This window comes from Solea senegalensis, linkage group LG16, assembly GCF_019176455.1.
Source record: "Solea senegalensis isolate Sse05_10M linkage group LG16, IFAPA_SoseM_1, whole genome shotgun sequence".
Classification (NCBI taxonomy): Eukaryota; Metazoa; Chordata; class Actinopteri; order Pleuronectiformes; family Soleidae; genus Solea; species Solea senegalensis.
This window is the reverse complement of record NC_058036.1, coordinates 8,891,576-8,957,175: the sequence shown is the minus strand read 5'-3', so window position 1 is coordinate 8,957,175 and position 65,600 is coordinate 8,891,576. Positions and strand designations below refer to the sequence as shown.

At 38.1% G+C, this 65,600-nt stretch overlaps 3 protein-coding genes across 5 annotated transcripts; 2 read left to right on the top strand and 1 right to left on the bottom strand.

Moving 5' to 3' along the window:
* Positions 1-9,196: 9,196 nt before the first annotated feature.
* ganc (glucosidase, alpha; neutral C) lies at positions 9,197-22,619 on the bottom strand. The gene is made up of 25 exons (XM_044048120.1): positions 22,440-22,619; positions 21,797-21,862; positions 21,618-21,720; positions 20,872-20,999; positions 20,407-20,583; positions 19,826-19,847; positions 19,641-19,710; positions 19,100-19,196; positions 17,912-18,095; positions 17,554-17,698; positions 16,638-16,873; positions 16,425-16,551; positions 15,738-15,817; positions 15,308-15,451; positions 15,115-15,211; positions 14,447-14,548; positions 13,890-14,064; positions 13,660-13,728; positions 12,315-12,379; positions 12,155-12,231; positions 12,003-12,077; positions 11,150-11,263; positions 10,826-10,938; positions 9,984-10,087; positions 9,197-9,713 (listed from the first exon to the last, which is right to left on the bottom strand). The coding sequence occupies exons 1-25, from the start codon at positions 22,466-22,468 to the stop codon at positions 9,601-9,603; spliced, it is 2,712 nt and encodes a 903-aa protein (XP_043904055.1). The 5' UTR covers positions 22,469-22,619; the 3' UTR covers positions 9,197-9,600.
* Positions 22,620-22,961: 342 nt separating this feature from the next.
* Positions 22,962-40,426, top strand: LOC122783234 (transmembrane protein 87A-like). Its single transcript, XM_044047932.1, has 20 exons — positions 22,962-23,102; positions 24,242-24,299; positions 24,522-24,619; positions 24,738-24,854; positions 24,979-25,026; positions 25,267-25,308; positions 25,918-26,044; positions 26,192-26,253; positions 26,619-26,802; positions 26,889-26,988; positions 27,239-27,332; positions 29,068-29,139; positions 29,247-29,355; positions 30,812-30,870; positions 31,018-31,121; positions 35,135-35,211; positions 36,164-36,207; positions 37,402-37,454; positions 37,995-38,025; positions 38,114-40,426. Exons 1-20 carry the CDS (start codon positions 23,004-23,006, stop codon positions 38,153-38,155), a joined length of 1,620 nt encoding a protein of 539 aa, XP_043903867.1. The 5' UTR covers positions 22,962-23,003; the 3' UTR covers positions 38,156-40,426.
* Positions 40,427-41,258: 832 nt separating this feature from the next.
* On the top strand, positions 41,259-65,117 carry vps39 (VPS39 subunit of HOPS complex). 3 transcript variants are annotated; one of them, XM_044047937.1, is made up of 25 exons: positions 41,259-41,866; positions 42,075-42,140; positions 44,441-44,505; positions 45,049-45,091; positions 45,192-45,286; positions 45,926-46,024; positions 46,143-46,235; positions 46,984-46,998; positions 47,075-47,258; positions 49,420-49,540; positions 50,330-50,450; positions 50,725-50,851; positions 51,821-51,963; positions 52,048-52,188; positions 54,236-54,377; positions 56,066-56,152; positions 57,220-57,293; positions 57,617-57,833; positions 58,134-58,262; positions 58,682-58,784; positions 58,978-59,023; positions 59,573-59,722; positions 62,032-62,166; positions 62,848-62,939; positions 64,198-65,117. In XM_044047937.1, exons 1-25 carry the CDS (start codon positions 41,794-41,796, stop codon positions 64,277-64,279), a joined length of 2,643 nt encoding a protein of 880 aa, XP_043903872.1. In that variant the 5' UTR covers positions 41,259-41,793; the 3' UTR covers positions 64,280-65,117. The 3 variants fall into 3 exon arrangements, with proteins under 3 accessions (XP_043903872.1, XP_043903871.1, XP_043903873.1); XM_044047936.1 differs by having other exon boundaries at positions 41,260-41,866; positions 50,722-50,851; XM_044047938.1 differs by lacking the exon at positions 46,984-46,998 and having other exon boundaries at positions 41,260-41,866; positions 50,722-50,851.
* Positions 65,118-65,600: the final 483 nt, after the last annotated feature.

Genomic DNA, 65,600 nt, shown 5'->3' with positions numbered 1-65,600 from the left:
GAAAAAAACATGGGTGTATTTGGTTCTAACGCGGGTAAGGGTAACTCAAAATCTGAGCGCCCCTCCTGCTAGACTATTAAGTGTCTTGCCCAGGGGCATAGCGGCATGTAAACTGAGGTAAACAGTGTCAGGAAGTGAACCCTCGACCTCCACCTCTGATTCACCTTTGCCCCAGTATATTCACAAGAAAACAATTTTATTTGCAGGCTCTTTTTATGTTGTGGTTTGGTGTTGCTGCACCACCCACTGCTACCTACCCAGTTACACAACTCATAGAAGAAGCAGAGAACATCGATCTTCCTCCTCTGCTGCGGCTTCAGGGTGATCCAGATGCGACTCACCCATTTCATCTATCAGCTGGCTAACTCGCTATCTTGTTAGCTACGATTATGCAGTAAAATTGGATTTTGCGCTAAAACGTGACCAGTAGTAAACAATCAAAACGCTCACCTGAATGGAAATGTCGAGAACACGCATTCAGACATCTCTGCATGCTATGCTGGTAAATTTGATTTCAGAGCGCCTCATGGCTGCTACTCCAGCCATCCGTATCTCCTCCTTGTAGTGTTGGACACAAGGCTTCCTCGAAGCTACTTCCACGAATGAAAACCACAAAACTTTATGGTCATGTGTTATTATCATTAGCTCGCGCTCTCTACAGCTTCTTTGGTGATGAAATTCTAATGTTACTGAAAGCTTACTGTACTTACCTTTTTTTACATGAATTTACAATTTTTTTTAAAAGTTTTGTTCTTTATTATTGTTATTAAACTTCTGACTGTCGACAAAAAACAACTTTGGCATTAAATCCTGACTGACCAATCTAATTAGCCTCACTCACTTTATTCCTAATGAACAACAGAGTTGAGCAGCAAGTGCTTTCCATATGTTTCCCCCAGCAGGATATTTCTGCTCATATATGCATATATGTATGTACTGCCCAGCCTTACTACTGGGATATATTATTGGCTGGCTCAAAATCCTGCAGACGCTCTTTGGGGTTGAATTTTTCCTGGCATTCACTCATTGTCATTTGAACACTTGCCCTCTAAATGATCTCAGCAGGTCCCCGCTGTACTGCTTAAATCAACTCCATGTGTTGAACACACCACTGATCCTGAGTCTTTCACAAAACCGTGACTGAATTTCAAGGTTATTATACAAGCAGCTAATGTTTTCCGGTTCTCTATCAGTACAATATACAGGATAACTGCAGTATTGTACTGATTTATCTAACTGATGATGTTTCCAGGTGTTGGAAGTATAACTGTACATCCTGTAGTGGTCAAAGTGCATCATTTAGGTCTTACTATACTTTCTAGGCGTGCACTGATACCACTTTTTGACTTAAATTTGATTCCCTAACAGCCAATAATAATAATAATAATTTTGACTGTGAACACAATAGAATATTAAGTACTATTGCTGCTGTTTTATCATTCAGATTTGCCTCCAAAAGTATTGAATGTATGTGGACAATTCCTTTATTTTTGTTTTTCACTGAAAAGATATATACTGTAGAACACAAAAGACCAAGATTTCAGCTTTTATTTCCAGGTATTTACGTCGTGATATGTTAAACGGCTTAGTCTCCTTTATAATAAAAAATCTCAGGTGAGCAAAATATAGGAGCAACTTTGGATAGTGTGGATTTAATGGCGATGAGGAGGATTTCTGTTTTATCAGTTTAATTTGAGGAATTTAGAGTAAACCAGGATTATATTTCAGATATGCAGTTGATTGGGAGAGGGGTGGGAATGTCGAATTTGGTTTGCTGGATAAATAGACCTGGGTGTCATCGCCAAAGCAATGGAAAAGGATATTACATTTTCAGAAAATATGTAAATAATAATAAATATGCACACCTGTAGTGAAATAAAGAGATACTGCAAACACAGACCACAAAACATTTCAGTTTTGCACCTTCACATGAATAGCATTTAACTAGTGGAACACAACCAGGCTTTTATTTTGAAATAATGACAGGAAAGGAAATATATCGGTGAGGTTATGTCACAGCTAAAAAAAAAATGTATTTACACAGAAGTTTTACTTTAAAAAACATAAATGCTATGCATGTTTCATAAAAAGATGGCTTTAATAATTATTATTTTTTAAAACCTTTTATTTGTGGACCTTAACTTGGGTTAAACGGCCTTTTTCATCTTTGGCACACAGAATCTATACTAGTATAACATTTTCAGTCTTTGAAACTGTCCCAACTTGTGTGTGTTTTCAGAAGCTTTGGAAAACATCGCTCTCTCTCTGAAGGCATCTGTGGTGCTGAAATTTCGAGAAATGGTCTGACAGTGGGCCCATAATGTGACTCTGGCAACGTGTGGGGGTTTTATTTATTGCCTTTAAAGCAAATGAAGCAGCTTAAGGCCTAATACACCTCATCTGCTCCTGTGAACCACTGCAGTTCATAACTGCTGCTGATGTGTGCATGAACCTGGACACAATTCCTTATTTAACATTTGCTTTTTGTTTATCGGCGCTCCCTAGATTGAAGTGTGGTGAAAGTTGAGGCAGTATTCTTGTTTCAGCCTGTCTTTCACTGCTTTCTTTCAAGTTTTAGTCATTTTCCTGAGGCTGGTAAATGACAAATCAGCTGTTCATCAGCTGATCATGTCCATCAAAAGCACTTTATGTTTTTAAATATGTAAATAAACATTTGTCTCAAGAAGATCAGTGTCATTACTAATTCATGGAGGGGTTAGACACTGGCCATCTGGCTTTCTGTGTCACCACTCTCAACATTAATCACTAGGTCCTGATAGCCATGCATGGAAAAGCAGTAATTCATTTATAAATGACTCATTCAGGATGAGTGTAAGGAGAGGGCAACAAGGTCAAACATATGTAGACCATATTCCATCCACACTACGCATGTAGGGGGGAAGGGGCAGACGTCTGTACAGTTCTCAGAATCAGGATCAAAGATCAGGATCAGGATCAGCTGCCAGATGGAACGATCTGGGCCTCAAGAAGCTTTAATTGTATCAGAAAAAGGCTTTATTGAGGTCTGCTGAGACATTACATAGAAAAGTGTCCATGGAAGAGCATGCATTTTAGTCAAAACTCCAGAAGTGGGTTTAAAGGTGACATAGAATGCTTGTATCACACATATATGTTAGTTATGGAGGTCTACTGACATATATTAACTTGTTTTCATGGTTAAAAACCTCCCAGTCGCTGCAAACAAGCCGATCGAAATATCTCCTCACTGACGCTCTGGTCAGCTGTTTCAGACCAAAACCACACCCCCAGAACGTGGACTGTGTTGTGATTGGCCAGCCAACAAGAGCTTTCCCAGGTACCTGGAAGTGACGTAATAGATAGGCCAGCTCTCAGATACACAGCTCCCCCTCTGGCACGGTGGATGCTCTGCATCTCAGCAGCTACAACGAGAGTAGTTCTTCTTCTGCGGTTGAATGTACGCAACCGGATGTGCCCGGACTAGTGCCCGCACCAGGGAGCGCTACGGTGGTGAGAGGAGTGGTGAGGTTTACTGATGACATCATCAACATACGGAAGTGCCGAACCGCTTCGCAGAGCCCAGGAAAACAATACAACACTATTTTCTCAGCAGTGGCTGAACTGTTTGTTCTGAAACTTTAGGGTTTCATAAACGAGGTAATGACGCAGATACACACATAAACGCAGCGTTAATTGGAGCTTCCGGTCTATGTCGCCTTTAACTGAATGCCTTGTATGCATTGATTCATTTATGTAGGGGACAGTGAAATAAGTGGTGGTAGAAAACCATTTTGTATTTCTATATCATACACCATAATCATTATAGTGTTTTTTTAGCTGATTTGTCTGGGAAACTTTTTTTTTTGTGACTAATTGACTCATCAATGGATTAGTCGACTACTAAAATACTGATGAGTTGCAGTCGTAGGAAGAGTCAGAGTGTTTAGTAGCAGTTTGGGGGTCTCCTGGAGGAAAGTGCATAGCATTACCACTGCTCCCTGCTCAGTGGTAATGTCGTCTTTCAACTTGAAGGTGGTGGGTTCGATTCCTGGCTCCTCTAGTCTACATGTCGTTGTAAAAACATTTGCATAAACAAGCCTTTCAACATTTTTCAGTGGTAAGTGGAGGAGGTTTTGGAGTTTAATCACCTTTAATTACCAGGCCATGGCATGGTAAGGCCATTACAATAACCTTTGTCTGGTTTATACTTTAAAATGATAGCTCACCCAAGTGTTTTTGTTTTTAAGACATTCCAGAAGTTTAACAACCTGATTTGTTTTATCTGGCTGCAAAGATAAATCCAGCTGTGTGTCGTCAATGGATATTTATGTGGGCTGAGGGCATGCTGAGGAAACAGTAAATCTGGACGAGTTCTAAAATGAATTGTTTTAGAATAGCTGACAATGCTACCAAAGGAATAAAGATGCCCCAAGCCTCCCATCAGAAAAGCTGCTGAAAGAGCAGAATATTATTGTTCTGAGTTTGTAGTGAAACAGGGTTAAACATGTCATCAATCCAGTGTAAAATTCACATCAGGCGTGTCTTCACTCTAAATTATGGAAATCTTCAGTAAATGAAAGATAATGTAGTGATGTTCACAACATTTGTTTATGTAATATTGAATTCAAAATAACTAAATACTGGACTGTTGTTTTGTAGACCAGGGTTCACCAACCTGTATGAGACTGAGAACTACAGTATACCTGAAGCGTATAGAGAATAATACCAAGGATGACCATATGAACCTATTTGCATTTCACCTTGTTTATTATGAATATTATGCATTCAAATTGCATATAGTCGTTTTAAAGTTGATCACAAATTTAATCAACAATATCAATGATATTTTACTGAGTGATCATGTCATCATATGCATGTGATTTCATGTAACATGCATTTGCCGTATAAAAACAAAACATGCACAATTTATGTTTTAATATCAGCATTGTTTTCACTTTTTTTTAAATCCATCCAATACTGCATTTGACTTTGTAAAGTGTGCAAGTTTGTCTTTTCAAAATCAGAAAAAAAGTCCAAAAAATAAATCAAACTAGAAACATTAATATATAAAAATATCATGTGCATGTACACATAGTTCCCTCTCAGTACCTTCCCATTATCTCCGCCTCTGCTTCACTTAGCCTGCCAGCCACTCCCACCGCATCAGGTAACTCAGCTCACCTGTGAACACACCTGCTCCTCATCTCCTGTAATCAGCCCAGCATATATTCACCAGCTCCACATGATGCCGTTTACTCTTTCTGAAACTCTATTTATAGACCCTTTCATTGCATACTAACATTCCAAGCCTAGCGGGAATGTGCGCGCAGTTTGGGGTCAGAAAACGTCACAACAGGTAAGCGAATAGCATGTATGTCCACTGTCCTCCGCGAACAATACCTAAATAAATTAGTACTAGCTAACAGCAATAGTCTGCCTGACCCAGCTTCCATAAAAGATTGGGTAGATAATAATATCCAGTGGCCAGCTATTCACTCTTACCTTATAGATAAACCTAGCCCGTACACATGAGAAAGTCTATGCACACCATGTTTACTTGTCAACGAGCTAGCGGCCCAGCAGCTAACTACAAGCTAGCTACGGCCAAGACCACAACATAACTTTAGGCAGCATAGGTTTCATATACACATGTGCATTGACACACACATTTCTGTGAAATCCAGGCTTTTCATTAACAGAAAAGAGCTGATAAATGATAACTTACATGAAATGAAGTGAGCGCTACAAACGTGAGCCTCTTTGACTGCACTTAGCATCACCCCAGTCTTCTTTTTTTAATGCTTGGAGCCAGGGGCGATATCTATTTTTTTGAAAGGGATGAGATCCTGTCGGGATTCTGAAGAACTTGACACCATTGCTGGTTCTATTTTACGCCAACTATGCTACAAGAAGGCATCTTATTGTGTTGGATTGTTGTACAAGTTAATGGTACGAGTATGTTTTCTGACCCCAAACTGTGCGCGCACATTTCTGTACACGCGTATGTCATGGACACTCATTGACAAGAGACCTTTACCGTGGTGTGTGACAGTAATAGAGAAGGATATTATACTGTTGACATTTATGAACACACATGTACTTTGTATGCAATTTGTGAATAATTAAAGTCACTTTGTAAACTATTAAATGTTATAGCCAAACTGCAAACTCAACTATTTTTGATGAAAGTAATACAAAAGCACTGAAACCCTTGATTCTGCACAGAAAGTTGTGTCACTTTCAAATCCATGTAATGAATACAAGTAATGGATGGTATATTATTTTTATTTGTATACATAGCAGACAATTAATTATTTAAATTTTTCCAAAAAAGGGTGACAGGGATTACAAGCGCCTAACAAAGTCCTCACTCTGTAAGGCTTTCCTGATTTTACCCACAAAGCTTTCCAGTTTGAGCTTTGCTTCCTCCGACGTGGCTCTGAAGCTGTTCTCCAAGCTGTCTTATCTCACTGATAAGACCAAATGTTATAACAAAATAATTCAATTTAATGACACGTACATACATTAAGGGATATAAACTTTTGTGAACAGTTTCCTAAACTATCCAGTTTATCTCGACTAAAACTGAGTTCCACATTTGTACATCTCTTTGGCTTTGTCCGGGGAGATGGAGTATACAGCTGTAAGAGTGTGTACTGTTACAAAAGTTAATTGTGGCGTTCCACAAGGCTCAGTGCTTGGGCCTATACCTTTTACCTTATATATACTTCCTCATTATTAGAAAGCACAACATACACTTTCATTGTTATGCAGACGACACACAGATATATTCATCAATGAGGCCAGATTAAATAAATCAGGTTTGTTCAACTCCAGGAATGTCTCAGAGACATTAAGTACTACTTTTAATCTCAGAAAAAACTGAGGCCATTTTACTCGGCCCTTAACACCTCAGAGAAAAACGTTCCAACTACATTGTTATCACCTACAGGACTGGACCCAAACAGACACGAAGATCCTCAAATGTATGACAGGAAGCGCAGGTGCAGGATAAACGTGGAACAGGATGCTAACTGGAACAGGTAAACAGAGGTGAGCAGAGTCACAGAAGCACGCACGTGCAATTAAATCCACAGACTATGAACCACAAAACGGAGGAGAGAGCTCAAAAAACGGCATGTTGTACTGGCGACCAACAAAGACAAACTTACAACTAGACAAAGGAAGGGAAAGTACGGAAGCGTATTGCTGCCACACATACAAAAAAAAGTGGGGTGCCCACTTTTTTTTTGTATGTGTGGCAGCAATATGCTTCCGTAGGGGAGTGGTTAAATACACCAAACAGCTGTGACGGACAAGACACAGGTGAAATCACAGAGGGGAAAAGTAAATTGCACGCAGACAAGAAGGACAAAAAGGACTTCAAAATAAGAGGGGAACTTTCACATGACAGTGATGATTGTCACTTTCGATGACATCACCCTGGCTTCCAGTTCCACTGTGAGGAACCTTGGAGTTATTTTTGACCAGGAAATAAAACTCATTTCCAGAACAGCCTTCTTCCACCTGCGGAACATGATAAAATTAGAAACATTCTGTCCTTAAAGGACGCTGAAAAACTAGTTCTTGCTTTTGTTACATCTAGATTAGATTACTGTAACTCCTTATTATCAAGACGTTCCAACAAGTCTGTTCATTCAAAGTGCTGCAGCACGTGTTCTGACACGAACTCGAAATAGAGACCATATAACTCCAGAGCTGAATTGAACTTGAACCCTGAGATGACAGATTCTAGAATACTGTTTAATAAAGGAGATTAAATTAAATCAAATGTTATTTGTATAGCACCAAACATACATTATCTCAAGGCACTGTACATAGACAACATCATGGAGAGCAGACAAACCCTGACAATAAGGAGTTACAGTAATCTAATCTAGATGTAACAAAAGCAAGAACTAGTTTTTCAGCGTCCTAAGGACAGAATGTTCCGCAGGTGGAAGAAGGCTGTTCCAAATCTTCAGAGATGCTTGAACTACAGTGTTATTTTCATTTCTTCCATATGACCTTCAAGACAATGTAAGGGAAGTAGATCAATGCATGAACGACACTGGCCTTTGAACAGATCATCCAGATATATATACTGATTTTTGCAGCTCTTTGTTGAACAAATGTGCTTTATAAACAGTGGGTCTGGTTGACACGTCAGAGTGGGGAGGTAACACCCCTTTTTCTTTTAGTGTGAAAGAATTAAAAAGTTTAACACCTCTATTCCTGCATATGAACATCCTTAGGGACACAGGCTGTGTTAGTTGTTGAAAACCAAGGAAGTAAGGCTAAACATCAGTCATGGTCTTGCATCGTTCAGTTTTTGTGTTAGTTTAGGTTTTTAGTCACATTAAGTTCATGTCACTCTTGGTGTGGGTTTGATTTTCACTTCCCCTTTTTTTTTGCCTGTTTGCTCAAGAGGAAAATAAAGATTCTTGGAGCATTCATTGTGCCTCCTGTTTCGTGCATTTGGGTCCGAGCAGTGTATTCACCGTTCCTAACATCAGAATACTTAAAATAGCCTAAGATACAGATATAAATAAAACAGTAAGATAAAATAAAATGAAATAAAATATACAATAAAATAAAACAATCTGGAAATAGTTTACAAGTGTAATGATGGGTAATTAGAGTTTGTTTGTTTTGTTTTTGATAGATATCCATAAGAGTCCGATCGTCAGAGGGAGGAGTCGTACAGTTTAATGGCTTCACTTCACACACTGGTATAGTGAAATTAGATTAAAATGGAGCGAGAGATAATTATTATTATTATTTTGTTATTGTCTACTGCACTCCAGTCAAAATTCCTCAGCTCCACTTTAATCACATACCCTGATTCCAGGGACAGTATTTATGATTGATGATGTTTGAGAACCATGGAACTACACGGTATTTTCTCACGCACGACTGATTTACTGAGAAACAACTATGATAGAATTGTAATTAACAGTAAAAGTAGTAAAGTTTGCCCCGACTTTAATAACAATAACAAGCTCACTTATTGTAGGTTGAAATAGGGGCTGATTCATTTATAAATGAAGAGAAGAATCTCAAAATGGATGTAGAGCAGCACTTAGTTTGCACCATGAAATAAAACTCCCTCATGATGATGGGAATCTGTTATTTTAATGCATGATCTATTGATGCCACGTATCAAAATATACCATCCCACCTCCCATGTGTGATTCACCCCCCTCTTTTTTTTTTAACAAACACTCTTCTTTTGAAGACACTCCTGTCTCAGGGTGTTGAAGTCCTGACCGCTGAAGCGCAGTGGTTTGTTCAGAGAACCTTCCCCCGTCTCTTCATTTAAATACATAAATTCATGATCAATCAAGTATTATTTTTACCAATAGTAAAAAGTTTTGTTTTTTTACTGTGCCACCCCTTTAATTCAGATAAATGAAAATGCACTCCATGTGAGTGCACAAGGTCTGAGCAATAATTCAAAAACAAGAATTATTGCAGTGTAATTTCATATAATATTATTTGCGCACTTATATCACATATGATTCACTCAGGTGCAAAAATCCATCTTTGATTATCAGACTTTTCTCACAATAATTATCAATATTAAGACCTTTTCAATGTGACCCAGCAGTCGCATCAATGTTAATCTGTAATCTGTATGTCCCAGTCCATCACCACCCTGAGGTTCAGGCTGCTCACTGTCAGCTGACCGCAGGAGTCTGTGTAGTGAAACACAGCAGAAGAGTCTTTGGAACCTGGTGATGAAAAGGTGGTGATTTTTTTTCTTCTTTAAAAGTTTAAACATTGTTTAATATAAAAAACAAAGCTCTCAAAAGGAAGTTGCGTTTTCCTAAGAGTTTTTTTTTTTTTAGTGTGGTTGTATGAGGTATCCATATGGAAGCGTATTGCTGTCACAGTGGGGATTTGTTTTTTGGATCAATATCATGTTATAACGTGATACTATATCGTATAAACGTGATAATTATATTGCATAAACTCATGCTCATGTCTTCCACAGTCCTCACCTGACGCGTGCACGGTCACAGCGGACGGTTTGCTCTTCACGCCCAGGACGGTGACGGAGCTGACGATGGTGTTACAGTCGAAGACGCCTTCATCGCTGGCAGAACTGTGAGAGAAAACATCAATACAAACCATATCATTATGTGGGAAACACAATTATAGCCTCACCTGACACTGTCAACCTGGCTTTTCATTCATTTTTGTTCAGAATCAGATTAAATAATCGGCAAAGATTTTGAATGCTATATCAAATTAACGATGGACGTGACGACTGACCACCAAAGTCGAATCATTTCCACCGAAAATCATCCGAGAAAAAAACTTTCCCTTGACCCCAAACTTTCACCAGGGACTCTAGAGGGGGCGGGGCTGTGTGCCGAAGAACGCTGATTGGCGAATCCCATTTTACAGCTGTTTAAGCCCATGCGGCTGCAACTCACCTTTAAACAATACCTTTAAAAGAAGATGAAGAAAGAAGAACTTACTGCATTCATTTAAAAAACGTGGAGCAAAAGAAAAAGGATGGACGACGAGATTCAGGCTCCTTTGAGTAAATGAGGCGCCGTGGAGACGCAAAACATACAGATTACCAGGGATTTCTTCCCCCAGGTAAATAAGTTCCTGGTAATAAAAGTTCCTGGAAATGTTGGTGGAAAAGGGGCTATAGCTTATTTTAAGATAAAGGCTGCAAAATATAAATAATTATTATAAATAATTCCTCTTCATGAAGACCAAACAGAAGCAGAATAACAATAATGTCACTTTTCTTGTTTCATTTATTGTAAATGACAGATAGCTACTTGTACATGTGATCTAAATGTGAAATAGTGTGAGTGTGACTCACCGGCAGAGCAGCCGGCCTGACATCAAGCTGAACCTGCACAGACAGAAGGCCTTGCTGTCACGGTAACTGAAAGAGTGGCCGTCGTCCAGGTATAACTCACCTTCAGCGACTCCCTGCAGAGAGGACGCGCGACAAATGTCATGAATATGAACACGCGCATATTCAGTCTGTCAAGTTGTGTGATATTCTGCTCAATCCACGTGGGTTTAAAGTGCGCAGTGAACTCTGTTGAACTGCTGCCAACATGGAGGTGTAAACAAACTGAGTCATGTGTGACGCCTGGAGCTCTATATCAGCTCTACAATGACATGCGCTGATTCTCACCTGAGAATTTAGAGCCACAGTGATGGAAAGAGGCAGCCGCTGCATCTCATCTGTGCAGGAGCCACTCCCTGTTGACCTGCACACCACTGATCCTCCGCGCTGGAACACAGGAACCTGTGCACAGTGAAAACACCTTTGTTAAAGTTATTTTGCACATCTCTTTCAATTCATTTCCATGTAGATTTTTATATATTGGCCTGTATAAAATACTGTATGAGCTTATTTTCTATTTTATGGTGATGACGATGAATATCTGAACGAGTGTAATCTGAAGGTGTGGTGGGGCCCTTTAATCCAGCTCAAGTGAGAATATAACGATTTTTTGATTTTCTTTACAGTATCAGCTGAAGTATTCATGAAAATGTCGTATGTCACAATGTGAAAAAAGTGAAAAGTATTACGCCAATTTCAAAGTGTACTTCCATACACTTCCTTCCCACAAAGTCTCAAAAAAATCAGTGTAGTAGTATTATTAGTAGTATAATTCTGTGTAACCCTGCTTATAATAAAACACACAGAGGTGCCATTAAAAGTGAAACAGAATCAATAAACAAGAAAAGCTGTCAAATCTGTGATTAATTCACTAATTTCATAATTTCACCATCAATAAATGACTTAAAGAGTCAGATATTCATTGTTTTACTGGCCACTCTTAACACCTTCATATAAAATATGACAGTATCTGATTTCAAATTAATCTGCATTAGAACAATCACTATTTAATAACAATAATCCAATATTCTAATAATTTGAAACATTTGTTTGCATTATTTCCTCAGTAAAGCAGACAACGTCTGTGAGCTCAGTCTGTGTTACAGCTCCCCCTACTGTTAGTGTCATGTTAAACACTAACTGTGTCCAGAGTGACAGGAAGACTCAGTGTCCTGCCTCCGTTGTGCGCCTCTGCAGAGTGGACATTGTACCAGATCTGAAACAGAAACGAGCTTTAATGTCACACACGAGCACATGCAGGAAACACCTGTCACCACCAGGGGGCTTGTTTACCTCAGCGCATCCAGGCAGTAACACTGTGACCTCCTGAACACCTGGTTCAGTGACAGGACGGGCGAGCAGTGCTCCACCTGCAGGAAATCAAACCCAAACTTCAAAATGCAATGATCACAGAATAAACTGAACAGTCTGTGTGATAATGCAAAATGATCACCGATCATATATTGGTTGTCCACAGCAAAGGTGCTCTGTTCTGTCGAGAAATCCACCCACAAAGGTCTGTTTGAAATAGAAAAGTGTTTTTAATCATTACATTACCAAAATATTGACATCCAACGTCTGAAATATGACAACACTGATGTTTGCAGCTGAAAGATTAGATATAATTTGTCATGCAGTCGTGTACAGCCAGTTATTTTAGGTTATTTAGCCCACTGTTGATATCTGAGTAATTACCAATTACCAGTTTGTGATCTGTAAGACCATGTGGTATGTGACCTACTTTTTTCTCCCCCACTCTCTCTCTCTCTCTCTCTCTCTCACACACACACACACACACACACACACACACACACACACACACACACACACACACACACTCTTCCAGACTGTATCCGGGACACTGGAAATGTCTGCTGGTGACTGTGATGCAGGCCCATCGTCAGGCAGCTATGTAGGGAGTGCGCGATTTGCTTATATCGCTTTTCCACTATAGAGTTCCAGCACGGCTCGGCACGGCACAACTCTACTCGGTTTGGTATTGTTTTCCATTACTATCTTCCATTACTACAAACAAACTAGTGATGGTCAAAACAGTTGTTTTGGGTGTACTGAATCATTAGAATCAGTTCATTAAAAAGATTTTGTTCCTCCATGACTGGAGCAAAGACACACTGAACTGAAATACCACTGAACGGGTTGTGCGATCGCTAAATACACCAGACTCCTGTTGAATGTCCTTGCTTAATGTTGGAGATTAACGCATGTTTTCAGGATTTTAAATCTTTTAAGTTCGGCATTGTTCGGTTTGATTCCTGTGTCGGACCGTGAGCTCATGATTCTTCCAGTGATAACACTCCATAAGCCGGCAGTCTGATGACATCACATATTATTATCTGCTCAGCTCACTTGGAACTTCACCAGAGCGGGTACTAAAAAAAGCAGCAGGTACTATCCCAAATGGAAAAGCAAAAAAAACAAAAACGTGCTGAGTCGAGCCGTGCTGAAACTGTGTAGTGGAAAAGCACCATTAGTGTTCTTTTGGCAGAGCGCTAACAGTGCTTTTTAAGAGAAGCCAAAATTGTGATTAAAATACAAACATTCAAGTTTGTATTTTAAGTGGTAGAATCCACTTGTATGAAGCTACCTGGCTTTACTCGCGACATGTGCTTCTTCCTCCTCACCTGCTCAGTCGTGACGTAAAATGCTGTGTGCAGACTTAAGACTTGATCAACACTATGTGACGTTATCTGACTATGGTGACAAACTATAGCAATAAGGCTCATTTTCATTCATTCAGTCATTCATTCATTCGATGTTGGACAACAGAAACCACAAACCTGATTGGAGGCAGACCAGTGGTGTGAGCCTTGTGGAACAGAGTGTACCAGTACGGCAGCAGGCAATATCTGAAAAAAAGCAGAGACAGATTACTCAACATTTTACTTGTTTTATTTTATTTTATTTTATTTTATTTACATGGACAGCAAAATTCTGATATTAACCTGCAAATAATGTAATATACATGTATATGCCTTAATCTGATTGTAATATATCGTCAGTACTGTACCTCTGCTGGATTGCGGTGCGGATCGCCGCCGTCACCTCCTCGCCGAACAGCCAAGGCTCTCGGCGCTTTGTCACGTTTGCAGAGTGACCTCGGAAAAATGGCTGCAGAGCAGCAGCCTGGTACCAACGCACCAACAGCTCCGGATCTGGGTCCTTGACAAACCCACCGACATCGGCTAAAAACACGGACATAAATCCAGAACAGTTATGTCCTCAAATTTATAGAAAACGACTTCATTTACTACTTTTAAGAAAAGGACTGACTACATGTATTTATTTATAAAATGTCTTATTTACTTATACACAAGTATAAGTAAATAGCTGTAAAATAATGAATTTAAATTTAATGATCGTGCCTGTCCTGTTTGTATGTTTCCTGTTCCATATTCTTTGTTTCTCTTCTTTTTGCTGTCTATGTTCTGTTTTATGGTTGTATTATCTTACTTGTTTGTACACACCAGGTAGATGTGGTTTCATAATTTGAAAGACAGAAAGTCTCACTTCTGGTAAAAGGAGGAACAGAAGTAGGCTAATACAAATTAAAAAAACTGAGCTCACCTCCACAAAACACTACCCCGGTCACACTGATTGACAAAAGCATTGGAATTGAGATCTTCAGATATTCCCAGTTGGCAACATTGTCACCGGTCCATACTGCACCTGTGTAGCACACCAAAAATCAACAGATGAACAATAATATGAACCTTAAATACATGATATTCATGTATTTCCAATATGGAAATAGGTAGGCAGCATAAATTGTGAAAAAAATAAATGTGGTAAATGTGCGTTATGAACAGCAGGAGATGAAAGTAATGCATGCAATGTAAACTTTGTTAGAACACAGCATTTAAGATGGGGTTTTTTCTATTACTATGTGAAAATTATTATTTTATTATTTATTCATTTTCACCAACTTTATAGACAAACCTGAACAAAAACATACTGATTTAAAAAAATAATAATAATTGGATTGAATTTGTGAAATTTGGAAATATTATGTTACAGTTCAAACTTGGCTAGTTTTTATGAACAAACATAAACTGTCTATTTTGTGACTTGTGCACAATTATAGCTACTCCGGCAATATAAACTATAAAGAAGACGAATAAAGGCATTTTGTAAAACCTGAATATGTAAATCTAAACACACGCCCCCAGCATTTGTCCATATAAGGAGTTGTGTATTATTCCCATGGTCATTTACCAAGGGTTAAAATAACTCACCGAGTCGCTGTGATCCGGCGAAGAAGGAGCGTGAAAGGACAAAAGGTCTTTGTGAACCTCCTGAGCGAGTGATCAGACCTTCCACTGTGGCCATGTGCTGTGAAATAAAACACCAGTCATTTTCCTTCAAAGACAATGTTAACATCAAAACACACATTACTGTCATTCATATGTTACTGAGTCCATCACTCACCTGGTAAAAGCCGTACAGGTTGTGCAGCTCCCGATGTTCCCAGCCGCCATAATGCACTGCGTCCTTTGGCATCGTCTGCTCTGGCCCGTCGAACACAGACGGTTCGTTCATATCATTCCACACAAATAAAGACGGAGTCGACCCCTGTATCAGAGCAAGGTTATAGTAGTTTTGGATTTTTTGTTTTTAAAATTAGTTTAAATTAGTTTAGTTTTTTGCTACAATTTTAGTTAGTTATCTGTTTTTTTTTAAACTTTTATTTCAGTTAACGGATATACAACAACAACTTCATGTTGTGAGTTTAAATGAGATAAAAGTCCATCTGCACAAGGTTTAGGTCTTTATGAAGCAGTCTGTTGTGCTCTGGTCTTTGACGCTCAAACGGCAGATTCACAATGTGACTGATTCTGATGATTATTTTGACACTTGCCTTGTATTTCTCCAGGGAGAAACATCTGGAGTACCAGGCTCGAGTGGCTGCGCTGCTGAAATCAAGGTAACAGGACTTACCTTTAAAAAAATAAAGATCAAACATGAAGAAAATCAGATTTCCAATGTGTATAATATTCATAAAAAGAAGATCCAGTCCCATATTCATCTTACAATGACCATAAAGTAATCTGACGTTATCTGATCATTTTAATTTGGAAGTTAAATATATGAGTTTCTTTGTATGTTTGTGTACAACGACAATAAAAATGTATCTTATCTTAACAACTGGACTTTAAAATAACAATTATATTTAAAGATATAAATTATTTAAGACTTTTCTTTATTACATTTTGAATTAGCGTAGAACACGGAACATTTAAAATCATATTTGATTTAAAAAAGACATAATCAGGTACAGTAATATAAAAATAATTTAGGTTTAAAGGTCCAGTGTGAAACATTTGGGAGGTACAATTTATTAGTATGTTTGCATGAGTGTATAATCACTTAAATACACAAAATAAAAGTATTTAATAATAATTTAATAATAAGCACGACTGTTTGTTTTGAAGCAAAAACTTACACACTGGGCCTTTAAAAAATTGACAGTGGAATATTTTATTATATATATTATATTATATTATATTATATATATTTTATTTTGATTATAAAGAGAAAGCATTACCAGGCCAACATGAGCCCTGATAGAGTTGTCCCTCCCTGTCCTTGACAAAATGTCCTCCATCTCTGGCCTCACAGAACAAGGACCACTCAGGATCAAATTTGATGTGAGGATCATTTATAATCACCAACTAAAAAAAACAACAACAACACATGATAATAGTCCAATTCTTGTAAAGCTCTATAATCTGTGAATTGTGCAATCTATAAGGCTGACCTTCCTTTTCTTCCTCTCCAGGTGGCGCTGCAGGCCAGTCGGGTTGGGGAAGTGAACTTTGTCCCAGGTGAAGTAACGCTTCCCATCCGTGTGCTCAATGTCCAGCCAGATAACGTCGTACGGGATGTTGTGGAGGTCAAATCCACAATCCACAGCCTTCACGTCAGCCTCGCTGTCATAGTTCCAGCGGCACTGGTGGTAACCGAGGGCGAACAAAGGGGGCAGGGCCTGATGTCCTGAAGGACGGGGAGGAAACAAAGTGATGGGCAAATGATCAAATTCACTGCATTTAAAGGTACAGTGTGGAATATTTGTTGTTGGTTATATTGTTGTGCCTCTCTCTCAAGGGTCTGTCAGGCAATACTATCAGACCTGACTGACGGAGCGTTTGTGTACATACAGCAGCAGAGCAGGGGCGGGTGGGGGCAAGATGAGTTTATCCTGTTTATCCTATTTTCAGCAGAATAATTCATTTCTTTCTCTGACCATTTTTTTGTATTGTCAGTCAAACTCAAACAGTCAAACAGGAACTTGCTCATGAGAGGGTCGATTTTGGGTTTAGAAGCATCACCTATGAAACACAGATACTTCCTGTATTGGACTAAGTGCCACTGATGTCAAACCCGTCGTTGTTTACCTAATCTTTACGATCATGTTAGATAACCTTTAAAAAGTGTGGTCCTGCTCACGGAGGGCAGAGATGTTCTGAGATTTCGGCTGGAACACTCACTCAAGCAAACTGCAGTGCACTGCAAGTCTCTTCCTGCACCATCATGTTGTTATTTACGTATTTAAAGAGGGAAGACCCAGTAAACCAACTGAAACCTGGACTCAGATAAGTCTGATGCTTGACCAACTGAGCTATCCAGGTTCTGCCATTCTAATAAAAAAGAAGACTACTATAGTGGACTCTCACCTGTCAGCTGAGCATACTGGCTGAAGAGCTGCTGTGGACCGGGCCCGAGCAGAACCACACAGTCGATCACACCACTCTCTGACAGCCAGTGGACGTCAGTGTGTGGCCGCATCCTCCGTCTCTTCGCTGGTGGGGTTTGTTCTTCCTGGTGAGGGCGGGATTTAGATTTAAGTTTCCACCTTTGTATGTGACCAAAATGACTCTATGTAAAGGTTTCAATCCCGCTTTTAAAGAATAAATCTAAGGATCTGATGTTAACATGATTGAGAGATTCTGGATCTTTGATAACATACATGTAAACAGGCTTTAGAGAAAAACTAAAGTCAAACCGAGAAAGAGACAGACAGTGCTGGTTCACCTGATCCTCACTGGAACTGTAATTTATGTTCACAAAAGTCTCTGACGCATTCAGCCAAAAGATTCCCACAGTTCTGTCAAGTTTGTGGGCCACCAAGAGTGGCACTGACCCGTAGAGGCCGAAGCGACTGTTCAATTCATAGGCAAAGACATCCAAGTTATACAAGCGGTAAGGTTCACCATCTCTGTGACGGAAAGAAGACAAAGACGTTCAATCAAATATATACTTTATTGAACTCAAATGATGTTCAATGATGCTACAACGGGCTAAAAAAGTATCATTATCAGAATATAAATATTTTAGGGTTAAAAAATTGCCATAGACCACATATAAAAGTCGAATATACATACATATGTATGTCTATCTATATAGATATAGATACATATATATATACATATTTATTTGACTGGTGGAGTATATGTATATAAAATACTACAAAAGTACTGCAACTACAATTTGTTCAAATCCCACAGATCCACAAGTCAGATGTCAATATGAGGTCTGGGGGATGAAAACAATGGTGAGGTCCTATTTAAATGTTTGGATTTAAATATATAAGACATTCTCATACAATAAAGCTATTTTTTTTACATTATGCAAGGTAATAACTTTTAGTGGGCAGCCCCATTTCATTTACCTAAGCCTAACCCTTATCACTAGATACTGCTCTGTTTTTAAAACTCAACTTCAGGTTTGACTTGTTTTGTGTCTTTTTTCCTCTGGGCTTCAGATCATCTACCTTGCCTTCTTAGGCGACTTGGACAAATCCAACCAGCTTTTGCAACCAAAAGAGATTAAAGTCGTATTTTGGTGTCTTGTATTGGTGCATTGTGAAGCTAAAGTTTAACACATACAAGTGTATTAGACCACCTGTCTCTTAAGCTCTTCTTAAGAAATGTTATTGTTATTTACTGAACTGAATTCACAGTCAGAAATTAATCTAGAATAACATTCAACCACTAAAATGAACTTTTCTGTTCTTAATCAAGAAAAAAGAATGTGATTTACTATTTCTTCCTTAAAAAACTCCAGTAAGTTTGGGGCAGCTGTGGCATAAACCTTACATTGGGTGGTGGACTAATACATTTGATAAACACTGTTCATTATATGCTTTCAATTTCCCCTATGAATGCAAAAACTATGTTCTAAATTGCTCAAATACACACGTGTGTGTGTGTGTGTGTGTACCTGGTGTCTCTGAGCTGCAGGCTGTCAGCGTGTTCTGGAAGACCGTACACATGACTGAAACCATGGAGACAGAAGTCTGCACCGATACTGCTAGGACCTGGAGTTACAGAGGGTAAGTAAAGTTAATGCAATAAAAAATAGACACATTAAATAATAAAAGAGGCATAACAGTACAATGTATAAAAACAGACACAAAAACACATAAAAAGCCTTGTCTAATTAAAAGCAACAGAATCCCCTCTGGTCCTAAGGTTCGTGTGAAGAACAACTAACAGCCTCTGACCTGAAGACTAGGGATGTCCGATATTGGCTTTTTTACCGATATCTGATATGCTCATATTCTCCAACACTTAATTTCCGATTCCGATATCAACGATACCGATATATGCAGCAAAACAACCAATCACATCAGCTTATATTTTAGCATGTTTCTCTGGCTGCATCCATTGAATAAACTATGAACTGACAACACCCAAACAGAAGACATTTGTTTGTAATATAACTTAAGTCAGGTAAAATAATTATTGTAGCGGGAACCAACCATTAGCTTTAATATCCTCAAAGTGGCGGAAAGTCTCTTTCCATAATGAAGCTGTGGGCTCCTCTGGAGTCTGTCAGTGGAACAACAACGAGGAAAAAGAACACATGTACTTACAAAACATGTTCAGCTTCACGTTGGCGTAATAAAATAGAACAGGTGTTTAAACAGCATTGATACTCTCTTACCTCACTGCTATGAGATGTGGACCTAAGGGAGAACGAGACAAAGGAAAGCAATAAAACTTTGTTTGTTTAAAAGTCTCAGTAATGACTGTTCTTCAGTCATTAAAGGAAAAATCCAAACGTATAAAAATCCCACACATGATTTTGACTTTTGGATCAAAATGCGTTGGGTTATTATTCTAAAGCATGGGTGTCCAAACTTTTTTTTAAACAGGGCCAGATTTGATAATGTGAAGATTCCCAGAGAGAATGTATGTAAAATTGCTCTCACTCAGATAAATAGTTTGTACCCATGGTTCTCAAACTGTGGTACATGTACCATCAGTGGTATGCAAGTTTCCTCTGGTGATACTTAAAGGAAAATCATAAATACTGTACATACTGTATATCAGGCTATGTGATCGGAGTGGAGCTGAGGAATTTTGACCAGAGTGCGCAGAAAATGAAACAAATAACAAAATAATAATACATTTAATAATAATAATTAGAGTCACCTTATCTCTCGCTCCATCTTATGTGGTACTTGGTATAAAAAGCTACCATATATGTACAACTGTGGATGATGCAAAGATGTGCATCCTCACCTGGGCCGATCCTGCAGCGTCTCAAACCACAGTTTCTCTTTGGCATTAAATGTGAGCGTCACGTCATCTTCACACAGGATCTCCAGTTGGAAAGGAAAACTCCGCACACGCACCTGATGGCATCCAGACGACCACGAGAGGGTGACGGCGTCCCCGGTCTGTGTCTCCACCCTCAACCTGCCAGATGACAAAAGTTTAAAAAAGGTGCAAACCACCAACACACAAGTGAAAGCAGATTTAAAGTGGTTTTATTTTATTTTATTATTATTTTTACTTGCAGAGGTCATTTAGTGTCCTGTGTAGTGAAATTAACAGCAGCCTATTGAAGCTACTGCTTTAGTCATTAGTCATGTCACAGGATCTTTGCTGTCTTTGCTGATATGTGATAATACATTTTAAAGCCAATATCAGCCGATAATATCATGCATGCATCATTTCATCATTTGGTGCAGATGTGGTCCTTACTGTTCACACTGTGGTTCATCCGTCAGCACATCTGGAACTCTGTATCGTGCTTTAATGGGCTGGAGTTCATCTATTAAGATCCTGACAGTGTCGTTTTTGCAGGGCGATATCAAGAGAAGCAGACGTGTCTGTAAAAGTTAGAGAGAATCAAAAGGTATTCTTACATACACTGTATTATAATGAGACAATATATTAGTTGTTTCGTCCTTAAAATGTCAAAAGGTTTCGTATTTTGTCCACAAACAAATGATTCGGTTTTGATGTTACATAGAGCAAAAATTTAAGAAACTAATTGAATTGATTATCAAAATAAATGGCGAGGAAGGTAGTAATCAATTAATAATAGATTAATCATTACAACCCTGAATGTGTCAATTATCAATTTTGATTCATAAACATTCCCATGTGAAGGTTTTTATGATTAAATTACTACCTGGATATTACTTTGGAAATGACATGATCGGTGAATCGATTAAGCTGTATAGCTGATAATATGGACATTTTAGTATTCAATTAATCGGCTGATTATTACTTATTTATGTAGTTTTGTACATTTCAGTGCTGCTAATGCACTTGATTTGACGATTGTAATCTATGATGATGTTCTCAAATGTCATGTTTTGTTTTAATGATATATTTGTTATATGGAGCAAAGAAAACCGTTAAAATAGTCACACATGAGAAACTGATGAATCAGTTATGAAAACAGTTGGCGTTGTGGCTGATTGTGACCGTAGTGTTCAGACCTGTGTGTCGGGCTCCAGCAGGTCAAATCGTGCCCCCCTCTCTGTGAGCACCATGGTGTCCAGAAGAGCTCGGTGCTTTCGGTTTGGACTGTGCATCTGTCGTCTTAAAACATGACAACAGTGATCAAAATCAAGACGTGACATCATCTGCAACAGCGGGTGATTGTTGGACACCATACCTGTAAAAAGCAACATGGTGACTCTTCTTGAACTTTTCTTTGTACTGATCGTCATCAGTGACAACACTGAGGAACAAACACAGAAAAAATTATCAGTCACAATTACAACACTAATGTATTTTGTGACATTAACGGCATGGTTTTTTATTACAATTTTGTATTGTATTCTATTGCAGCACTTTCACATCAAATAAATCATGGTTTTGTAAAATTGTTTTTTGCAGCATCAGTCATGGTTTTCGTAACTACAAGTTTTGTTTTCTCTATATCAGTAAACACATGTAAATTATATTGTTGTTGTTGTTGTAGCAATACTAATAATAATAATACTAATAATAATATAATAATACACATATAGTACCGTTAATTGAATCTTTTGGTCAGGATCATACTAACAGGACATTTGTATACACACACTTTTACAGGAAACACGTGGATTCATGGACTGTAAATAATCAGGATCACAAAAATCACTGATATTCTGTACATGATCAAATAAGTCATGTTTTTTAACATTGGTAACTTTAACATTTATTTTTACTAAATGCAGGAATGAAAGCGCGACTGAATGGCTTTCTTCACACGCGCACTGCAAGTCAAGCAGAATTGTTTGTTTGGCTTGTTTTTTTAATAAAATAAATACCTAATCACGTGTTGACTTTCCTCCGCCATTCTGATCAGACGTCAAAAATAAAAAACACAAGAACCCTTAGTTGATCACATTCGGTTTTAATCTTCAGATGCGAGATTAAACATTATTTATGTTTGTGTGTTAATCGAATCTCCTGAAACAGGAACAAAACAACGTCCTCCGTGGACAGACCGGAAGTACAGCGCTGCTGCAATAAAACTACATGTACAACAACAACGACACACATCCGGTGCGACCTTTCAAAAATAATCACCCAATCAAAACTTTAGTTTTGTAGACCTTTTCAGAAATTATACATTTAATGCAAAAATATAATAATTATCATTGTTATCTATGAGATTTAAAATAAAATAGTAAACCACGAAATTATAGTTATTTACTTGCATTCCTGAACAGGTTGGTGTGTCGGTTTTGTTTTTGGTGCTCACTTGTAAAGATCAGAGGAAAGAAAAGGAAAGGAAACTCTGACCTCAAGCGACGACAGTATGAACTGCAACACAAACGGAAGTGGAGGCGGATGCGGCTCAGTCCTGTTCTCCTCCTGTAGAAACCAAGATGCCACCTGCACATCCATCATATTTGCTGCTTTTTGCCTTAATATTTCGTCTCGCTGCGGCGGCAGAAGTGTCCGTATGGAGCGTGGCCATCAACCCGGTCAGTGTTATACCTTCACCTTTCTTCGTTTTATTATTGTTTCCCTGTCTCTTTTAATGCTATATCAACCATAGCAACAGCTGTTAGCCAGTTTTGCTAGTTAGCGCCTATGTATCTGTATGTCAGACGTGTTTATTATATTGAAACTTATCTGACAAGATGAACTTTTCATTTTTACCGCTTATTAAAGTTTCCCCCCACTGCACCGTAAATAAAAGGCATACAATAATATGTTTAAAGTGGGTTTTCAGCAATATTGTACTTACGTACAAAATTCACACATCTGTATTTTACTAATCTTCTACTTTTACTTCTCTGCATTTACTAAATAAATTGTGTACTTTTACTCCAACACATTTCCCCTTACTATCCTCATAATAAATAACACTGAAAGTTAAATAATCTGTATTTATGTAGCTCTTTCATTGTCTCAAAGCTGCTTTACACGACAGTTTTGCCATTCACTCATTCACCCACTTCATCCAGGACATTTTCTATTACACATCTTTATTTCTTGAAATATTGACACAGCTGTCAGGAACAACGTGGGCCTTTCAGCTGAAAGACGACAAGCTCTACCACTGAGCTACTTGATTGGATGCCATCTTTTTTCTATATCTTTTGGATATGTATACTGATCATTGTTGGATGTGACAAAGATTTAAGTGGCTAAAAAAGCTTTGAGGATATTATAGACTAATTAAACTATTATAGACACCGCTGACTGACTGATTTAGTAGCTGATTTTCTATTAGATTTGTGAGCCGTTGCTTTACTAAATGAGGCTTTCGGCCAAAAAAAAAGAAGCTTGAAACTCCTCATTAGGACTTATTTGTTCAGGATCTGTAGGTTCAAACCTTGATGCTTGATGTTTTTTTTGTGTGTCAAGTCCTGACATTTTAAGACCATCTTTTGTCAGTTTTCTATAAAACTCTTCAGAGCCAGTGGCCAAGAAAAACATGGAGTAAAACACTTAGTTTAACGTTCTGATTAAAAATAATTGCTCCATGTGGGTAATTTGTAAGGTGTGTTTAAATGTCTTTTTATGTATATTTTTACCGTTTAATATTTTTTGTTTGTTTTTGTTACCTCTTTAGAATGTTTTCTAAACACTGACCTTGTCTCTGTGTATTTTTCAGGTACAAAATGCTGTGTTTCGGAAGACGCTGTATGCCAACACCACCATCTCCATGAAGTGTGAGTTGTCTGACATGTGAGATGCATATTTCTGCTCACACAGTAGCAGAAAATACCCCAGGTTACCATGTAGTAACAGCATGAAGGGAAAGGGTGGAAGTGGAGTAGATCAGGGATGTTGACATTAAGTCTTTACACACCAAAAAAATGAAAAAAAACTACAACATTCCAGTTCCTCACTCTCTGAGTAAATTGCTGGTATTTGTTTTTCTTTCTTTGCAGTTCAGGGCGATACAGCATCATGTGACAGAAACTTGGTATTCAACATCAGCTGGTACCTGCGTTCCTCTGTTTGCTACAATGAGGTCTTCAACACACCAGTGAGTGTTCACTGTTAAAATCAAGTAAAACTTTGTAGAGCAGGCAAAACATCCGCCGGTTAAATGTTGAATATGTAATTTCATTTGTGTAAATTCCTCCCTCCCTCACTTTGTGTAGGACAACAAAGCGACAAACATGTTTGGTTTGGACCACATGGTTAAAGATGGCTGGAGTGGCTTCTACAGTCAGGGCTACATGTACTTTGAAAACTGCTCCTCCCTCTTCTTACCAAAGGTTTGTTATAAAGACAAAGTTGTTGCACTGCAGCAATTATTTAGTATGAGGATGATTCAGAGACATTATTAATCATATTATAATTATTTTTATATATACATTTTGGCTCTGTCCTCTCACTCAGGTGTATTATCCTGAATTCAACCCATATCAGCCCCTCACTAGCCCAAAGGTGAGTTACTTCATATCTATGAACTTAAGATATTATATTTTTGGTGCTCAGATATAAAAATATGCTTAGTGTTAGATATAATTTGTTTTTATCAGAACTTGTCATATATAGCATCTCAGTGCTTAATCCATTTCTGTTTTTAATTTTAATTGAACACATTTTTAACATAAAATTGCCCAATAAACCACTCCCTATGTTTCTTTGTTTATTTTAAACCTATGTTTTCTTCATTCTCTTTAGAGTGACGCATCAAATCAGAGCTTTATTTGGCCTGATAAACCGGTAAGAAGTGATGTTTTTTTTTACTTTTAATATAAGTTAAATGTATTTTTCAGAAGTCTGTACCAGAGCTTGCTTTTTGTGATACTATTTTTTAGCCTTTTGCAACAATTAGATGATTCAGGGTGTCCGTGGGATTTAAAAAAGTATTAAAAGTTGATAAATCAATTTTGGGAAAATTAAGGCCTTTAAAGAGTCTTAATCTCGATTTCATAAGGTATTACATTTTGTCCACTGCAAAAACTTGAGGATTCCTGCATATACCCTGTGATTGCAAAACCCATCCATCCATCATCTACTGCCTTATAGTCCACAGGAGGGTCACGGGGGGTGCTGTGCCAATCTCAGCTGACGTAGGGCGATAGGCGGGGTACACCCTGGACAGTTCGCCATCGCAGGGACACATATAGAGACAAATGACCATTTACTCTCACATTCACACCTATGGTCAATTTAGAGTGACCAATTAACCTAATTCCCATATTGCATGTTTTGGTCTTGCTGCAAAGGCAAGAGCGCTAACCACTACACCAACCGTGTGGCCAATTTGCAAAACCCATTGGAGTTAAAATAGAGGCTGCTGAGCACTGAATAGTGTGTGATTCATTTCAGGACATCAGTGCAGTGGCCAAAGCCTGGAAGGACAGTCCATATCTTTTCATTGTAAAAGTGCAGCCGTTGTTTCGTGGCATTGAAGATGAAGAAATTGGCCCCGAGCAGGTCAACTTTGCTTTCACAAGTGAGAATTTATTCTACTTTTTATTCATTGAAAGCAAAAGAAAGAAATATAAACTCTAACCACATGGTTGTTTTATGTCAGCAGAAGTTACTCACTGTCTCTTCCTTTCTTCCTTTCTTTCTTTCTTTCTTTCTTTCTTTCTCACAGTGAAAGTTGAGATGAAGGGTCCACATGACTACTCCTCTCCAGCAGACTGGCCTCTCATGATGGTAAAGACTATGAACCAGCGTTTCTCAATCCTGGTCCTGGTGACCCACTGACACATTTTAGTTTGTCTAGTGCTGCGCCAACACACCTGATTCAAATGGGTTGCTCATCAGCATGCACTGCAGAAGCCTGATAGTGACCCATTTATCTGAATTAGGTGTGTTGGAGCAGGAGAACGTCTTAATCATGCAGGACAGTATTGTGAAGCCCTGCTAACTACCCACTAACATACAGAATATTTTACATAAATACCATTAAACGTCTTTATTTAATGAATAATCATCTTGTGACTTTCAGCAAACTGCTGTTTTAAAGGTGATGAATTAATCCAATGCTAGTACTTTCTCTCTTCTGTCTACCGTCTCAGTTCTTCATGGTTATGTGCATCATATACGTGCTGTTCGGGGCTCTGTGGCTCTTCTGGTGCGCCTGTTATTGGCGGGATCTCCTGCGGATTCAGTTCTGGATTGGTGCCGTCATCATCCTCGGCATGTTAGAGAAAGCCGTCTTTTATTCAGAATACCAGAACATCCGGTACAAAGGAGACTATGGTTGGTTGATTTTTTACTTTTGTCCTCTTTTTTTTACTTTTTTGTTGTTTTTCTCTTTATTTATGTGTTTCTCTTTCTCTTCACAGTTCAAGGTGCAGTGATATTTGCAGAACTGCTCTCTGCTCTTAAAAGATCTTTAGCTCGGATCCTGGTCCTCATTGTCAGTCTTGGCTATGGTATAGTCAAGTAAGTTGAATCACAGTATTATAAATGCAGTATCTACTGTATACGTGTGTGTGTGTCTATGTATTTGTATGTGTGTGTGTGTATATATATGTACATATATATTTATATATATGTATATGTATGTGTATATATTTATATATGTATGTATATATATATATGTATACACACATACAGTAACTTAATATTCTTTTTTCCCCCTCATTCGTTGGTAAAATTGACCTTTTTGTTGTTGTTTTTTTTATGTGTGTAGGCCCAGCTTGGGTACCACAGTGCACCGGCTTGCAGCTGTTGGCCTTCTTTACCTTCTCTTCTCCTCTGTGGAGGGTGTGATGAGAGTGACGGGTGTAAGTGTCAGCTTTTACTTAACAGTAATGATTATAGCAATGACTATACAGATGAATTCAAAACATATTGTATTTCATAATCTTACATATTAGTTTTGTCCCATTTTATTTTCAATTGTATATCAAAACACTATGAAACAAAGTTGATTGTTTCCAAGTGTTTAATCCTACAAATTCACTCCTCACTGATTTGGTAACAGTTGATGTTTCCATGGCAATAGCAGGTCCAGTCTGACACATCGACATATACTGAGTGTGTATGTTGAGCGTCACCCAAATTACAATCACACAAACACTTAAATTGTAAAATAGCAGCGGTAGGAATTGTGTAATTTATAACTAACAATGCAGAGAGCTTTTTATTGACTGCAAAACTGAGTGGCTAAAAACAATGTTGGCAATAATTAGGTTTGATTTCATGAAGGTCTTGGAAGTTTGAAATCTTTTTCTTATTGCAGAGCCTTTTCAAGCTTTTGTTTCTTTTTAAGTGATACTTTACACATACATATTTATTTCTAGTAGGAATTAATATAAAAAGATCCCAGTGTATTTAAATGAGTGCAGATGGAACATTATCTATTACAGGCTACAGTGGGAAGAATGAAGCTGATAGGGACTGTGTATTTACAGTATGTTGCCTAGCACAGCTTTCAAGGCACTCTGTATGAATAAATGTGATTTTAAGTGGATGAGACGATGTAGGGAGAAGGTTATTCAGGGATTCAGTCACCGGGAGGCAGGGGAGTAGCGATGATAACTGGGAATGACAAATTTCATGTGCGCGTGATTTTTCAAGTGCAACCAAAGACACTGCAGCAAGTTCAGAAGGTCATGAAAACATCTCGTTATGCAAACAAACATAAGAAAAGAGCGACGATAGGGGGAATGTGGAGAGCCGATGAACTTTGGTGAGCAGATGTGTTTTGTCAGGAGGCAGCTAAATGTCTAAGTCTTCACCAGATCTTGGCAGAAGAAAAGTGGTTTAGAAAAGCAGTGGAACTCCCCTTATGATTAAATAATGCTGTTTTCTATTGGCACATTCACACAGCCACGTTTATGCTAATGCTTCATGACTAAAGTACCACAGTGAACTTCCACACATAATCCTCTTGGATTCACAGTGAACCAACAATGTTTCCCCATTACGTTTTATTTTATTAAACCTTTATTTAACTAGGAGTAAAACTCACTGAGATAAAACCTGTCCTGGCCGAGACAGGCAGCAGTACGTACATACAGGTTAGGCATGGATACAACTAATTCAGTCATACAGCAGACTTAACACTAACAGTGTAAATAAAATAAAATAAATAAAATATACATAAATGTACTTAAATTATACAAAGTATATATCACATATTTTTCAATAAAATCAATTTTGCATTAACATATTGACCCTAATTATTGTTCTTTTTTGGGACTTTCTAAAATGGGTAAAATCTTATTCTTTGTTGTTCTAACTAGGGCTTAATTGATTAATTGATGACTAAATAAATTGTTCAAAGATTTCTGACCTTTTTCGGCTTTTTAAATGTGAATATCTTTTGGTTTCTTTGCTACAAAAAAATGATTAAAACTGAATAACGTTTTATTCAGAATAAAGCATTTTGTTGTTTCACATTGTGGAGATGCATTAATCTGGTGTGAACTGAAGAACCTAGAGGTTCAGATCAGGATCAGATCAGGCAAAGCTCTCAGTGATAAAGTCTGACTCTCATCATTTTTCTTTCTTCAGGGTTTCTATGGTACAGTTGCCCTGGTGGCTAACCTCAGCCTCTCCCTCATTGACTCCTGCGTAATGTGGTGGATATCCTTTACTCAAGCTGCTGAAAGGACAACTGCCTTAAATTGTTGCATTTAACATTATTATTTGAATGTACAGTTTTTGTCTTGTTTTCCTCAACTTGCATCTACATTTTCATCAGTCTGTCTCAAACCATTCGTCTGCTGAAGCTCCGCAGAAACATCGTGAAGCTGTCTTTGTATCAGCACTTCACCAACACGCTCATCTTCTCTGTTTTGGGTGAGTTACAGTCGTTTGTATGATCACAGCTTCTCCTAATTTGCTCTCTCCTCCATCTCTCCTCACATGTGCTTCACACACTTGTATAATAGAATTAGATTGAGATGGAGTGAGAGATCATTTTCTGCACACATTTGCTGATTTTCAACAGAGGAAGCTCATGTACCACTGGTGTTGCACTTACCACAGTTTGACAACCAAGGTCTTGGAGCATCTAAACATTTGAGAATAACACATATTTAAGTTGTTATTGTTTGGATTTGTTGTTTTAGAAATGCTATTATAACTATTTAGAAATATTTCTTGTTTTTAGTGTGATCTCCACTGACATAGCAGAGTTTCAGTCTTAAACCTGGAGTGGAACCAAAATGAATGTCCTTTATAAACCACTGTGTTTATCCTACTGTTTCATGAAGAAAGTACAGATTTATTTAAGACACGATTGAGTATTTCACACGACTGTTTGCCTCATGGAGGTTTGCTCATATAATTCCATTTAAAATGCCAAAGATGACAATTTTGCATCAGCAAGGCCAGCAACAAAGCCAGCATACAACTAATACTTTTGCGCGGCATGGTACGGCCACTTGTTTACTTACGAAGGGTTCAGTAATAAATATGAAGCTAGAGCGACTACCTTTAGTAAGTAATGTTATTGATGTTGGATTGTGGCACTGTTTAATTTGAGGAAATTTGAGGTGAACCAGGATTTTATTGCATATAAGCAGTTGGTGAGGGATAAGGGTGAGAGTGTGGAATTTGGTGAGCTGGATAAATAGAGCTGGGTGTCATCTGCAAAGCAGTGGAAATGGATATTATATTAGCGGAGGATATTACCTAGAAGAGGGAAGTAGATGATAAAGAAGAGGGGCCCCAGGACTGACCCCTGGGGCACACCTGAATTGACGGGGGAAGGGTGGGATCTGAATGATTTCAGCTGAATGAACTGAGTGCGGCCTGTGAGATGCGAGTGAAACCAGTGCAGGGGTGTGAGTGATGCCTATGGAAGATAATCTATTGAGGAGGATGGAGTGAGAAATTGCGTCAAAGGCCGCACTCAGGTCAAGGCGGATGAGAATGGTGAGTAATCCAGAATCAGCTGCCATAAGGAGGTCATCTGTGATTTTTATGAGAGCAGTTTCGGTACTATGGCGGGGGCGGAAACCAGACTGGAATTGTTCATATAGGCTGTTTTGGGTTAAGTGGGAGGGGAGTTAAGTATTTTGGAGATGAAAGGAAGGTTAGAATGGGGCAGGTTATTGAAGGTATGCGTTTGACAGAAACAATGCATTTACAGGACGTTCACACGAAAGCATTTAAGAGTAAATTTGTGAAAGGATTAGTTTGAAATTTTGTGGAAGGTTTGTTTGGGAAGACCTGTTTGCTGTATCTCCAATGATTTGCACATTGTTTACACACATCAAAATCAAAACCGGTGTTTACTTTGTTTCTTCAGCTTCCATTATATTCATCATCTGGACCACCAAAGTCTTCAAGATGGTGGACTGCCAAACGGTCAGTTTATTCTCTGTTACCGATTGATTGCTGTGTTGCTGTTTTCCTCACAGGCTCTCTCCATGTCTTGTTTACACTGACATGAAAATTGTACTTCATAAAATCCATGTATTCACTTTTATTCTCCTGTGTTCCTCTATTATGTAGGGTTGGAGGGACTTGTGGGTGGACGATGCCTTCTGGCGTCTCCTGTTCTCCACCATTCTGCTGGTCATCATGGTGTTGCTGCGGCCCTCTGTGAACAACCAGAGGTCAGAGTCATCCAGAGCTGAGGGTGTGATAGAGCACCGCCCCTTTGGCTCCATTCATTCCTATGGAGTTTCTCACCCAGTGCACATGCCAAAAAAGTTTCTAACTTCCGCGTTTATTTCCGGGTTGTGCGGAGCATGAGCATAGTTGAGACAATATCGCCATACCGGTGTATTATTTTATGCTGCCTTGCGAACACTATTTAGCTGACTGCTTTTCTCTGAGCCTACAAGCCTAGTTCAGCTGCTCAATCACGCCCCTTATGTGTACGTATTAAGTAGTGTTCTCCCTCGCACCAACGCTTCACAACAGACATTTGAACAAAGGCTCTGGTCTCCGGGTTTCAGCTCTCAGCTGAGCGACCAACAGGAGAGCAAGCGAGCTAACGCAGATAAGCAAGCTCACGCAGATAAACCGCAGATTTCATCTGAATTAAAACAGTGTGTCTAGAAGCTCCACAGAATCAGTCTGAGACAAAGAGAGAGAGAGAGAGATTAAATTTTTGGTATGGTTTGTACCTATTATTATTATTATTATTATTATTATTATTATTATCATTATTATTATTATTATTATTATGCTTTTATTGTTAAGAAGCCATAATAAATGTCAGATTCAAAATTCTAATTGCTAATTGTTTGTTTAAATACGTACTATATATAATACTAAATCAGAAAATTACTTTTGATACTTAAGTACAGTAAATGTCAGGTATTTTAAGACTTTTACTCAAGAAATATTGTAAAAGGTGAAGTAATTTGTAGTACTCAAATATGGCTTTCAAGTGCTTTATACAAGACTGCCTGTATTTTTTCTATATAATACTGTAAAGCTGTAGGCCTGTTTGTGTTTACATGTTTTGTTGTAATGTAGTGTAGGCTATTACTATACTTTTTATAATACTTTACATGTTTCAAACAGACAACACTATTGTTTATATATGTTGTCATATACAGCTGTGCTTTGTCAAGCAAAAAAACAAAACTAAACCTAAATAAATGGTTGATGGTGATTAGTTAAAAGTACACACTTTACCGGTTTTGTTCAAAATATCATTATAATATCGTATATCGCCATTCAAACAAAAAATATCGAGATATGAGTTTTGGTCCATATCGCCCAGCCCAGCGGATTTCATGAATACCGATTGCACGTTAGCTTCGGTCTTTAAATCATGGATTAGTAAATGAATGTCAAAACCAACAATAGTGAATACAGTGTAATGACGTCATTACAGGTTAAAATGATCAATTTAATGTTTCATTTAATTGACCGTGGCTATTAGTTTATATGTGTTGTTACAGGAATTATGTTGTTTTCTTGGATGCTTTTGGCTTGATTTTCCATTGTTACAACCCGGCTGTTAGACTGCAACAAAAATAGGGAGAGAAGACGAGGACTAGTGCAAAACAACGATTTATTTGCAAATTAGCGTTAAATATCAGTGTCAGTTATCAGTAGGTGTATGCATGCACACATACATGCATGCATTCCCGCCTTCTGCATTCCAGACTTCCTCATACAGTACCATAGTTCCTCTCTCGGCACTCTGTCATAGACTTTTTCCAGATCTACAAAGGCACAATGCAGCTCCCTCTGACCTTCTCTGTATTTCTCTACCAGCATTCGTAAAGCAAATACTGCATCTGTAGTACTCTTTCTAGGCATGAAACCATACTGTTGCTCACAAATGCTGACTTCTGCTCTCAGTCTCGTTTCCACTCTTGCCCATAACTTCATTGTATGGCTCATCAACTTTATTCCTCTATAGTTACTGCAATTCTGAACATCTCCCTTATTAAAAATGGGCACCATCACACTTCTTCTCCATTCCTCAGGTATCCCCTCACTCTCTAAGATCCTGTTGAATAGTCTAACCAGAAACTCTACTGCCTCCTCTCCTAGACACTTCCATACCTCCACAGGTATATCATCAGGACCAACTGCCTTTTCATTCTTACTACTCTCAGTACTCTCCTACCTGTCTCCCTGATTACATTAGCTGTAGATGTCCAGTCATCTGGGAGCTCTCCCTGACCACCCAGATGCTTTCTCAACTTCTCCCTGAAAACCACCTTTGTCCTCTTCGTCTTCCTTGTCACCAGATTCATCCTGCAAACCACCATCCTATGCTGACTTGCTACACTCTCACCCACCACTACTTTGCAGTCACTGATCTCCTTCAGATTACATCGACTATACAAGATGTAGTCTACCTGTGTGCTCCTACCTCCACTCTTATAAGTTACCCTATGCTCATGCCTCTTCTGGAAGAAAGTATTCACTACAGCCATTTCCATCCTTTTTGCAAAGTCTACCAACATCCGTCCCTCTGTGTTCCTATCCTGGATACCAAACCTGCCCATCCCTTCTTCATCACCTCTATTTCCTGCACCAACATATCCATTGAAGTCTGCACCAATTACCACTCTCTCACCTCTGGGGATATTCTGCATCACTTAATCTAACTCACTCCAGAAGATTTCCTTCTCCTCTAATTCACATCCCACCTGTGGGGCATAGCCACTAATAACATTTAACATCACACCTTCAATTTCAAGCTTCAGACTCATCAGTCTATCTAACACTCTTTTCAATTCCAGGACAGTCCTAACGAACTCCTCTTTTAGGATAACCCCTACTCCATTTCTCTTCCTATCAATACCATAGTAGTACAACTTAAAACCTGCACCTAAGCTTCTCACCTTGCTACCTTTCCACCTGGTCTCCTGGACACACAGTATATCCACCTTCCTTCTCTGCATCATGTCAATCAACTCTCTAGCTTTTCCCGTCATCGTCCCAATATTCAAAGTCCCTACTGTCAGTCCCAGACTCTTGCCTTTCCTCTTTTCTCTCTGTTTCTGAACCCGCCTTCCTCCTCTCCTCCTTCGACCTACAGTAGCCCAATTTCCACTGTTATCCTGTATGTTATCGGCAACCAATGGCGGTCCTTGTTAACCCGGGCCTCGACCGATCCGGTATGGAAGTCATAGGTTTGATTCGCATATTTAGTTTTGGCACAGGTTTTACTCCGGGTGCCCTTCCTGACGCAACCCTCTGCATTTATCCGGGCTTGGGACCGGCTCAAAAAGACACTCTTAAGACACTCCTAAGGCTGCATTAACCATTCACTGACATACTGTATGCTAATCATCAAAAATGTTCAATTCAATTTTAATTTTATTTGTATAGCGCCAAATCATAACATACATTATCTCAAGGCACTGTACATAGACAACAGTTCACACAATGAGCAAGCACTAGGCATCAGTGGAGAAAAAACTCCCTCTTAACAGGAAGAAATCTCTGACAGAACCAGACTCAGAGATGTGCGGTCATCTGCCTCTACCGGTTGGGGTGAAAGGAAAATGGGGGACAGAAAGGGGGGAGAGAAAGGACAAGAGGGAGATGAGGTAGAGACAGAAGAGAGACCAGGAGCAGATACACAATAACTTTAACAAGTTACAAGTTTATACAGTCAATGATGACATTTTTATAGCAATACAATGTAATTTATGTAAGCAGCAGCAGAGAGTGTTGATAAAAATTATACTGATATCAACTTTTAATTATAGCACAATAATAATGGTGGTGATATGTATGATAGGAATAGCCTCGAAAACTGGATCTTGATCCTGCAACCTGCAAGATGAGGATACAGAGAGAGAGGAAAGGAAGGAAAGACAAACTAGGGAGAGAAAGAAACAAGGTTAATGACGTATAAAAAAGTCATATTCATACACTGAGTGTGAGAGAATGAATGTGCATGCACCACAGGAAAATCAGGAAAAGGTCTCCAAAAAAGGCTCCACAGTCCACGTCGTCATCTGCCCCATGTTTTTTGGGCCGCATGAGTATTTTTTGTTGCAGTACCGGGAGTGGCCACCATGACAAAATTGTCTTCAAGGCAGAGGGGACCTTGAAGACAATTCTATCCAGTTCTTATAATTCATCCGTGGTGTGATCTCAGATGGTGTATGACTTTACACAGGCTGCATCCTTTTCTTCTTAGGTTCTCTCATTCCCCTCTGATTGATGAAGACGATGAAGAGGAGGAGACCAAGGAGCCCATGCTGAATGAAGCTTATGGTATGATATTCCTGTTAGTAATGCTTTCCATTAAAAAATGCTCAGTAGTTGCCTAGTGTTGTGTAAACCGACGTCAGATGGTAGAGATGTCCCGATCAGTTTTTTCCTCCAGATATCCTTAATGCTTGCATACCCTTGGATAACAGAGCTGCACAGTTCACCATTTTCTTTTTAAAAATGGTCACAAATCCATAATATTCCTGACTGAATGTTGCTTTTTATTTATTGTGAGTAGTTAATTTGAGAGAAAGAGTGCCAGGGTGTCATCAGCTCTCTGTTAGCTAAACCAGTGCTGTGTTTTTGTACAACGTTTTGTTGAACTGCGGACACAATTGCTTCACCCGCTCCATGCACAGAACAAAACAAGATTAACAGCAACTAGGGGACCTGTCTGATCAAAAATTTGAAATACGGAAATGACAAAAGGCCTGTAAACATGGAGACATTACTTTATTTAAGACCTTTAATTATTATTTGGAAATTACTGAGGGGTGACCCTCATTTAAAACCATATAAATAAAATAAATATAAATCACTATCACTATATTCCAAAAGTGACATAAAAACAGTCCCCAAGAACACTGGAGTAATTGATCTATTTTAACATTTTGTTTCCTTTTTGTTTGAGCAAGGATACAAGACTATGAAAAAGTCAACTTTATTTCTCTACCACGTTTAAAAATAACCAGGATTGACCAAAGTGCTTTACAAAGTTAAAGTTAAAAGTGTACAATAACAAGGTACAACAAGAATCACTTGTCTGCAAACAGTCTACTCAGATCCTGCAGATCCTCTAAAGACAAGACTTGGACGTAACGTTTTATAACCCACTGCTTTTCTTCATATTAAGTATAAAAGGACATTTTAGTAACCTGGTTATGTTCTAATTGTGTCATTGAACCAGAGGCTTTTTGTGTTTTCTCAATTGGCTCTTGTTTTATTTTTATGTCAGCGGGAATGAAGATGAGAGGTTCAAAGCCTGACATAACGCTATTTGTACCTAGGCTATCTATGATATTTTCTAAAATCCAATATGATTTTCTTAAATTGTAGAAGAAGTCTGGACCTTCTATGTTAGGCGCATAAATGTTACCTAAAATTACATTTTGTCCTGCCAGATTAGCTAAAAGTCTTTATCTCTGTATTCTTCAGATATAACATTAGTCTTTTTTGAGAATAGTATAGAACCTCACTTTTTTGAGTGAAATTATGACTAGTGCAGTACCCGTGCAAAATCTGTTTTTGTGTTTTTAGTAGTTGTTGGTTTGGTGTGTTTGAGTGCTCCTTTTTACTTTTTAGAGTGGCAAGAAGCTATTCTGTCTGCCACTTTTTGTCTTTTTGTGTAGCTGGTTGTGCTTTGCATGTGTGGGATTCTGAAACGTCCTTACATTTTTTTTTGTTTATTCAAAGACTAAAGACTGTCCAAAGTAGGTCGGGCTATTCGAAGTGTCAGTTTATTGAACATCATGTTTTACATAGTTTTGAATAGCCACTGCATACAGTACCTGTGTTTGTTGGCGTGTTGTTGCAAAATCCGCTGACTCATTTTAATGCAAGCAAACCGCATTCAGGGAGCCTTTATTGTTGAGGTCAGACATAATATTCACCCACACATCTTGCATTCGCTTAACTTTTTACTCGCGGATTCAATTCTGACAAAAGGCCCGCTTATCCTCTCACAGTGCTGTGTGAGTGAGAGAGGGAATGGCTACAGTAGAGCGGCGAAAACCAATGTGTGCTTCTTTTACCGATATATTTAACGATGTCTTTTGCATTACTTATTCAAACACTGCATTTACTTGTCTGTTACAGAACAGACAGACACAGACTGACCTCCTGAAATTTATAGAAAAGCACATTTGATCCACCTGTCATGTGTTGTTTGCTGCCGACATGTTGCTAGCTGTATCTGCTCTCTTAGCTTCAGCTACGTGGTTAGCTTGAGGTGGCCTCGATAGGAGTTTATCGGTTTTCAGACCCGTATTATTCCTCCCACGTGGATTTTTTGACCTCTTCACAAGTTTTCCATGGCAGACCACTGTATGAGCTCACATTAAATCATCCATTCAACTTATATTATTTGACAAATATAGTTGGAGCGTCGCAGCCACTCCTCTCCACATCGCCACTGGACATCTCCATGTGTAATTGTTGAATTATTTTCTGTTTCTGAAACACTGTTTTTGCTAGGATGAAGACCTAAAGTGGGTCGAGGAGAATATTCCTACAACTGTTGCTGACGTGTAAGTAGCAAATTAGAATTAAATTAAATCTCTCTTATGTCATGAAGATATCCTGAAATGGTTTTTAAAATAAAATCATATAATTGTATTTTCTCCTGAATAAACTCATTGTTATCAGTGAAGCCAGTATTTCCATTTAACTTGTTTTCCTTTAGTCTCTGATCAAACATCATAGTCATTTTATGTTTCTTACGTAGGACCTTTTAATAACTTAAATCTATATTATGTATCTTATGCGCCCCAAAAGATTATATCAGCATCTTTGAAACAAGGAAAGAATTTGAAAATGTTTGACCTTTTACCCTCTAAACTCATTGTTATCAGTGAAGCCAGTATTTCCATTTAACTTGTTTTCCTTTAGTCTCTGATCAAACATCATAGTCATTTTATGTTTCTTACGTAGGACCTTTTAATAACTTAAATCTATATTATGTATCTTATGCGCCCCAAAAGATTATATCAGCATCTTTGAAACAAGGAAAGAATTTGAAAATGTTTGACCTTTTACCCTCTAATCTCTGCTTTCTCTATTTTATATAGAGCACTCCCTGTCATGCTAGATGAGGAAGAGGTAAAAACTCTTATTTTTTTGCCCTGTAACTTCACATTTTTGTCTTTTCAACATGTTCCTTAACTGAATTTTCCGTACATTTTTACAGGAAATACTGAAAACCAAGATGGAGAGATCCAAAATGGAGTAGACCTAAGAGGTTTGATGTGAGAATGAAAAGAGAGCAAATTCAAGGTAGCAATGATTGCTTTTTGAGTGATCTGATTACCAAAAAAAAGTTCTCTCCAAACACTTCATTTTTTACTGAACATTGTGTAATAATACTTAAATAAGCTAAAAGAAGCATGAATAGTGTGTTTTATGAAGGGGATTTGGATGGATGGGTTGGCTGCTCTTGATATTTTTTCTAGATCAGCACTCTTCAACTAAAGTGAAACTGAACACATTACACAACAGAACACTAATTAGTATTTTCTTTATTTCCTTCAAGAATGGGTTTGGCCAAGTCACAAAATAAGCAAACTAATGGATATTTTACACAATGCATTGTAGAAAATAGCATATTTATATTTATCAAAATCCTGCTTGGTGGTGTTAAATTAATATAATATTCAATGGTTTTAATGGGTGTTTTAAGAACATCTTAGGAACAGAGTGAAGGGAACCTGAACACCAACTGGGTCAAATCTGTAGAAACGTGAGGACCAATTTGGAATCTGTTCAGATACAATTCTTTACTTTTCGCACTCATCACAGCCAGGATATCACATATCCTGAGAGTGGAGAGGAAACTGAAAACACTAAAGCTGCTTTCAGACATGTATGGGAGTCTGGGTGTGGAAGTCTAGATCTCCTGCTAGCTTCCCAGGAAAATGTCCACATAATGTCCAAGTGAGACTCTATAAGAACACAGGAAAATTCCTGCTGTTGCGAACACGTCTGAACCTTGACAATCTCCCGCTGCATAAGTTTTGTCCACCTGAGGGTCGTGGTGGGTGCTGGTGCCAATCCCAGCTGACATGGGGCACAGGACAAGTCATCAGTCCATCACAGGGCCTGTTTTCATGTGTTTAGCTGAAGATACAGATACAATAATTACAGTTATATTAAGTGTACAACCATTTTGTTGTATAAATTGTTGTTTTTCATTATCTTTTATATTTATATCAGAAGCCATTTTGGACCATAAACATGTTTTGAGTTTTGACACGAACTGAAGGCTACATAGATTCTTGGTGACGTGAAGGATATTCAGCTATAAAATTGACAATGTTGCTATATTTTACACACTGTACCTTTTAAATCATACACTGACATAAATAATATTCAAATGAGCACGAAACGTTATGGCGTGTCAACCCATAAGCTTCTTAATTAAAAAATAAAAAGTAAAGTTTCTTGGGGTTGTACCTGCCAGTGATTATTTTCTAAGCTAATTTTAAGGTAAAATGTGTAATACTGTCAACTCATTATTATTTGCACTGTGTTTTCTGTCTAGATTTGCCAGTGTTACTGTACATTAACATGGCGTCATTTTGCATCATTGAATACAGATACTTGAAGCCTGTCATAGTTGTTTGGGGGAAAATGCTTCGTATTGTTTTTGTTTTTTATCCTTAATTATGGTGTTGTTAAAAGGAAATCTTTCAAAGCCAAAAAACATACGCTCTTGTTGCGCCATGTCACAACTGTGTTTATGACAGAACAGTGAAAACAAGTGAAAATGTAGTTGAAGTAATGGTTATTTTTTGCAATATTACTGATTATTGATACTGTATGGGGTCAACACAGTGGGAAAGCTGAATGAACAGGCCTGTATTTAAATCTTGAAAATAAACTGAAGTATGTTCATTTCCATTTTTCTTGAAATAACATGTTTTCTTTTAAGAAGAGGAGGTTAGCTACATATTATTTAAACAATGTGGGTTTTGTTTTCCATCATGCAATCGCAATTGATAAGCCTTGTATAAGGCTTACTGAAGTAAAATACTGTTCTTTCTTTTGTGGTTTTGGCCTCAATTCAAATTCTGTACACTGTATATGTCATGGACTATATAAATGTAATGGCACTCACCTTCCACTGAGTTGAATTTAGGTCCTCATCCACATTCAGTGGGGCGGAGTAGTTTTTAAATAATGTACATGATAAATTAATATTTTTTAATAACACCTCAAGTACACACTCCTTTGTGCTCATTGTGTTCACATTGCAAAATAATCTTCTGCCTGCCGTGGCAGAATTTTAATCCCATCCTTGTGCAATCTACTGCAGTTTGTGCAGATATGTTAAATTTTGCTTTCTTTTTTGTTTTTTATATTTGTTTGAAGTCTTGTTGAGGATATTTATTTCAGAGAGATACTAAAGCCCAATATTTGGTTGTGAGTCCGCACTGTAATGTGAAGCTGACAATATTGTAGCTTTTTGCGTTTATCTTGCAAATAAAATTTGTATTGAAACATGGTTACAGTGTCAGTGTCTTTGTGAATGGATGCTTTTTATTGAATTTTGGACATGTTTTATGACTTTCAGAATAGGATTCTATTTATTTTGTAGCATTTTTTCCTTTTAATCTCTTATTGAACAAAATTTCATGGTATTATTGGAATAGTATTATAGCGTAAAGGTCAATCATGAAGTAGTGATACCATTACTAAAACGAGCTGCAACTTGAAAGGAAGCAACACTGAAAAACTAAATATATTAGTGAAATAAAATACTGTTCTTTTTGCACTCATGTTTGGGGTCTTGAGCTGTAAGGCATTTATGTATGAAGCGATTTTGTACATAAAGGTAGAATCAAGGTGCTGTACAATGGTATTAATAACAATACAGAGACAGAATTGAAATAAATCAGTCCATAACGGTTCATTTTAAAAGAGCATGAATTAAATCTATCGTAAAAATAAAAAAAACGGTTAAAATATTTAAAAAAAACAGGGTTAAAATATTAAAAAAAAAAACTTTAAACCGATAAAAAAGTAAAATAAATACAGTTAAATAATACAAATTAAATGTGTTAAAAATACAGATAAAATGGTTTTAAAGATTACAATGTATCCAGTGTTTTAGGGCCAAATGTAATAAATAAATAAATTGGAAAACAGCCTGACATCTGAGAATTTTGGCTTTTTTCCCTCAGGATTCTGAGATTAAAGTCAGAATTCTGACTTTATTCCTCAGAATTCATGTGACCCTAATCCTCTTCCGCACGCGGTCAATGAACAGCACATCACAACGACAAAATTAGTCAATACACCTTTAACGTGATCCTCGTGAGTGTGCTCGCCTTAGTCACGTGCCTGTCAGAGTCAGTCCCTGCGCAGCCGTCGTCAACAAAACAACAGGGGAAGTAGCAAGAAGCTAACCTACCTAACGTTAACTAAGCCCTAACACCAGTGTGTTAACTATTACCAGTCGTATTGTGTTAGCAACTGTTGGTTGTCATTGATAAAGTGGCGGAGTGACTTGTTTCGGTTTTTCTGTCGCCATGGAGTGAGAGGGAACGATAAGCACTAGCCGCGGCGTGCTAACTTCTATGATACCAGGCTAGCAAACCATCAGCTGTTGTTTTGGTGGCAGAGACAGTTGGCTAACAAGCCAAACTGCATTTTATTGAAGCCGTCATCTACGCCAGGACCAGACCAGCTTCCCTATCGGCCTGTTGAAACACGGAACTGCTCCGTCGGTTAATGGCGACATATAAAGACGTACCACCCTAAAAGGTTCATCAGCGGTCCGTTAGTCAGCTGTTGTCTGGCGGGCGTCGACTCAGCGTGGGGTTGTTCCGTCAGAAGCGTTCGGTAGTTGATTCTGTACAATCAATCAAGATGCACGACGCGTACGAACCAGTGCCTATTCTGGAAAAGCTTCCTCTTCAGATTGACTGTCTTGCAGCCTGGGGTGAGTTGATCTCGCTTCATGATTGTTTATCACAGTTATTCCTTGGCTTTTAAGTGGTCTTATAGTGTTTATAAACTGAACTACAGTCTCTACCACCTGTCCACAAAGCGTTATCTCATCACTGACAGGAATGATCCTTCTTTTACAAGCTTTTACTCAAGATGTCACTTCAAGCATCCTTTAACTCGCTGTTTTTTTCACCCTGCAGAGGACTGTCTTCTTGTTGGAACAAAACCAGGACATCTGCTCCTGTACCGGATAAAAAAAGATGCAGGTAAATTATAGAGAAAGCACCCAGAGATCATAGACCTAAGTCAAAGTCAAATTGAGCCACAGACTCAATAAAACCTCCTAAAATAACACTATACTAGATTAGATTAGCCTTCAGTCACACAACAGAAAAAATTGCTAAAAAAAATAACATGATCACAACGCTAAAAGACCGAGCAGTCAGCTACCGACTTTTCACATGAGGCAGATGTATTCCCAATAAGATACTTTGCTCTCTCATCATCCCCCTTGTTCTCACATAATTATACTACACACACTGCTATAGTGAAATTAGATTAAGATGGAGCAAGACATTAGGTGACTGTAAATATTATTATTTAATTAATTGTACAGTAGAACAGTATTTCTGATTTTCTCCAAGTACCACCAGAGGAAGCTCGTGTAGTACCACTGGTGGTGCACGTACCAAAGTTTGAGAAACAATACGCCCATGATTCCATTTGGGCTCTATGTGGTTGAAAAAAAAAAGAGCAAAAAAAACAATCAAAGCGCCACAGCAAGCCTGGTGTCCATATAAAGAAAGACAATTTGGAAAAGAAAAAGGCCACACACGGGTAACATACGGCCCTGTGGCCAGAATCCAGCCCACAGACCAGTTGTATCTGGCCTGTGATGTCCCATACAGGTTACCAAGTTGACTTGCTCAGCTCATGAGCTGAGCAAATTGTTGGCCGAAATCGAAACACATGGGTCAGTTCTGTACCATTGTTTTTTTTCATTATCTAATTTTGTTGTTATGGCTGGGACTGTGTGTACTTATCTTACTAAACTCAAGACATTGCAATTGTATAGATTAATATTCATGCTTCAAAGAATAAATCATTTAAGAAACTATGAAAATATTTAGGAGGAACTCATCGAACATTACAGCGTCAATTACAACATTACATTACAACATCTGTGCGCACTGATTCCTAGCTCCCGTCTCCTAGCTGGGCTTTAACAATTATTGCAATTTTAAAATTGCAGTAGGCTGTATTTCGATACAATTTCAGTTAATTGTTCATCCCTACTGCAAATACAGACCAAACTTTTAAGATTTGCACCTTCACATTAGTAGCATTTAACTAGTGAAACACAGCCAGGTGTTTATTTTGAAATTGTCACAGGAAAGGAAATATTAATGGTATTAATGAGGTTAAATCATACAACATCACAGGTAAAACATGTTGTATTTTTACAGCCTTTTTATTTTTTAAATGTCAATGCTGTCCATGGTGTATATGAAGATGTGTTTAATGATTATTATTTATTTAAAAGTATTTATTTAAGGCACTTTGCTTGCTTTATTTATGTCAGTGTGGCCCTCTGGAAAAATGTTTCCCACCCCTGCTACATCTTTTCTTTAAAGAAGTTATTTAAAAAAAAAAAAAAATCTTAATCCAGATTTACATCAGGTCGTCCTCAGGCAATAACCCACTTCTCCAGAAAATTCCATCCAAATCTGTCATTTACTTTTTGAGTGATGCTGCTCACAGACATACTTGGCCAAAAACATGATCTTCTTCGCAGAATGGAGATAACAGTGAATGGGATGTGAGATGCAGATGTTGTCTTTGTGTATTCAACTCACTATCTGTTTTAAATTAAAAGATTTCTTTCTTTCTATCCCAGCTAGTATTTGCATGCTTAACAAAATAATTGCTTTCACTTGCCATTTGCACAGAGTTTGAAGAACAAACATTCAGTTTACAACTCAAGATGATAAAGCTTAATGATGGGAATCTGTTTTAGCATCCCTTGAAAAAAGATCTGCAATGATTTATCGATTCATTATTAATCAAATGCTAAATTAATCACCAATTATTTTGATGATTTATAGTTTTAGTGTGTTCTTTTTATAACAAAGCAAGTTCTCTGATTTGTCAGCATTTTAAATGTGAACATTATCTCGTTGATGAAAAACTTTAAAACTAAATTGAAAATAGTTGACCGATTAATCAATTATGAAAATAATTTGTAGGTTAGATTAATTACATTCCTCTATCTCAAGAGACTACCTGGTTTAATAAAAGATAACAGATGATAATGGAAATGTAGATGCACCTAAGTAGGCTGAATATTTGTATACAATAAATGCAGCAAAATATGCAATGAACAGCAATTACAATTCAGTGTATTTATATATACAGAAATCAAAACCAGAAAACCTACGTGGGTGAAGCATGCAATAAAGTTGGAATAAATGTTCAATGACTAATGTAACAGCATGTAATACATTTTTCACTATTCAGAATGTACTTTATATTTGACAATGATGATTTTTGTTTCTGTTCTCCTCAGGTACCAACCGGTTTGAGGTGACACTGGAAAAATCCCACAAGAACTTCTCAAAAAAGATCCAACAGGTAGACAAGATCATAGGATGAGATTTAGGATAAGTGATCAAGCATTAATGAAATGTGTGTAGAAGATTAATTTGAAGATTAGTGTTGAGGGCGGTTACAACTCAAACATTGCCACATGCTGTGTTTTTCTGAGTTCTGCTGGATGGTTGATGTGATGTCTCGTCGATCAACCTTGTGCTTGAACTATGTGGCCTTGTAAACATATCATGCTCACTGAAAGTAGTGAAATGATCGGGTAAATTACCTTGAATGTTGAGTGTGCATTCGCATCCCAGCTCGTAATATGCTTAATATGCTTTTCCTTCAGTCTGTTTTAGTGTGCATTTTTTATTTAACCATAAAAAAAACCTGACTGTAAACACAGGGAAAATTCTTTAAATATTGTTTTTTCACTTGAGGCAGGTGGAAAAGTTTTTTGTGGGAAAAAAAGTAACTGATACAGCCATTTTAGGCTGTTTATGAACTATGAAGCTGTGGATAGTGAAGCATGCGATTCTCATCCCAAACACAAATCCCTGACATCCTTTCTTACTCTTTCTACAGCTTTACGTCGTCCCTCAGTACAAAATCCTTGTCAGTCTTCTTGGTAAGTTTTTACTTGTTGAACACATGAACACGCACAGCATCGTATTTGTCTACGTTATCGGGACAACTCTCCATAAAATCTCTTTGCTTCTCTCCTGCAGAGAACAACATCTACGTCCACGACCTCCTGACCTTCCAGCAGATCACTGTGCTGTCAAAAGCCAAAGGAGCCACACTCTTTGCATGTGACCTGCAGGTCGGTAACAGAGGGTTTTGTACAACATGTTGGCAGTTTTATAGTTTTATTTACAAAATGCACACCTGTGCTTATTTACATATATACATAAAACATAAATGTGGTTGCTACCAAATCAGACTTTGTACACATGCTGCAAATTTGTAATTTTTTAGTTAACAGTCAATTTATATACAGGAAAGGGGTAAAAAAGGAATTTTCATTGTGATAAACGTACTGAACTATTTTGAAAAATAGATTTTAAGGCTTATGAATACTATTTTTATGACACTATACTTATAATATTGATTGCCTCTGTGTGAACATGAATTAAAGGTGTCAGTCATGTATTTCATTGTTCTTCCTCGGGAAGTATTAACACACAGCAATACTGAAATCGAACATGTTTCTTGCTTCCCACCAGCATCAGCAGTCTTTTTGAAATCATTCTTTAATAAAAAAAAAACAAAAACATGATGTTTTATTAATATTACACCCAAGCAAGTGTCCATCCCTGCCCGTTTTCTGTGAACACTGGCAGCATTTAAAACGATTATGGCACAAACTTGTATTTTTTTTACAACAATGATACTTTTCCTTATGTAGCTAGAAATGTTAATTTAGAAATAATATATTTTGTGTGTGATTTTTGTCTCTCAGCAAACAGATTCAGGAGAGGAAAGGTTGAGAATGTGCGTCGCAGTGAAGAAGAAACTCCAGCTGTATTACTGGAAGGACAGGGAGTTCCATGAGCTGCAGGTATAATAAAATATACTTGATATGTGAGTCACTGCTGTCTAATCCAGATTTAGTTCTTTTCCAGTCTCCATTGACACATCTTGACACACATTTTTTTGGCTTGTTTTTTGTCTGTTAGGGCGACTTTGGTGCACCAGATATTCCAAAGTCCATGGCTTGGTGTGGGAACTCCATATGTGTTGGTTTTAAGAGAGACTATTACCTTATCCGGGTATGTGCTACAAGAAAAGACATTAAGCTTACAGTTCAAGTGGTTTTTCACTTTTAATCCATCATTTGCATTTGAAACACTTATCCCCTTGTAGACCTGCAAGAAGGCTGTAAAAAAAAAACTCTGAATTAATGACATTTTAATGGATTCAGTTTGTAGCAGATTTTGAAGGAAGAGTCAGAATATTTATAAAAACCACATGGACTTGCAGAACAATTCACTTATTCTATTTATCTGTTTATTTCTATTTATTTAGTTGATTTTACATATTTTAGACAAATACAAGGGTTTGTACTGTATTATTTAATATTGTAAACTACAAACGTGTAGCAGGAGCTTTAAAAGTCTAAAGGGAGTATTTCACTGACGGATTTTTACAAGGACATTGATTTGAACACTGACTGAAGTTGTTCTCATTCATTTGAACTTGTGGTTATTTTTAGAGTTTTCCTCTGTGTGTCTTATATTTGTTACTCATATTAACAGCTAATGAATAGAATAGAATAGAATAGAATAGAAGAGAATGTTAGTAATGGATTTTCCAAAAGCCAGTACAATAAAACAAGAATGTAGCATAAAACACACATACATGAGCAACGACATACCAAGTAGCATTTTGATAATATTGAAATGTTTTCTTAATAATGGATTTTCAAGTCATAATTTTCAATTAGAATGGTGCTTTTTAGAGTTATTCTTTATCTAATCAGCAGTTTTTGTGTCCTCATTGTCACAACTGACCTTACAGATGAACTTAACTAAGGTAATATTATCACTTAGTTTACAATAATCGTTTTTGTATCTTTTCACAAATTCATACTATCTCTGTTGTCACTCAGGTGGACGGCCGTGGCTCCATTAAGGAGCTGTTCCCCACTGGGAAGCAGTTGGAGCCTCTGGTTGCACCACTGGCTGATGGGAAGGTGGCTGTCGGGCAGGATGACCTCACTGTGGTCCTGAATGAAGAGGGTGTTTGCACCCAGAAGTGTGCGCTGAACTGGACAGACATCCCCATAGCCATGGGTAAGAAGGAAAAACCTGCAACAAATGCTATGAGAATTGTTCTGTCAAATTGTTGTTGTTGTATTCCCATGTTTATGAATTAATTTATTGATTGAGTGAGTTATGTGTCAATTATATTTTCACTTTAATCCGTTACTTGATTGGCTGATGGCTCCAAAACCTTGTGTATTCAGGGCTTTTTTTGTTTTGTTTTGTTATTGTGAGATAAATCACATTTAATAAGCCAAAAAGATTGGAGAACCAATTTTTATTTTATTTACTCTCAGACCGATGAATCAATTTATAAAATAATTGGCGATTCATTCATTTATTTATTCATTGGATTAGTTGTTGTGGCCCTACCTCATAGATCGTTGCCTGTGGGTTGCTGCACTGATGCACATAAACAGATGAACTGAACTCGCTATTCCCATTTTGCGTAGTTTGAAGTGATACTGTAGCAGCGTAGTGTCACCCCCCCCCGAGTAGATACTGAGCAAGATAGTTATCTGTAGTATACTGTAGTATTTGCGAATACCTGACCCAGTGCAGGACTCTGCGGTGCACATGTGGCGGTGTTGTAGTTGCGACAATTAAAAAAAGAAAAAAAAAGGATTTAGGAATAGAGGCCCTGATATTAAATCGTAATCGCTGCTGCTTCAATCTTCCATGACTCCTGATGTCTTTGCTAGAGTTAACTAGTGTTTGATGTTGACAGAAACTGACGGCAAAGTCAAAAGGAGATGCACATGGAGAGTAGCAAGAGCCAGAAATCCTCTTCCAGCTCTGGACAGTTTGTTGATTGTCTTCCAGAAAACATGGGTCATGTTTTGCCAAAATGTGTCAGTCCTGGCAGCTTATTTAACCCAGAGAGAAAAACATTCTGCTACATTTACTGTTGTGTTTTCTTTCAGTCTTTATAAATAATAAAACCTTCAAACCACAGAAGTCCACAGAAACAGAATGTAGCCAGGTTTCAATAACAAATTTAATTTCAATGAATCTAATATTGCTTTGAACATGGCTATAAATCTGACTACAAGCTTGCTCATGATATTATCAAAAGTACCTTTAGTTTTAGTGAATTGTTTGATATGGAGAAAAAAACAAACACATTTAAGAAGATGAAAAATTTAATGAAAACAACACTCAAACTAATCGATTATGAAAGTAGTTGAGAATTGAGGATTCATTTAGTAATCAATTCATATTCGATTAATCGTTGCGTCCTTATTGACAAAGCATTTGGCCTTAATACTGTTGTCTTGTAGGTGCTTTCTGTTCTTTTTTGTTTTTTCTCTTAAAGTCCCTGTAGAGTGATAAAAATCTGTCCTTAGGGAAATGTGATAGTTATCACCTTTCCAAATTTCAATGAAAAGGTAGGCTAAGTGTTTGAAATCTCTGAATCTCAGAATCTCTGTGTTTTGCTTCATAGGCACTTCAATCGTATATTCTCTTGTTTGAAGTGTTTTATTCCATTCTGTTTGAGGCAAATTGCTGTTTTCCACGCCAGACAGTTGTAGACTTTTTTTTATTCTGTGACTAAGTCGCCACAGGTCTGGGTTACTAATGGACTCTGTGACAGACGCGATGCAGATGAGTTCTCTCAAAGGCCCTTTTGTCTGTGCTCATTTGAATACAGAGAGAAACCATGCAGGCAATTGCAATTTCCTTGTTTTGATAGAGTTGTGGCTGTGGCATGAATCAGCAGTTTGAAATGCTGTTTGTGTTTGTCCTGACTGAATGTGGTTGGACTGTGGGACTGAAGTGTTTGCCTGTGGGTGAAGTCTGTCCAGCCTCAGGCCTATTAAAGGAGCCAGCTCGTGCTGGATCTCCTGCTCCATTAGCCTGAAGGTTTTCACCCCATAATCACAAATGAGGCTCCTGCTGTGGAGACGCAGTTTATGTGAGCCATCAAATAAGTCCAAATGGCAACACGCACCATTAACCACATGTTAAAAACACTATCATCTGTTGACATTTCTCTGTAGTCTCCTGTAACACCAGCATTTTCATTGACACATGCCCACTTACCTTGAATCAGTGAGGAAGTAATCAAATTCTCTCAAACTCTCGCTTAAAACCTCAAAATGTTTTAAGACCTGTGTTTTTTTTCCATGTCAAATACCCTTTGTGAGTAAACAGTTTTGGTTGACTGTGGCCTCTTCTCTAAACTCCTCAGATCACCAGTCTCCGTACATCATCGCTGTTCTTCCTCGGTACGTGGAGATCCGGACCTTTGAGCCGAGACTGCTGGTGCAGAGTGTGGAGCTGCAGAGACCTCGCTTCATCACCTCAGCAGGGTGAGGCAGCCTGTCTTCTGTGACTTACCTTGACTTTTGTTTTTTTGTTTTTTTAATTTGTATGACTTTTGCCATCTTCCGTCAGATTTCTTAAGTCTCATTATGCTTTAGCACAAATGTTCACAGTGATACCCAGCATGACCCTATTCACTATAGAATAGGAACGAGCAGGTACAATATTCAGAATCTGTATTGGTCCAATATTGGTCAAAATCACTGGATCAGATATCAGACAAGGGTAGACATGATATACAAAAGCATCCAAAATGCCTAAATATCACATTAAAGCCTCATGTAGCACAGAAGAAAAGTGATATCACATAGGAGATGTGCTTCGAACTAGGCTGTCGCTTGTGATGCGCTTTAGCTAAATGTTTTACAATCACTTGTTGCACTTGAGGCAGCTGCTATTCTCATTGTTAATTTTGGTATAACAGTAATAATAATAAAAAATAAATTTCGACAAAGTCTGACAAATCAGCACTTAATGATGTTACAGTATTTGGAACGTTAGCTCCAGGGCCTGTTCATTACCAGGGTTGCTACCCTTATTAACATTGGTTTGTAACGGTCATTAACAAAAGGGTATGGAGCTATCTCTATTGTAGAATTTTACATTATAAAAAAATGTAGTGGCTGTTACAGCTTTGTTCATCATTTGCTGCTTTCGTCGTGTGCCCTGGTTTTCTTTGCCTCATGACAGTGATCCTGATGAAGTCACTTCCAAAATAAAAACCTTTTTTGGTCCAATCTCTTCTCTCTAATCTTGTTGTCTCTTATCTTTCACAGGCAAAACATTGTGTATGTTGCCAGCAACCACTTTGTTTGGCGCCTGGTGCCTGTGTCAATCGCTAGCCAAATCCGGCAGCTTCTTCAGGACAAACAGTTTGAGCTGGCTCTTCAGCTGGCGGTGAGCAACACAACCTCTCACTTCAATTAATGAATCTCATTCCAATTTGTGTTTTAGCTGGAGGATGGAACTCAAATTCACTTATTTTGATAAGGAGCAGCACATTTAAACTGCAAAATTCCCATGGCATTGTTTGTCACAATCATCTTATCCAGTGATCTAGAATTCTAGGAGCATTTCCAAATTTAAAAGAAATCTGTTTCATGTGGCTTTATTATTCTTGGCAATGAACGGAACCTGGATAAATCTTTCTCTTCTATCTTTCTGTCAGAAGATGAAAGATGATTCAGATGGTGATAAGAAGCAGCAGATCCATCACATCCAGAATCTCTACGCCTTCAATCTGTTTTGCCAGAAGAGATTTGATGACTCCATGCAAGTATTTGCTAAACTCGGCACAGGTATAGAGTTCTGTTTGGGCCAGATTTTTCAAACAAACTGTAATACTATAACATATTGTATTCAATACAAGAAGACATTTTAAGTATTTCACGCTTTAAATCTTTAAAACATATTTGTCTCTTATTGGGATGATTTTACCAATTTGTAAAATATCATTCACGATAGTGGCCCCACTCAGAAATAAGCTGGTGGTAACCCTGCCCCCATTTTAAAAATTGCATTTTACTGATATATACTGTATGGTAATATTTGGAGTGGCTGTAAACTGAAAAAAAACTACTTTTTTTGTTAAATGTATGTTTATTTGACATCATCAAACTTAAATGTAATCATTATATTATATTATATATTATGATATTAATAACATTCTTACATTGGTATTATAATAATACAGTGATCACAAAATATTAAAATAAAGTCAGGCCAGAAAACCTGCAGACTCATGATCATATTATTAGGAACAATAACTTCTTTCACTCAACATGTTTATCTTCAACTCTAATTCCTGTGTTCATCACATTTATCAGTAGCTTTATGAATCTCCCCAGGAATCACTGGTGAAGTGATAATTCTGATAAAGAGAGTTCTAAATTCTGAAGAGAGTGATAAACTGCAGCATGTCAGTCTTTCCTCAATGAATCGGACACAGCAGCTCGATAATACATCGACATTAAATTTGAAAATAAATGCTATTAGCGATGAATAAAGAACTAAAACCTGCTTTATCGTAATATTTAAAAAAATGTAAACTACTGATGCTACTACTGATATCTCTTGCATTTCTCATCCCAACACCTCCAAAGTCCGAATTGCACACTGTGGTGTCCTTAGTATCTAGAAGCCTGTCGAGCAATCTTCTAGACAGACAGGCATTGTATTTTTGCATTTATAGATGTTTGGAAAAGGTGCTAAACAAACCTCTAGTATTACCGAGTTGAACAAACTTTTTTCCTGCCTGTGCTCTGCAGATCCCACCCATGTGATTGGACTGTACCCGGACCTGCTCCCAGCAGACTACCGCAAACAGCTGCACTATCCCAACCCACTGCCTACACTGTCAGGTGCAGAGCTGGAGAAGGCTCATCTCGCTCTCATCGATTACCTCACCCAGGTCTGCCAATTGAAACAGGTGTAAATGAAAGGACTATAGACAGCATTAATTACCATTTTTTCTTTATTTTTTTTGTCATCACAGAAACGTAGCCACCTGGTGAAACAGCTGAATGACTCTGACCCATCCACAACGTCTCCACTCATGGAGGGCACACCAACTATAAAAAGCCGCAAAAAACTCTTGCAGATCATTGATACCACACTGCTGAAATGTTACCTGCATGTAAGTCCAGGATCATCCTGTTTTTCTTACTTTTACTAATTTTAGCAGCACTGTGTCAGTGTTTTGTCATTTTTACACTGAGTTATCCTACAGTCCTGCAACACTCTAATTCTTTATAGTTTCGCTTGTGAAGAATTCCCAGAATAAAATAAACAAGTAGCATCTTTTACAATTAATTTTATATGAAACATTTATTTGGCGAGACTGTAGATTGTAACAAACTGAGTACCGTGGCGACTACAGAAAACCATATTTACCCATGTGCGAAAGTACAGCTTAATTCCTGTTGGAAATGCTGTTTGCAGGGGTACGGTTAGGATTAGGGCGAGGGTTTCAACAGGAAGTAGCTACACTTCTTACATATGTAGAACAAATAAGGTTTCCTGTACAGATCAGTTCATGTTGTTCATCTTTAATTTTAAAGTTAGTTTTATTAATCCCCTTAGGGAAAGTATTCCGCATTGGGGGGTTGGGTACCTTGCTCAGGGGTATTTGAACCGGCGACCTTCTGGTTACAAGTCAAGTTCCCTTTCCACTTGGCTGTAGTAAGCTCCTTCTTCAAAATCTTAAAGGCACACTCTGGCTGGTTCTGGCAGCCTCTGTAAAGAAATGCTTTTGCCAAAAGGCTTATTGTAAGGCGACAAAAAAAACAATAGATATTATTTTGAAGTGATTATACACTTAAACAAACATACTTAGTAGTGTATTCAATTTCTGTCAATAAACCCTCCTAAATTGTACACACTTGACCTTTAATGTGCCTCCATCTGCTCAAACTCAAGGTGGTTGGTCATAAGTGTGTCACAGACAAACACTAGCCACACATCTAATGATATATAAACAACCTCTTATTACAGTGAACACAATCCAAATATTTATACATCAAGGTATTTAAATTCATACAAACATGGCCGTGGCCACCCTCCACTTACTGCGAAACAAAATTAGTTTGTAAGTCTGTAAATAGTTTGTAAATAAACTGGCAGCGTCTCCTGGCAGTTAGCTTAGTAGCTCACGTGCTATGAAGTAGGTCCTGTGTTAAACAGTTTATTGGCAGTTTCACTTTAAAGATTTCATTAAAAGTTCAAAGAAAAAAACTCACACAGTATTGTGTGAAAAATCATTCAGATGTTTCTGGTGTTGATTCTGTCAAATCTCATCATCTGTTTAAAAAAATTGCTTTTATGAGGAAATGGATCACAGATTTAAGCATCCAAATCCAAGTTTCTCCACAAAATGATTGGTTCTGGGTTTGCCTCAGAGTATTTGTCCTGTTCTTCTGTGTTGAAATAGGATAGTCCATTTCATATATGTGTTTAGGGAAAATGCCGCCAGGAGTTTCCCTGTAGAAGTGCAGTATAACAAGCCTTGTTTCATCAGGGGAACCCTCAGGGTAGAACCAAGATTTTGCTGGAGATCCACTGGGATGGTGCATGCCTCAGAGCAGTGATCCTCAAACTTTCTATGTGGGAACCCATTTCTATAAAGATGGCAAATATTGTGGCCCAAATCACAAGAGCAAATTTGTGCAAAATGTCACAACTTACAATACAATTTACAGCTGTGCATGTTATTTAAAACATATGCTCATAAATCTTAACTGAAAGGTTGGGAAACTTCTGCAAATAAGTTTGGAGACCTAAAAAAAATCTCCTGTTACCCATTGCTGTTTTACAGTGCCAAGCATCTGCAACAGATTATTAAAATTTTAAGATGTTTTAAGAGGAGATCACATAATCTGTGAAGTCACCTACTTGTCGTCAAAGTGTGAAACACCACCAGAAATTTAAAAAATGTAGGGTGTAACTTTTAAATTTAAACAAATGTTATGAACTGTCAAATTAGTTCACAAATTACAGTTTTTGGATCTCCTGTGGAAGTGATTTGTTTGATGTCAAGGTAGATGGAGGCAACGACAGGTTGTAGTACGACTGAAAACTGAAATATGTGTCCACGGAAATTTTCAGAAGTGCCCAAAAAGTGTTGGAAGGATACATATTTAAAAATTCTTGGTCTTCATGTCATATAATCTGCTCTAATCCTTCAGACCAATGTGGCCCTGGTGTCACCACTCCTACGTCTGGAGAACAACCACTGCCACATTGACGAGAGTGAGTGCGTGCTGAAGAAGGCTCATAAGTACAGCGAGCTCATTATTCTTTACGAGAAGAAGGGCCTGCACCAGAAAGGTGAGAGTTTGACTGTGCTGCACTACTTGACTGTTAATCTGCTAAATCCTCAATTATCATCTGCAGAAAGAAGCTGCATGGTATTATACAAGTTGTGTTTTCTGCTCTTGTAGTAACAAGTGTGAGACAGATTTATGGGGATGTCTGCTGTCATTTCAAAGTTCCAAGGATAGTATTAAATCTCTCTGATTTATTAACAGTATTTCTATGTATTAGCCTTTTGAGATAAGAAAAAATACAGATTATCTCAACACTGTGAGATTTCGACATAGTTTTTTGTGTTATGGCACTATACTTTTTGCAAATGTTCCTGATACACACAAAAGAAGTTATCTGCCTGAATTCGAAAGATGAATATATCAGCACAGTGACTTGAATTTTCACCATGCTACTTCTCATGCCACCTACCGATTTGTACATTTTCCTGAACTGTTTTGCTTCTCAAGAAGTAATTTCCGTCACTTTTGATAGTGTGCAGTTTGGTGTAATGGTTCATTCTAAAATGTGTTGTTTTTTTCACATTTTTCAGCTGTTCTTGACTCCTGTGTGGAAAAATGAATTGATGAAATGATTATGAATAAGTAATATGCAGGGTTTATTAAGCAATGGTTGAATAGTTACAGCATGCATTCAAATACATGACAAAAAATAGCTAGGGCAAGCATTAAAAGGAAGAGAATAAAAGCCACATTCTGTTTACATGAGAACTCTTGCCTGTTCACCATGTTCCACTTGAAAAGTCAGAAACACAAATGTATCTCGGGTTAGCTATTGTTAGCTATACCGAGTCCCAAGTTCCGACTACAAATGGAGCAGTTAATGGAAAATCCTACGCAATGTGTAGTTCATCTCAGTTATAAAAATAGGCTACAGTGCAGATATTATGCAAAACTGAAGTAGGACCAAAATAATATAGACTATAATAATTAAATAACAAACTTTATTATTACAATTTAGAGCACTAATGAACTGAAAAAAAAGGCTGAATCACTTTCTGTGACATTTCCTCTGAGATGATTGTGGGAAAGGAATCATCATGCAGTATATAATGCTCAAGTCAATCACCGGATAATGAGTGAAGTCTGAGTTCAGCTTTATTTCTGTGGTTAATGTGGTCATGTGACTTATCTGTTGCAGACCTCAGGATGACATCTGAGTGCATTACACTGAAACACTATGAAACATCTGCTCCCAATGCTCCTCTTTCAAACTGGATGTTAAAGCTCTGGATGCCAGACCTTTGTTGACCTCTGTCAGCGTTTCTTTATGACCTTCCTGTTCAAATACAACACGCATTCTGAGCTTGATTTGCTCTGCAATGATTAAATTCAACAGGTACCAGTTCATTAATGTGGTGAATCCACTCTGTCAGGTTTCCTGCATGTGGTCGAGGTGTCTCACTGTTTTAGTTTCTGGCAGCATTCTGCGGTAGTTTTTTTGTATAATCGGTCGGCTGCAGTTTGTACTCATGATGATGTCATGCTGCTGAAGTCTCCCTCGCTCTGTGCCAATTCAAAACAGCTGTTCCCGGCCACCAATTTAACACAGTGCATGTGTTTCATTCAATCTCTGCTGCTGAAGAGATTATGTAATGCAGTGCAGAGCAGCATAGAGGACACCCTGCTTCTTTCCATCACCCTGTCTAATCACCCATTTGTTCTCCCTTCACCCTGTTTGCCCTTTCACAGCTCTGCAGGTTCTGCTGGACCAGTCCACCAAGGCCAACTCTCCTCTGAAGGGCCACGAACGAACAGTGGAGTACCTTCAAAGACTGGGTAAGGGTCCAACCGTAGTTTCACCTTTCTATGTCGCTACATGTTTACGTTGCCACAATTCCACTCATACTAAAACGAGGGTCTGTGTCAGTCTAGCACTAGTAGTTGAATGAGTCAGGTTGTACAGATGAGCTTCTTTTTACTATGGAACAATGTGGGAAGTGGGGAAAAAATGAATGAATGAATTACTGAATCATCAAGTGTTTTTTATGAAAATTAAAAAAATAAATAAATTAGTAAATAAAAGATGCCAGAAAATGTTAGTGATATTCACATCATCTGTTTATTTAAATGTTTAGTCCATATTAAAATATATATAATGTATATTTACATTATCATTAATATTTAAAACAAGAATGATTTAAACTTCAATCACACAGTCCATTTTATTTTGGATGTCTTGTTATTATGCTTTTCTCCAGGACACAAATGTGTCTAGCCACTAGAAACAAACAGTAGACTCTTGTGAGAACGGGTGTTACGTCCTGCATGCTTAGAAATCATACTTCGGATGATATAGTGTCCGGATTTGATATTTGTATTTGCACAGTAAGTGATTTTTCACCCTCAGGATAATAATAAATATTCCTTACTGAAGTTTAGAGAGAAAGGAGAGCAGACTACTGTTGTGAGGATGTAGGTATTGTTTTGTTGTGAAGTGATGTTCACCTGCTTTGGTCTCCACTAAAGCCTGTGTGTGCGTGATGCGCTGTTGCCTTAAAAAAACAATCTGTCCCACATAAAGCCCTGCTACAGTCTACAGCTTAGGACCTGCTCACTATTAATGAAGTAGCTGACAACTGACACATGGGGGGGAGCTCTGCAGCTGCAGCAAAATATCAGGGGATATATAAATATCTGCGATAAGTGAAAAGAAAAAAAAAAAAAAAAAAACATTTCAGCTTTGTTGTAATACTTGACATCAGGATATTTCTATGTAGGACTCTTTTAAAAGGTGTTTTTGCATTGTACTACTGTTTACCCCGTACCTCGTGCCTCTTCCTAAACTGGTTTTCTCTCAGCTCCTTAAAAGAATTAAAGTTATTTACTTTAATCCTATGACACAGGAGTGGAGAACCTGGGCATTATCTTTGAGTTTTCACCCTGGGTGTTGAAGATCTGTCCTGAGGATGGCCTGAAGGTGAGAAGCACAATTTACACAAAACTGTCACATTATAATAGTTTATTGTTTATTTCTATTATAGTCATGTCCTCCTTATAAACTCCAGCCATATATTTTCAGTTTTCAGGAGTTTTTCTGGAGTTCAGGAGTTGTCGACAGTTAAGTTGAAGACGTTTCACCTCATATGCAATAGGCCTTTTCTAAAGAGGCCTCTTGGAGGGGAGGTCAAACATCTTCAACTTAACTCAAGCAAGTTCAGTTGCCTACAGCTAACCCCCAAAGAAGACTGAGAACCATTTTCGCAAAGGTTATCTCTGATGTGGGTTTCTCCTCTCGTCCAGATTTTCACCGAGGACCTGATAGAGGTGGAGACATTGCCCCGGGACAAGGTGCTGAACTTCCTGAGGCAGGGGTTTACGGAGCTCGCCCTCCCGTACCTGGAGCACATCATCCACGTGTGGGAAGAGAAGGGGCCGGAATTTCACAACGTTCTGATCCAGCTCTATCTGGAGAGGGTTCAAGTCCTCATGAAAGATTACCTGAACTCGCTGCCAGAAGGTATAAACAAAAGAAAACCTGAATATTTCATTTAAGGTCACACTTTAGGGTTTACCGCTAACTTATTTTATCACTTCAGAAACTATGCAGAAGTTTAATTTTCAGTAACAGTAATTATTAAAATTAAAAAATAAAGCTTTTTTTTTTTTTTTTAAATAAATGTGTGCTAATGTGGCTGCATTTTTGATAACCTTATTTTTTATAAGTCATCACAGCATTTTCTTGTGATTTATCTAATTAATGGGCTTAAGAGCTCTTTTAGCTCCAGGTGCTATAATAAAAAGCTCTGTGCTGTTGCAGGGGTTCCAGCTGTTGCTGCAGGAAAAGAGAAAGGCAAACTGGGAGAGTTTAGAAAGAAGCTGCTGTCCTTCTTGGATGTTTCGACCAGCTACGAACCATCCAGACTTATCAGTGACTTTCCCTTCGATGGTAAGAACTCAAGTTATACTTACACAAAAAATGTTTGGATAGTTGACAATCAGCTGTCCCATTTAGTTTGACTGACAAATACAAACAAGGGTGTTGGGTTTCTTTCTCTTGTGAAGCTATTTGCTAAATGCTCCTTTTTAAAGAATGTGATTTAAAAAAAAAAAAAGTTTAAAGCAACACTTTGTTGCCATGACAGCTAAATATGTGTTTTTGGTGCAAATTAAAAACAGAAAGTCGTCATTGCAGTTTTTCACATGGGGTTTATGTCACAAGCACCAAAGGAAAACTATTTCTATATTTCCCATTAGCTCATATGCATATGTTTTCAGTCTTAGAGGAAAAACTTAGAAGTTTTACTGAAGTAATGTCTAGGCTGAAAGCTTAAACTCGCCCCTTTGACCTTGTTTTCCATCTCTAAGGCCTGTTGGAGGAGCGAGCTCTGCTTCTGGGTCGGATGGGTAAACACGAGCAGGCGCTCATCATCTACGTGCACGTCCTGAAAGACATTCACATGGCTGAAGAGTGAGTACAGCACCTCAAGCACCACATACTCCTGCGTCGGTGTGGTGTAAATGAACTCCAACAGCCTGATTTCATTGTTGGGTGTGAAAACTGAATCAGCAAATTTTATTTACTATCAGCTGTTTCTTTATAACTCAAAGGAAATATAAGTAAAATCACATTTGCTTATGTTTTCCCTCCATCTGCTCTAAAGATACTGTCACCGGCACTACAACAGTTCACTTGAAGGAAATAAAGATGTAAGTGTATTTTATGTCCCTTTTCATATTTTTTTCCCTGCTTTGTTGTTCATTATACACTCGTGGATTTTACTGCAGTTGTGTGTTTGTTTTTATTGCCCCTTTTTTCAATTTGCACTCTCTGCTGCCTTCATTTAAGTGCCTTAGAGTTTGGAGAGAGGTGCCATACAAATATAGTGAATTATTTATGGCACAAGCACATTCCTAGTTCTCCAAACAAAACAAAACGTAAAATCTTTCCACCTTCTTCTTCTCTACCAAAAGGAAACTTACCTGTGACATTGAATGTTATTTTGTATAAATGTTAATAATCCCTTTAGATGAACCATTCACATAAATTACATATCTGCTTAAACTGTGAAATTGGACAAATATTGGATCTCGTTTTATTTTACTTTCTGTTTTTTGTTCAGTTCATTATTTTATAATAGCTTTTTCTTTTACTTATTTATTGTTGACATCATATTTGCAACCCTGTTATTATAACACTACCAAATTCTGATGCAGATAAACTGTGGGCACAGATTATCAATAACATTTGTTTTCCAGGTTTATCTGTCTCTGCTGCGAATGTACCTGTCACCTCCTGATGTCCACTGTCTGGGGCCTATTAAGATGGAGCTGTCTGGGCCTCAAGCCAACCTCCAGGCAGCTCTGCAGGTCCTGGAGCTGCACCACAGCAAGCTGAACACCACCAAGGTAAACAGCGACAGAGCTGCATTCCATTCCTCACCAGGTTGACAAAAAAAAAAACAATACCTCAGCCTGGGAACAAATTCCCTTCTCTTTTCTTTCAAGCTTCGGTTCTAAAAAAAACGACATTGGTATCTTCAAACGGTTAATTAAACTTGAGTAAGAATTTGTTTTTAATTAAACTCAAGGCCTTTTAGTGTCATTTGTCTCTTTGTAATTGCTCACATTTAATAATCAGTGCTAATTCAGAAAAAGGTGTGACGAAATGCCGTGGTTCCAGAAGAATTAATTTAGTCCATGGTGGAAGCAGGGCTGCTTGAGCAACAAAGCCAGTGAAGAACACGAGAGAGAATTGTTATGCCCCTCCTGGTCTGACTCTGCAGTAGAGCTATACAATGAATCTCAAAATAATTGTTATTGCAATAGTGCCATTTCCAAATCCAATGACACTGCAATTATTCGATTGATTGATTTTAGATTTTTCTTTCAGTGCTGCCGTAAATTGTATGTTGTGTGTCTGCCTTTTAAACGTAGTGGTACTTATCTAGACTTCAGCAAGGAAACTTTGAGCTGCATGGTACAGGAACAGAAGCAGCGGTGTTGTGTTTGACACATACAGGACGTTGTTCAGGGAGCGCTTGATTTGCTTAGTGTTCTACTGTATTGGTGGAGCATTTTCAATATTCTAAAATTGTGATTAAATTAGAAACCTTTTTGAAACTTTTAGTAGGCACTTGGTGTTTCCAGCCATAATATATGAAGCTGTTTTGCATTACTGCCACTGTGTACTTCCACCTTGGATGCTTTGTGGTGATGTAAAATGACTCTGTATGCAGCATGGGAATGTCAATACAGCCACACACAAAAAAAATACTATACTAGGAAACACAGGGTCGTATGGAAGTGAATGGCTTAATTATGAATCATGTTGCAGTATCTGTCAAAGTAACTTAAATATAATTTTGATAGTAATATGCAGCTCTACACTGCAGGAAAAATAAGAATGGTATGAGTGAGCATGAGTCAGATCACTCTGCACAATCCTCCATAACACCAAGTTAGAGTTATTGTGACAAGTGACAAAGATTATTGGGTTCATTCTAAAACTGTGTCAACATAATTAAGTCTTTTGCGAGGCGCCACAATCTTGATCGTGAATGAGAAGTTGACAAGTGGCTGTTTGTTGAGGCTGGATTACAATTGAGATAACATGATTAACAATGACACATACTTGACTCAACTAAAGTCATCAGAAGATTTACAAGTGCTCGCCTTTTGGAGGAGAGGTCAATAAGATCATGCAAACCAAAAAACATGTCTGAAGTTCTTTTCATATATTTGATTAAAATACCGTCACCCAAAATCAAAATAGCAAAGAGTTTATTAAACAAAAGCTGTTTCTGTTTAAAACTTAACTAGCTCAAAACCTGTTTTTCTTGGGAATTATTAATGTCACAATCCGTAGGATGCTGACTTTCGAAGATTTCCCTTGAGAGATGCTGTAGAAAGCTCATCTGTGTCTTTCAATATGATCCAGATGCCACTTGTTTAAAAAAAAAAAAATAATAATAATAATCTTCTCAGCCTAAGCAGTCCCATTATCATATAAACAAGACACACTGTATTTTATAAAAAAAAAAACCCTCTTACTTTTAATATAAGGGATTAGCTGCTATGGTTGTAAAATGCTTCATTACAAAATGTATCTGAGATTTTAACTGGATGTGATTGTGTGTGAAAGGCACGGCTGATCTGTGTCCAACCACAGAAACTTTCACTTTTTTGTTTATGTAGTGTCAAATCCCTTAAACTGGATTTCCTCATCCTGTCCACGAGTGCCACTCTGTCATGCTCGTACTCCTTTATTGAATGTGACTCTCTTGTATTTCATTTCATCTGTCTGTTTCTCTCACTCTCTGGATTTTTGTTTCTGTGTACAACTGCATGGCGCCAGCAGGTACAGTAAGGAAAAACTGGTTTTAGGCTTACTTGAACAAAATGCCTGCTACAAACTGAAGTGTGTAACGTTTGAATATTAACAAAAGGAGATTCACTGAAGATCAAATGTGATATCTTGTGTCTTGGGTTTTCATAATCCGCTCCCATTTCACCTCTGTGAAATGATTTTATGGACAACTTTTGTCAAGTTCAAGAACGATCCTGAAATCTAAACAGAAATGTCATTGTAAACCTGGGTTTTGTATGTGTCACTCCGAAGCGGAACTGTTGGTGGAGGCAGGGTGGGCTAATTGTCAGGGAGACCGTGACATGTCTGGTGTTGAGAGTCTTAAAAAGGCCAACTGTTTGGTTTCCAGGCCATTAATCTGCTCCCAGCAAACACTCAGATCCGAGAGATCCGGGTTTTCCTGGAGAGCGTCCTGGAGGAGAAGGCTCAGAGGAAACGCTGTAACCAGGTGCTGAAGAGTCTGCTGCAGGCCGAGTTCCTCAGGGTGAGTCCTGCTGAATCACTTTTCACAGTAGTTCATGCAAATGCAATAAAAGACCTCAGTTGTTAACATGTAATCTTGTGGCCTGGGATTTATCTGATGGCTGTGGAACAGTTTGAGAGATATAAGGGTCGGTGACAACGCGGTTTCCCTTCATTTCAAGATTTGTTAAATGTTCACAGAGCTCTCTCAGCTTGACAGATGCAAGTTAAATCAAAGGCTTTCCCATGGCTCTGTGTGCACATGTGACACCAGAAGTACTTAGGTTAATGGATAAATGGTCACAATCACATAACTATTGTATCTTAAATGGTAATCATTAGAGGGTAAATTCAAGATTTGGACTTGGAACAGTGTAATTGTTTGGATTAGCTTTTGTCCCTTAGTGTGAAAGTCAGTATTTAATAGTTTTTAATCTGAACATTCCAACTTAAATCCAACTGTCATATTCACAGTTGATCAAAAACAAATCTTTTTTGATAAATAATATAATATATATATATATAACATAATCACGCCTGAACACAAAAATACTCACATTCTTGACTTAAAGGTCCAGTGAGTAAAATGAATGTGAAATTTTTCATTTTCATTTGCCAGAAACTTTACTTCCCACCTGTAAATACAAATATGCAATCTGAAAATAATTTTGTTGCTCATCTATCTCTTGTTCTGCATTCTCAGGTGCAGGAGGAGCGAATCTTCCACCAGCAGGTGAAATGTGTCATCACAGAGGAGAAGACCTGCAGAGTTTGCAAAAAGAAAATAGGCAACAGGTAACACTGGGATTCAAGAGTTTAGAATTTGATTTTGGCTCTTTTTTTTAAGTTATTTAGGATCTTTTCCAAAAATCTGTGGTTATTTCAAAGAGCTAATGTGGTCCAGTATGTAACATTTAGTTTATTAGCAGAAACTGAATATACTTCGCCGCCATCTTTTGCTGCAAAGTTACAACAGAAGATATGCATTTTGATGCAGAAGCTGACGATGCCAATTAGAACACGAACCTGATGCATGAACCAGTGAAGAAGGGGGAAAAAAGGCTGTGAGAGAGAATGGAAGACCGGGGAGTTGTATGTAAAGGCCACCATGTTTCTACAGCAACCTGAACGAAACAAACCAGCCGCAACATGTGTTTTGAATTTCTGCTTTCTGCAAACAAAGCACAGCAATCTACTTTCTGGTGTGCGAATGCCACCGTAGTTCCCCGACGAGCTCAGGACAGGGAGCGGTCAGTTTGTTACACTGCACAGTCTCACATTACCATGCCACTCAGGCCTTGTAGGCACGGAATTTTTTTTAAAAATGTTTCCTTCTTTAAAAGTTTTCCGTAAATATGGCATCATTTCTTCATGCCTTCATACAAACGAAATACGGAAAAGGACTCTAAACACTGGAGTACATATGCCAGGCCTGTATGTGGCACTCTAACACAGACGTACACCAAAAACGAAGGAGAGGATGACTTGCATGTGCATAAAGCTTGAGCACTGTGTAGAAACTTTTGTTTGAAATAAAGCTTTATTTAAGTATATATTACAATGTATAGAAATCATAGATACGGATGAACCAAACGAGAGCAACTAAGAAGTTAAACAAGTTAACATGAAGTGAAGAAGAAAACAATGCCAAAGATAGGTGATGAAATTCAAGAGCAATGAAAAGTTGTGTATCAGAGCCTTAATTCTTAGACACTGTTCCTTTAAGATGGCATAACATCTCTGATATGATGAGTTTGGTCATGGATAGTAAGTTAATATCGTGTTATTTATCCATATAGAGATCAAGTTAACTATTATTTTATGTCACTTCCTGCATTTTCTGCCCATCAACTGTGTCCTGAGATAATGTCTCAGTGGATATTACACGGCCCATGTAGCACAACCATCTAATTTCATGTAAGTTTTAGTTAAATGTGTAACACCCGGATCATTTCTGATTCTCTCATTTCCTCTTGTTTACCTGCTGTGATTCAGAATGTATTTATTCCACAAACATTAAGCCTTTCTCTGTTTGATTCATTTTCTCCTTCAGTGCATTTGCCAGGTATCCCAACGGTGTAGTGGTTCATTACTTCTGCTGCAAGGACCGCACCGTGTGTCCCACTGAGCAGTGACGGCCTCTCCTCGCTCAGACTGTTTACTCATAAACCTTCTCCCCCCCCTCCTCCTCGGGGACTTGAGACGTCCATGAAGTAGAAACGCATCAGAAGGTTGAAGTTGCTCAGCGCTGGACACTTGTCTGTCTCCACAGCTCTCTCTTTTTACCTGGGTTCTGCTTGACTCACTGTAGACGAAAGCCAAGGCTGCCGCTTTTCTGACTCTGTGCATGAGGTAACGGGAGGAATGTCCACACTTGCTCGGCAGGAGGAGAGACTGAGGAGAAAGAGGGAGCTGGACTGTGACCTTTGAACAACGTGCCACTGTACTGCTAGAAGGGAAACCTGTCGCTTCGGATGACTTTTGATAGAAGACGAGGAGCTGAAACAACAGATTCTCACAATTACAAACTGTGGTCGGTAGTTTTCATTCCTCTGTCTCGTAGACCCGGTTCAGACCTGTTATTCACCTCCATCCTCAGTGATACGATCATGGACAAATTACGGCAGGTTCAAAAACCACATTCTGGAGTGGTTTGAAGATGCATGAACACAATCTGTCCTCAAAAAAAGAGTAGAGGCCGCCACCCTCAGCTGACGTACACTGATTCTGTAGCTAGAAACACATTTTCACTAATGGTTAAATCATATTTCATGTTATAGCAGCGTGAGTAGGGCAATCTGATCTTTTTCTTTCATGCACACACTCGCACACACACGGTCAGACTGGTTAAAAAAGACATTTTTGTTGTGACAAATGGTGCCCACTACCCACTCCAGCTCGCCTCAGCATGGTCTGGTACTGTTTTCCATTACTGTAGTATCTCCTCAACGTGGGTGGAGTCAGCACGGTGTTATGTACACGACACACACACACAACTAGTGACTTGTAAAGCAGTCGTTTCCGGTGTACTGATTCATTAAAAACAGGGGCTTTCGTGGCTTTTGTCAGTGTCGTCGCTAAATACACCAGACTCTTTTAAAATATCCACATGTGATCGGATCTCTTTTAGTTCAGAGGTCAAACCAGGTCTGAACAAGGTCTTTCGCTCTCTCCTCCTCCTCCTGCATCGCTGCGTGGACTTCAGACACTGCTTCTTATGCCAAACAAACTCAGCTCGAGTTCTGTTCAATGCCTTCTGTGACTCAAGATTGTATTTACAATGAAGTCGGACGTCTGTTGTTTTTGTTTTGTTTTTTTAGCATGTGCCGGTACTGACAAAGCAAAGCAGTGTTCCTCTGACAGTGTTTTTGTATTTAATTTAAACATTTTAAACAACTTCTCCAACTTCTCACGCTATTTACTGCTGTGTTGTTTTCATTCATTTGTTGTCTTGAT

Excerpts from the sequence above, each read along its gene's own strand:
- LOC122783234 (XM_044047932.1), top strand. The coding sequence starts at position 23,004 with ATGCCACCTGCACATCCATCATATTTGCTGCTTTTTGCCTTAATATTT. Across the intron at positions 25,309-25,917 it reads TTATTTGGCCTGATAAACCG|GACATCAGTGCAGTGGCCAA; the intron begins GTAAGAAGTGAT and ends GATTCATTTCAG. Across the intron at positions 26,989-27,238 it reads CTTGGCTATGGTATAGTCAA|GCCCAGCTTGGGTACCACAG; the intron begins GTAAGTTGAATC and ends TTATGTGTGTAG.
- ganc (XM_044048120.1), bottom strand. The coding sequence starts at position 22,468 with ATGGCGGAGGAAAGTCAACACGTGATTAG. Across the intron at positions 20,584-20,871 it reads GATGAACCACAGTGTGAACA|GTTGAGGGTGGAGACACAGA; the intron begins GTAAGGACCACA and ends GTCATCTGGCAG. Across the intron at positions 12,232-12,314 it reads GGACAACCAATATATGATCG|GTGGAGCACTGCTCGCCCGT; the intron begins GTGATCATTTTG and ends GATTTCCTGCAG.
- vps39 (XM_044047936.1), top strand. The coding sequence starts at position 41,794 with ATGCACGACGCGTACGAACCAGTGCCTATTCTGGAAAAGCTTCCTCTT. Across the intron at positions 45,092-45,191 it reads AATCCTTGTCAGTCTTCTTG|AGAACAACATCTACGTCCAC; the intron begins GTAAGTTTTTAC and ends TCTCTCCTGCAG. Across the intron at positions 52,189-54,235 it reads TGCTGAAATGTTACCTGCAT|ACCAATGTGGCCCTGGTGTC; the intron begins GTAAGTCCAGGA and ends CTAATCCTTCAG.